The sequence below is a fragment of the Aulonocara sp. 'chitande type north' Nkhata Bay genome, linkage group LG2 (genome assembly GCF_057382095.1).
Source record: "Aulonocara sp. 'chitande type north' Nkhata Bay isolate Kocher_YH1m ecotype deep benthic linkage group LG2, A_spYH_male_GT1.1, whole genome shotgun sequence".
Classification (NCBI taxonomy): Eukaryota; Metazoa; Chordata; class Actinopteri; order Cichliformes; family Cichlidae; genus Aulonocara; species Aulonocara sp. 'chitande type north' Nkhata Bay.
Window position 1 is genome coordinate 37,176,727 of NC_141345.1, and position 70,416 is coordinate 37,247,142.

Sequence of the window (70,416 nt, forward strand, 5' to 3'; positions counted from 1 at the left end):
TGCAGGTCATAACTTCTTACCTGAAGTTCAGTTCTCCTGACACTCGGACCGGCGGCCGCCTCGGGGCTCTTCTCCTGCCTCCGATCTCCCTCATCCACCTGCTGGCCTCCACCACTTGCTGATGTTACTGAATCTGTGGAAGCTCTGTGGAGCCTGTCTAAATCCCAGTAACGATTAATGCGTTCCTGATTTTGGCATAATAACTAGTTACCGTGCTCGTTACCACAATAATAACGTAGTTATTAACGTAGTTAACTAGTCCCTACACTGGTAATAACACAGAAATGAATAAATAAGCAGAAAAGATTCAAATGAACAAGATGAGCCTACTGAGATTCTGTACAGCTGCTCTTTGTCAAAGGAAATGTTAATGAGTTTATTTCACTACAACTAAGGAGGCAAGCCCGACTCCTGAAATTCAACCCCCCATCATAATTCCCCCCTCCACCAAACTTTACACCTGGCACAGTGCAATCAGAGAAGTAACGCTCTGTTGGCAAAGTCCAGAGAACAGGCCTCCACTAGACGGCAGCATGCTTTACATCACAGCATCCAACACTTTGCATTGTGGTTGGTCATGTAGGGCTTGTATGCACACAATCTGCAGTTGAGAAAAGGTGATAATAATCAGTATATGTTATTGCAATACCGCATATCACAACATTTCTGAAGCTGCAAATGTGTCGTTTAGTGAGTGAAGTATGGTGAGAATGTCGCATCCTGGGGTCTGTGTTGATTTATACCTGTAGTGAGTTAAGACAGAGATGTGAACGTACTAACGAGTGAAGAAAACATGTTGAGGATGGAGGACAGTTAGTGAATCAGGAAATACAGAGGATTGATGAAGAGGAGGGCAGCTGTGAAGAGGATGAGTTGGTACCTGTGTAGTATGGACCAAATTGTTTGTCACAAGCTTAGAGAGTGAGAGGATGCCCGAGGAACGGATTTGTACGTATTTATTTCCAGGAACAAGGGTGATGTGCAGAGCTCAGATAGGATCGAGTTGTTGAAGCTGGGTTAAGAAGAGAGGAGACTCTCATTCTTTCTCGGCATGAAGCCCAACTGCTGGTTGCTGTGTTGATGGACACAGATGAAGTCAGCGTCCATAGACCGTGATGTTTGAAGACAATACTGAGATCTGTAGTGAGGCAGGAGGTAGATGAGAGAACGGAAAGTTGGCGGTCAGTGAAAACAAGACAGAATGTGTGTAAATGTGAGGCAGGTATAACAGTGACGTCATACAGTGCTTACGAGACGGCAGCGAGACCTGCGATGATGCATGGCTTTGAGATGGTGCACTAATAACAACCAGGATGGATGATTAGAAATGTATTCCTGTCATTGAGTAGTCTGAACTGTTGTTGTTCTCGGTCCTGACTTCATTTGTGCGAACAACAACAGGAGGGGTTAGTAAAGAAATGATTTGTGCTTCTCGTCCATCGAGAGTACAGGGAACAGAATCAAAAGTAAAAGAAAATCACTTTTGCTTCTGTCTTCAGGTCCTGTGTTTGTTGTTCTGCAGTTTGAACTACTGAAATAAAGTCACAAAGCACAGAAATGAATTCAGCTGAATGAGATAAGGAGCATCAAATGGTTTTCATGGTGCACTTAGTCCAGTTCCAGTCTGATAAACTGACAACAGCAATGAAAAGAAGCACGAGCACATGAACATGCAAACACAAACTGATTTATTCAGGTATATAAAACACAGGTAAAAGAAATATTTCTGAAAATAAGAGCATTTTGTTTTTAAATTAATTATCATTTCATTCATTTGACACATTTCAAACATATGTGAGCGAGAAGTTCTAACCAGTGTTGTCCCAGTGTGTTGCACCTGCTTCATGGTGCCCCTCATGTCTATTTATCAAAAATAAAATCATTATTTTTATGTATTTACATGATATTTCCTTCAAATGTTGCTACTAAATCAAAGTGTGTGTGTGTGTGTGTGTGTGTGTGTGTGTGTGTGTGTGTGTGTGTGTGTGTGTGTGTGTGTGTGTGTGTTCAGTGTTCAGAGTTGGACAGGCAGGACAGCCCCGGCAGCCTCCAGCGACGGGCACTGGTCTGAATCCTCAGGTCTAACCAGTCCTGCTGAGCTGCACCCAGCACCAGGCTGTGAGCACAAAGGAAACACTTCTTAACTGGGAGAAGTGTGCATCAGGCCCATTAATGTGTCAAAAAAATGATGAATTTCTGCACTACCTCCGTAGAGAGAATGGGAGAACTGTACCTTGGAGCGAGGTATGGCTCTGCGGGGGTCGATGGGTCTACTGGAGGGAGGTCGGTAGGCGTGCATGAGGAATCAGACTGAGGCAGGTCCTCGCCTTCCATGCACCTCAGGTTGGCTATACTGCTCCCCACAGCAGCATCAGTGCTGTCCCCGTTTCTGTCAGCCGGACCTGGAGAATTACAGCAGGCTCATCACCACTGCCTCTCATTGTATTTGTCACATGAATGGCAACCACACAGCCTGTGAATCCTAACAGAACATGTGCTTGGTTGATGAAGGACAACTTTCTCACAGCCCAACACGCCTGTGTACTGAAGGAACGAGGGAAATGAACTGTGACGTGTTGGCACATTTGAACGCTGCAGACTGACGTGACACTTACAGCAGCGAGAGAAAGGCTCCCAGGATCGAGACTGCACGTACGGTTTAGCCTGCGGCTGCTGAAGCAGGCACACCACTGCTGAGTCCACCTGCTGAAAAACCCTGCAGGCAGAGAGAGCACCGAGGAACTTCATCACTTATTATTTAGACTCTGCCAGCAAATATTAAAAAGTAACACTTTAATATTTTTTACTTGAACAGACCCAGGAGATAACCAAAAACAGTTGAAGTCACAATGTTTGAGGTGTACAACAAAGATGTGACTAAATACTGAAAATAGCAACATTTGTATGATTATCTTCTTGTGCACATCTGGTCCCAGCACTGCAGCTGCATTTGGAAAACTGAGTCCCACTCTGACATCACGTCAAAGTGACTTATATACAGGGTGGGTCATTCATATGGATACAGCGTAACAACATGGGAATGGTTGGTGATATTAAAGTCCTGTTTGTGGCACATTAGTATATGTGAGGGGGCAAACTCCTCAAGATGGGTGATGACCATGGTGGCCATGTAGAAGTCGGCCATCTTGGATACAACTTTTGTTTTTTCAATAGGAAGAGGGTCATGTGACACATCACACTTATTGGTAATGTCACAAGAACAACAATGATGTGCTTGGTTTCAACGTAACTTTATTCTTTCATGAGTTATTTACAAGTTTCTGACCACTTATAAAATGTGTTCAATGTGCTGCCCATTGTGTTGGATTGTCAATGCAACCCTCTTCTCCCACTCTTCACACACTGATAGCAACACTGCAGGAGAAATGCCAGCACAGACATCCAGTATCCGTAGTTTCAGGTGCTGCACATCTCGTATCTTCACACCATAGACAATTGCCTTCAGATGACCCCAAAGATAAAAGTCTAAGGGGGTCAGATCGGGAGACCTTGTGGGCCATTCAACTGGCCCACGACGACCAATCCACTTTCCAGGAAACTGTTCATCTAGGAATGCTCGGACCTGGCACCCATAATGTGGTGGTGCACCATCCTGCTGGAAAAAGTCAGGGAACGTGCCAGCTTCAGTGCACAAAGAGGGAAACACATCATCATGTAGCAACTTCAAATATCCAGCAGCCTTGAGGTTTCCATTGATGAAGAATGGACCCACTATCGTTGTGCCCCATATACCACACCAAACCATCACTTTTGTTGTTCCAACAGTCTTGGAGGGATCCATCCAGTGTGGGTTAGTGTCAGACCAATAGCGTTGGTTTTGTTTGTTAACACCATTCACATAAAAGTTTGTCTCATCACTGAACAAAATCTTCTGCGTGAACTGAGGGTCCTGTTCCAGTTTTTGTTTTGCCCATTCTGCAAATTCTGTGGCCGACCTGGGTCATCCTCGCTGAGATGCTGCAGCAGCTGGAGTTTGTAAGGGTGCCATTTGTGAGTAGCTAATATCCGCCGAAGGGATGTTCAACTAATGCCACTCTCCAGTGACATGCGGCGAGTGCTACGCTGTGGGCTCTTGCTGAATGAAGCTAGGACAGCCACTGATGTTTCTTCATTAGTGACAGTTTTCTTGCGTCCACATTTTGGCAAATCCAACACTGAACCAGTTTCACGAACAAGCAGTTTGCTAACTGTAGCATGGGAGATGGGTGGTCTCGTAGGGGGTCTTGCATTGAAATGTGCTGCAATGACCCGGTTACTGCTTTCACCAGATATCAACACAATTTCGATCCTCACGTGTTAACCTTCGACATGTCAATGGCTGTGAACAAAGAGAAACTTGTAAATAAGTCATGAAAGAATAAAGTTACGTTGAAACCAACCACACCATTGTTGTTCTTGTGACATTACCAATAAGTCTGATGTGTCACATGGCCCTCTTCCTATTGAAAAAACTAAAGTTGTATCCAAGATGGCCGACTTCTAAATGGCCACCATGGTCACCGCCCATCTTGAGGAGTTTGCCCCTCACATATACTAATGTGCCACAAACAGGACTTTAATACCACCAACCATTCCCATGTTGTTACGCTGTATCCATATGAATGGCCCACCCTGTAGAATCAGCCTCAGTGGAAGAGAACATGACGTCCGCAGTGCAAACAGCAGTGTGTTCATTTCCTTCTTAGCTGGCACAGTGGTGCAGAGGTCTGCACTGCCAAATAACAGAAAGAGTCTGAACCTGTCTGGAGTCTTTTTGGGTGGAGTTTGGATGCTTCCTCTGTGCCTGTTTCTTCCCACAGCCCCAAAAGCTGCATATTTACTGACTGTGTGATTCATTGGTGATTTAAAATTGCAGATGGAAAAATGTGACGTTCAGTGGTCAGTAAGACTAGAAAGATGACGGCTTCCACACTCTGAAGCTCACAGTAAAGCAGTGGTCTCAGATATGTGGAGTATGCACAGCTGCTAAGCTTTCATAAAGCACCTTGAGGCGACTGCTGTTGTGATTTGGTGCTATATAAATACAATTGAATTGAATTGAACACGTAGGCTCGTTTGGGCTGGTTTTGGATATTTGTTACTGGTTTGATTAGTTAACAATCAAGAGATTTACAGGGAGATGAAGATGACAATGAATAAGAGAAAAAGCCAGACGGTGATACCGGAGGCTGAGCAGCTGCTGGTGGAGCTCAGCTGACAGACCATACTGGTTGGACTGGATCATTTCTCTAATAGAGTCAAAGTCCTGCTTCAGCTGAAGAGCGCCCTGCACGCTAAAAACAGAGCAAAAGGACATTTGTCAACATCTGAAGATGGTCTGTGTTTATGTGACGTGAAGAGTCACACGCACATGTACCAAACTGCTGTTTTTAATGATGTCATCAGTTTGTTGGCTAACACCGTCTGTGCTCTAAAACACACCTGAACTTGATCTTCTGTCTCAGGATGTGCTCCATCCATGCCTCCATGAACGCTGTCGTCGTTATACTCAATGCTTGGACTCGTGCGTCGTCAGACAGAGGGGCCACGCCCTCTAACACTTGACCAATCACAGTTTGAGCTGCCAGAGATGCATATTCACTGGGACTGTTGGGAAAACCTTTGGAAACACAGCGTAAAATGAAAAAGGCCATTTAGAGAGAAAATGAAATACAAACTTTTAGCTTCTGTTGAACTGAGATGCTGCTGAAATATTACAGCAGCCATTTATTTTCAGTGTGGTTGGTGCGAATATAAAAGCATTCATAAGCAATGACACTAACTACACGCTGTAGCTGCTGCTTTGGCAGGACAGCGACCCAAAGCACAAACATGACAGCTGGTGTTCTGTTCATAATACATGGGTGGATCAGTCACTGTGGAAGGAACAGACTGGAAGTCCAACCTGCAGCTGTTAGTGACAAAACTTTGAGTGCAAAACATGACAAAGATCAGGAAGTGTTGGAGCTGGAGCAGTGAAGACAGACACACAGCAAAGAGCCAGGAGTGAGAACCTGCTGCACTCCAGCGGTGTGGCACAGGGTCACCTGCTCACACCTGAGTTTGTGGGTTGTTCTCTCACAGGAAAACTACATTCACTGTATTACAGTCACATAGTACTGAGTGTTACTCCTAATGAAAACATTTAAAACACTTTAACAGTCATGAGTGTTTTCCTTTATTATTCAAACCAAAGTCTTCTCTGGCTTAGTCTGAATGATCAGCAGGGCTGATAGAAATATTATAATGATGATCATTTATTGTACTGTTGAAAGAACTCTCTAAAGCTTGTAAATTACAAATATTGAATTCCAAATTATTTGATTATTTATGTGCAATTACAAACTCGGTGTAACTATCTGTGTATAAACACAAAGCTGACACTGTGAGACTTCATCACAGGTGTGATCATCACAGCAGATGTCTTTGTGCAAAGTAACTGAGGATAAAAACATGGAGCAGATTTTCCTGGCCTGGCTTTTTATAGCAGATAAGAAAATCAGATGTGAACCTGATGCTGCTGAAGTGAAGCAGAGCAAAGTTACAGAGGTTTGATTACAGACACAGCTGAGAGTTTGTTATTTGGCATCATTTGTAAAAGTTTACATTTGTTCGATGTTTAACAGCAGAAATGAGGCTTTGTTGTTGGAGTGTTGAGTGATGAAACCTGCAGCGTCAGAATCTGTGAGACGTCGACAGAATCAGCGACGGCGTGTCCGTGCCGTCGGGTGAACGATCCACGCTCTGTGTTTCTGTGCGGACTCTGTAACCTGCTCTCATTTGCTGTTTTAGCTGTTTGATGGTTGCTGAAATAATGTTGTGAGCTTCAACCTGAGATTCTGGCGTTTCTGACAAAAATACATTTATATTTAAAAATGGATTCAGGACTTAATGAATGGATATCACTTTATTGAAACTAAAATCGATTTTTAAACCCAACCCTGATGAGTTTAGCCGAATAAAAGTAACCCCTAAATAACTTCTTCGTTGAACAGTTACAGCGTGTTTAGTAATGTGTTGATGTTTGCTGCAGTTTTTATGTTCAGAATTCACAAAGCCTACAAAACCACTTCACTTTGTTTCACTTTGTAAGAGCCCATCAGACATCACTGGCTTCAAAGGCTGCTGTACTTAAACCATTCCTTAAAGATCCACACCTGAAAACCTAAACACCTGATCACCTGAAACAGAACACCTGATCACCAGAACACCTGATCACCTGAACACCTAAACACCAGATCACCTGATCACCTGAAACAGAACACCTGTTCACCTGATCACCAGAACACCTGATCACCTGAACCAGAACACCTAATCACCAGAACACCTGATCACCTAAACACCAGAACACCTGATCAACTGAACCAGAACACCTGATCACCTGATCACAAGAACACCTGATCACCAGAACCAGAACACCTGATCACCAGATCACCTGAACCAGAACACCTGATCACCAGAACACCTGATCAACTGAACCAGAACACCTGATCACCAGATCACCAGAACATCTGATCACCAGAACACCTGATCACCAGAACCAGAACAGCTGATCACCAGATCACCAGAACACCTGATCACCAGAACACCTGATCACCTGAACCAGAACACCTAATCACCAGAACACCTGATCTACTGAACCAGAACACCTGATCACCTAAACACCAGAACACCTGATCTACTGAACCGGAACACCTGATCACCAGAACACCTGATCACCTGAACACCTAAACACCAGATCACCTGATCACCTGAAACAGAACACCTGTTCACCTGATCACCAGAACACCTGATCACCTGAACCAGAACACCTAATCACCAGAACACCTGATCACCTAAACACCAGAACACCTGATCACCTGAACCAGAACACCTGATCACCAGAACACCTGAACACCTAAACACCAGATCACCTGATCACCTGAAACAGAACACCTGTTCACCTGATCACCAGAACACCTGATCACCTGAACCAGAACACCTGATCACCAGATCACCAGATCACCTGATCACCAGAACACCTGATCACCAGATCACCTGAACCAGAACACCTGATCACTGAACCAGAACACCTGATCACCAGATCACCTGATCACCAGAACACCTGATCACCTGAAACAGAAAACCTGATCACCTGATCACCAGAACACCTGATCACCAGAACCAGAACACCAGATCACCAGATCACCTGAACCAGAACACCTGATCACCAGAACACCTGATCAACTGAACCAGAACTCCTGATCACCTGAACCAGAACACCTGATCACCAGATCACCTGATCACCAGAACACCTGATCACCTGAACCAGAACACGTGATCACCAGAACACCTGATCACCTGAACACCAGAACACCTGATCACCAGAACACCTGATCACCAGATCAACTGAACCAGAACACCTGATCACCAGATCACCAGAGCACCTGATCACCAGAACATCTGATCACCTGAACCAGAACACCTGATCACCTGAACCAGAACACCTGATCACCAGAACACCTGATCACCAGAACCAGAAAACCTGATCACCAGAACACCTGATCACCTGAACCAGAACACCTGATCACCAGAACCAGAACAGCTGATCACCAGATCACCAGAACAGCTGATCACCAGAACACCTGATCACCTGAACCAGAACACCTGATCACCAGAACACCTAAACACCAGATCACCTGAAACAGAACACCTGTTCACCTGATCACCAGAACACCTGATCACCTGAACCAGAACACCTGATCACCAGAACACCTGATCACCTGAAACAGAACACCTGTTCACCTGATCACCAGAACACCTGATCACCTGAACCAGAACACCTGATCACCAGAACACCTGATCACCTGAAACAGAATACCTGTTCACCTGATCACCAGAACACCTGATCACCTGAACCAGAACACCTAGTTCTAGTAAAGCGCTATATAAATACAGGCCGCTATATAAATACAGGCCATTTACCATTTACCATTTACCTGATCACCAGAACACCTGATCACCTGAACACCTAAACACCAGATCACCTGAAACAGAACACCTGATCACCAGAACACCTGATCACCTGAACCAGAACACCTGATCACCAGATCACCTGATCACCAGAACACCTGATCACCAGAACACCTGAAACAGAACACCTGTTCACCTGATCACCAGAACACCTGATCACCTGAACACCTAAACACCAGATCACCTGAAACAGAACACCTGATCACCAGAACACCTGATCACCAGAACACCTGATCACCTGAAACAGAACACCTGATCACCTGATCAATGTGGTCTTTATTCAGATCTGTTCATAACTTCCCTGTCTTTTAGTTTGTGCTTTGTCCTCTCGGTCTCTGTAAGTTTTCCACTACTCTGAAACTCCTCTTCCTCTACTGACCGGTATATTATTTATATAGTATATAGTTGTTCTCCACACTTCTCTGTCAGCTTTCCTCTCACCCAAACCTTACAGCCACCTTTTAAGACTCTGGTTCTGGTTTTCTGGTTTCCCGTGAAAGGGAGTTATTATTCACACGGTCACTAAGTGCTCAGAGGAGTTTCTTACCTTACAACATAAATCTACATAAAACACTGAGGTAAACTGAAGTCATACACTCAGATACGAGTACCTGTCCTGTGGCTGGGCTTCCAGTGTACAGCAGGAGGCATGGTGTGTTCAAAGATCTCTCCTGACCTCTGCTTGCAGTCACTGGAGAATGTCCTCAGCATCACAGAAGAGAAGGTCTGACGGACAGTGAAGACACCAACATTACCGGTTAGATGTGGTTAGGGAATCATGTGTGGCTCTGTATAGTCCTGGTATATGATCCTCAGCAACACTAAACACACAGTCCACCCGTCTGCACAGCAGCAGTGAAGCTTTCTGACGTGGCTGTGAGAAGAAAGCAGACAGCTCACCTGCAGAGCAGACCGAGCACGCTCCAGCGTTTGCAGCTGCTGCTGCAGGAGGAGCTGGCTGTGGGTGTGTAGAGCAGACTGCTGGTCACTGTGTGAATTCATCACTAGTGATTTGGTCTGATGCACCATCGCCTCGAATGACTCCCTCATCACCTGCAGACACAAAAAACACATTTAAACTGACACTGAGCTTAAAGATGAACTGTGTCCAAACGTTTTGGCACCACTGCTCAAACTCATTTTGTTTTTTTATTCGAAACGTATGAAATCCTTAATACATGAATATGAAGCAAAGTGAAATAAATGAAACGAACTTTGGGCCAAAAATAAGTACAGCACCAAAGACAGCCATTAGAAGCTCACAGTACATCATGCTTTGCATTGTTTTTACTCCAGTGTTAGTACAAAGTGGTGTGACTATGATCAGAGTTCACTGCATCGTGTTTATGAAACAGCCTTTGCACTTATATCAGTCTCTGATCACCCAGCTCTACAGAACACGTGTTCTGGTTGTAATATATGAGTAACCTACTGTGAGGTCCCCCTGTGTAATAAGCAGGAACTTATTGAGACTCCAGGAGGAGAGGAACTGGTGTGCCTTGGACATCACCCATACAGTAGGCAGCTGCACAGAGGCCAGCACCAAACCAACAGTCTGCCTCTGCAGAGTACAGGGGAAGAGGCTGAAGGGACCTGTGGAGGGGAGACAGACACAACGGGCATCAAGTCAATTTTATTATTATTATTATTTTATGTAGAAACTGTTTTTAAAAAAGAAAAATCAGGCAAAGACTCTGCAATATTAAAGAGAGACAACCACTGATCAAAGCCCACTGACCCATTGATCAGTGGTTGTTGATCAGTGGTCATGAGAATTTGCATAATTAAGATTAAGGAACTGAGCTCCCAGCCCATTGTTCCCTCAGTGGGCTGGTTTCAGTCATTGTGCAGATGGACTGTTTATAAGTTTGAAACCTGCAGTCAGCTGAGACTGAAGACGTCACCTGGATGTGACGAAACGTTTCTCCCACTAAACACTACGTCCAGATGAAGATATGAGTTGATGTCATTTCCACTGGGTTTGGTTAGAGTGCTGCTGGTGGAACGTTTACCTGAGGCTCTGCTGTGTGACTGACGGCAGCGCAGAGAAGACAGGAGGGGTGGCAGCAGCAGAAGGAAACGCCCCATTGTTGCTGACGTTGTCACATTTTCATCTTTTTCAGATGATGTCACCACAAACGAGCTTCTTTGATTTATCAAACATTTATCTGTCAGGGTTGAACCTAAAGTTCGGCACAATTCTGAGGAGAGACGACGAAGCAGAAGCACAGCAGGGGACAGCGATTCAGCTCAAAGTCAGTCTGCAGATAATGTTATTCTTTTTTACAGACGAGCGATGTCCGATGTTATTTATTGTTGCTGAGGAATTTAAAAAAAAACACCATAATGTACTTTATATTAGAGCTGGGCGATAGAACGATAACGATATGTATCGCGAAATAACTTTTTCTCGATAGAAAAATTAAATTATTGCGATAGACCTCACCGCGCTCGTCCTCTTAAAAAAAGAACAGCCAATCCAAATTAAGTAGTGCAGAGCCGAACCAATCACAGCCGCAGCGTCACGTCAAGCCGCACATGTGTGTTTGTTTGGGAAGCAGCCAGCCGCCATGCCGCCCGGGTAATGGAGGAAAGGAGTGTGCCGACTAGAGAAAAATCAACCGAGAGCGTGACCGAAGGTTACCGAAGAGAAAACAGATGATGGCTCCAACGCCGGAGAGATTGTTGAACGGAAGAGCCACAGAAGCTCTGTAGTGTGAAGGTATTTCAGCTATTTCAAGTCTGACAAAAACAGAGTAGCTGCACTGTAAATGCGCCGAAAGCAAGTCTGGAAATACAATAAAGCGGTGCAGCTCAGTCTCTGACTGGAAGCGCTGATTCGTCATTCGGCTTTTGTCAGACTAAAGTAACTGTTAAAACTGTTTGAAAAGCTCAGCTATACAACAAGGAGAGATCGAGAATTTCCTTTTAGTTCTCAGTTTATTTGATATTGACAAAAGTTAGTTTGTTTTACAGAAGAACAGACAAAATTGACTAAGATTTATTTTTAGAATTAATATTTTGTTTCTAAGTGGAATTGACAATTTACTCTGTTTCATTTATTCTATTTTGAAACTTAAACGCTTTAGCGGCTGCCTTTTGTGTAGTTTGCAATATTTGCCTTTATTTATCTGAAAAAGTCTCATGTTCCTTAAGTACATCTACCCTGTTGAACTTATTATGGGAAATAAATATTTAAATCAAAACAAGCTGCTGATTATTTCACATTTTACTTGTGAGCAACGGCACATTTAAATCTTACAAATATAGTTATTTGGCTGATATCGTGATAGATATCGTTATCGCCTGAAATGAAAAAAACATATCGTGATATGAAAAAATCTCATATCGCCCAGCTCTACTTTATATTTATCAACTGTTGGAAATTCTGCTGCTGTTAAAAATGAAGTAAAACATGATTTTAAAAATAACTTAGTGTGTCTGGTCAATCAAATATGAAATCAAAGCTAATGACATCACACCGTGTCTAAGACAAAAATGACATATATGTAAAAACATGTAATATGTAAGGTCAGAGCAGCAGACCGGTCAGTGTGTGAGTCTAAGCGCACTAACCATAGTCCCACTGAGCATGTGCAGTAACCAGTAACACACACAGACTCAGGTCCTCCAGCATGACTTCACTCTCCTTTGGAACTTGACCTACAACACACAACAAGGAGTGTCACACACACAACACAATTTCATATGCTCGGTTTTCTCCTTTCAAAGAGTTTTGCAGTCGAGCTGCTCTCGGAGGTTTTGCTGTTAACCTGAGTGCTGAGAAGCTCCCCCCAGCTCCTTCTGACAGCACAAGCTGTGATCATTACTGATGAGAGGCTGCGGGATAAAAACACTTTGAAATTAGACGATTCTTTTTTGTGCACACTGCCTCCCCCATCCATCAGGTCCAAATGTGTGCCAGAAGCAAACACAACGATCAGGCACTCAGATTGTGCAGATCATCATTGAGTCTCAGAGTATCTGAGAGCCTTTCCCCGGAGTTTCATAAATATTTAACATAACTGAGAGACCTTCTGTATACTGACTCTAAGTTTAGGCAAAGCTCCAGTCAGCTCAGCGTTTCCCACTCTGCCCCCACTTTCATGTGAATGTGCTCATAGATTAATGTGACCAATCACAAACGTGGATAAGACAACAGAAACGTGTCCATTCCAAAGGAAGAGAAAATATGAAGCGGTTACACACAACGCAGACACAAAACAGCTGCTGTAGACAAAGCAGCAAAGTAAACGTAACAAGGAAAGCAGTGTACAACATTACAGCACTACACGCTCAGCCTGGACTCTACTTTACGTATACATGTCTGCTATCATCAGACGGTGGGCACAGTGGCTGCTGAGGCCACGTTCTTACCAGCGTCTGAAGCCTGACACAGCCGGTGGATGACCTGGAAACCCCTGTGGTGCTCCTGGAGGTTGAGGCTTCCTGCAGTGTGTCCTGCTACAGGGACTTGTAGTTGCAGCCACAGGGCTCTGCTGCAGAAAGCCCTCAGCAGGGTATGATACTGTTCAAGCAGATCAGCAAAGACCAGAGACTCACCCAGGTCTAACCACTGGACTGAGTGAGACCAGCAAACAAGGTCCGGCTCCAGTGTCTTTGTGTCTGCTTCAAACATCTCCTCCTTCTCTGATCTGAAAGATACAAATCACCTCTTAATGTTTAAGCATCCTTTGATAGAAACACTGTAGTAGCGTAGGAACATGCACTCGTTTCCATGAATCCTACACCACCTGAAGGTGTTGGTTTCATGCCTGAATGATCATCTCTTCAGAAACAGACCGTGTTTCTTGGCCCGAGTCTGCATTTTTAATGCGTCGCTTTCAAGACAGTACGAGTCGGAATGAATGCATGATATTATCAGATAGTTTAATAGTTTAATTATTTATATAGCACATTTAATTACAACAGATAGACTGTGTGCGACTGTCCTCCACCTGCAGTTGTCCAGCTTACTATAATCATTAGTTTGGGAATGCCCAACAGGGACAACATAAGAACTGGGAAGAACAAAAAAACAACTTCTGTCAGGAGAAAACTGCTTTCAGTCTTTGTTTCATGGTTTACTTTGTCAATCTTACTTCAAAGAGAATTGTGCAAATTCATGCATGTGGCAAAACAGCACTAACTTCATCATTGCATGAACTTCAAGATATTCCCCGAATGAATCAAGATCGATCAGGATATAACAGCATATTTCTGACTAACAAGGCAGTTCATTCCATTTCTATTAACACTTTCTTTAAAATAACACATTCTGGGGCCGACTTGAAGGATGTGGCAGAAATTAGACCTGAGTGTAAATGTGACACTGGAACCTGTAGAGTGATATTTAGAATCCCCATAAATCCAGATCATGTTTTCATTGTTGTTCATTTTATGAAAAATTTAAACTAATTAAAGTTGAACCTTATTGAGCTTGAAGAAGACGTCAGAGGAACAAAGTAACTTGCTATTTAGAACCTGCCATGAATCATTAATACAAACAGGCGGTAAGAAACGTCGTTTTAAGTAGTTTATGTAGCATTATTACTACTTTGATCTTTAGATCCATTTATTGACCTTGACGAAGAGGTCAGAGATCAAATGTGACATCTTCATACAGCACTTTCTATATGTTTACAATAAACACCACACTTGTACGAGTCACAGTCATAGTCTGCTTCTAAGAATACAGTAGAGGTCTGGCCCAGCATGTAAGGCAGATATGAATGGACTCAACATCCCTACAAAGAATGACGCGGACGCAGAAACACTACCAATAACATTGGTAGGTGGTAACAATGGTGTGACCATACCTGCTGGTGGGATCTGGCACAGTTATTTCCAGTTCGGCCCATTCCTGTTGAATTCTCTCCACATTTTGGTCTTTGTTCAGTTTCGAGCTCTCTCTGTCTAATTCCACTGGATCGGGTGTATTTGGTACTCGAGCGCTCAAGATCGTTGAGTCAACCTTCCCATTTACCACGTCCGTTGCTGGGGTTTGAAGCGGCTGTTCGTTGAGTCTTTCTGGTGTGGGTGTATGTGAAACCAGCGGAGCCAGCAGATCACTGGACGAAACAAACACCTGAAAAAGCAGCTCTGCTGAGGAACGCTGAAGTTGGAAAATCCTTGACGGCGGCACGCCTCGGAGACGTTGGGAGCTCATTAACAAAGGTGAAGCTGTCTGCAGAAGCGCGCCGCTTTCTAAACGTGTCGGATCAGGTTGAACCAAGTCCAACGCTTCTACGCCGCTCTGAGTAAAAGCAGAATGGGACGTGCGTTTTTGACACCGGTTACTTTGTTCTCTTTTAGAGTTCTCCTCTTTATGTTCTGTATCTGCGGGATTGGCTGAAACAGAGGGACGATTTTCCACGACTGGCTTGTTCAAATGGACATCAGGCGTGTAAACAGGAAGTGTTGTATTTTTATTTTGACAAGACATCTGGAGGGTGGGACGACTTATGGAGAAAAGAGGAGAGGAAATTAGATATGTATAATGTAGCTGCTCCCAGGTCCACTCAGATCTCAATGTGGAAATCCCACAGCTGAGACTTGTGGGGTTTTGAGCACACGTGCAAGTCTCATGGTTGCTGTGGATCTGACAGAAGTAACAGGGCGGCTCTGAAGCCCAGTAGTGCAGCTGCTTGGCTGCCATTTCTGCATGATAGCTTGCTAAAATCATCATTAACTCTTTGACTGAGAAAGGAGAAGGGCGATGGCTTTTGATCCTTGGAAGACTGGAATCCAATGTGGAAAAATGTGCCTGCTGCATTACTGCAGTCTTTAGCTTGGAGGCGCTGTGCTGACCTCTCTGCTCATCAACAACCTGGTTGTAATGATAAGTCCCTGTTAAAATATCCTCCAAGACTTCTTTTGGTACAGAGTCTAAGTCAGTCTGGAATACAGAAGACAGGATCGCTTGGACATAGTGCTCCATCAAAACCAGAGCCTGCAGACCAAGTAAGTCCAGAGATTCCTTGATCTTTAGCAGTAGCCTGGTATGATGACCAGCAGCACGTCTCAAGAAGTGGTCAGACTGGACTTTGGAAAACAGGCAAGACCAGTGATTGAGATGAACTCTGAGTTCTTGACTCAGTGAACCCAGATCGAGCCTGCATGAAGTTGACGGGGTCTGGAAAAGAGAGCAGAATGACTGTGACTGTGTGAACAGGCACTGGTGGCGATACAGAAATCTAAAACTCTTTGACAAAGATGTCAAATGTTGGACGTTACAGAAGCATTCCTGCAACCATTTTTAACAATTATCCAACTACAGGTTGTGGCGGACGTCTGTGATCTGTTACACAGACTCTTCATTACATCGCCCAGTGAAGGTGCATGTGAAGACGCAAACGTTCAGCACAACTGGACAGTTCCCTCTGGTAGCCTCTGGCACAGTGTGATGTACAGCGCGTGACTATATGACACAGTGCTCAGTAAGCTTTAGATCACACAGTGCTGAGCGCTCGGCCTCACCTGCTGAGGTGCAAGGTGTTGCCGATGATGTTCCAACAGTCTGCTCACACTGGATATGTAAACCGCTGCTAGCCGAGCCCTCCTCGTGTACTCGTGTATAAAAATCAGCAGGGATCGCTGCTCCAGGAGTCTCCACTGAGCTCTGTATTTACCCTGCAGGGAGGATGAGGAGGGCAGGAGAAGAACCCCAGCTTCATCTGGCATTCCTTTAAAACAGACCTGATTAGACGGGGGAGAGGAGATTATGAACTCAGTTATAACAAGATCGATGTTTGTTCAATATTATGACCTCATCCCAAAAATGGCAATTAAAGAGTCAGAATGTTGAGGATGTAATCTTTGAAGAGATTAAGCTACGAGAGCTTTCATTCACTCATGTTCTCCTCACACCCATCACAATCCAGTTACACTGCAAACTGTATAAATTCACCTGAGACAGCCGTGCGCTGCCCACCAGCTGCCACTGAGGCGCCACAGAAAGAAGCGCTTGCTGCAGGCGCAGCAGGCGCTCGGAGGAGCGGGACACCAGGTTGTGAGCCACTACAAAGTTCTTCTCTTCCTGATCCTGACCGTGACCCCGGAATAACCACTTCAGACTGGGGTTAAAGCTGCTCCTGATTAACACCTCAGCTTGCTGCAAGGAACGAGACATGAACATCTGTAATCAGCAACCCGAACGGGATGATGCAGAGGCCAGTGTGAAGTGGCTTAACCTAAACAGCCCTCAGTAAAGGGTCAGGACAGGCAAAAGCAGTCCGAGGAAAACCTTTGAAAAACTACAAGGTCTCACTCCAAATATAAAGGAATCAGGGCTGGGTTGAGGTCAAGACTGAAATGGGAGGAGCTATGTTCACATGGACAGTGGAGGATTAATGTTTATTGATCAATCAGCTTAGTAGAAATTGTGCCGTAGTATCGGGCAGAAAAACAACATGTTGTGCTGCATATATAAATCATACCATTTGCACTCAGATCCTCTGTTTAGCAAACAGGAAGTGAAACTGCTCTGAAAGAAACAACAACAATGAATGATCAGTCGTAGCTCATCCTGCTCAAAATCCCTCACATTTCATTGGTTCATGTAATATGTTCAAGGTACAGTAATACATATATAAAATATATACATATTACTGCAAAGCTGTAACGTTGCCTTGTCATCTTGAACACAGAGGCCGAGGTGTCACTGTTAGGCCTAATCATGTTTTATGTATGTGGCCACGTACATATAATAATTATAGGTGACTGCACACCCACTGCTGAGTTTATAAGTTGGCTCATTGCAAAGAAATAAACAATCGAATTCATTTCATAAACCAACAAAAATGAAAAACATGTTACATAAAAGTTCTAAATGAACTTTTCATGTCATTGAGTGAAATAAGTATTTGATCCCCGAGCAAACGATGACTCAGTATTTGGTGGAGAACAGCACAGCGGTCAGACGTTCCAGGCTTGCTCACATCTCAGCAGCACTGTTGGCCTTCTCCTCTCCAGCTCCAGCTCGCTCCACAGATAGGACTGAGGTCTGGAGACACCCCACGTCTCCATTAAGGTTCCAGACCAAAATGTTGGCAGCATTCAATGACTGAATATCAGATGTAATCAGATTACAAATCAGTCTACAGGTTAGCTCTAAAATGTCACTTTACGATACATTTAGTTTAGTTTTCATGCATTAAAACCATTTTAGCCTCATGTTCACTGAGATGTTTCCACTATGTCCAGATCCTCACTGTGACCAACGAATGATGAGTGTGTGTAAAACCCTCTGCAGAGACGTTTGATGTGATTCTGCATCACAGAGTCGGCTTAATGCTGAGCTGACATTAAATGCTGCTGTAAAAGTGCTCATATTAAGAGCACAGAATAGCAAACTTGCAACTTCCTGACATTTCAGTGTTTGTAGAAATCAAAACTTCTGCAATGAATTGGCTCTCTGACACTTTACGAATGAGGAAATTAGTTGATCATTTTATTGCTCAGTGTGGTCTCAGTGATCCTGTTTATCTGACTGCACAGTAAAGCTGTAAAAGTCTAAACTGGAACATCAGAGGTTACCGTGCCGCTGTCTAATAATGCAGACACGGGGAATCAGCAGAGCGAGCTGAAACTCATTTTAAACAGGGCTCTTTGTGCATGCTTGTTGTAACTGCAGCTGTGTGAAGCAGGTTGGAATCAATTACAAAAGCATTTATACATTTGTTGCTTACATTCTAGGGTTGTATTAATCCATATTAAACTTAAAATTAAACTTAAATACTCATTTGCAACAGTGTGGATACAAACAGAGCTGTCTCTGCCTCAAACAGACGAGCTTACAGCTCCACCCCTCACTAACAGCTGACGTTCATTCTCATTTCAGCTGCATTAAAGTACTGAACAGTTCTCAGAAATGCTAACGCACGCTAACATTAGCCATTTCATTATTAGCAGTTATCCAGCAGCCACATTAGCCATGTGTTATCATTAACGTGGCGACTAATGAGGAAATGCTGAGTGGATTACAGGCACACAGCTGTGCAGACCAGTGGGGGAAACCACAGCTAAACTGGGCAGAGAGGCCACAGTGTGGAGAATTAATCCAAGCCGACAGTGACCGGTTCAAACTCTCACAGTGAGCCTTCTGTTTTGTTTTGAATGGTCTTTATTTTAGCAGAACTAATGCCACACAGTACACGAAGCTCATCTTTCCCATAATGCTCTTTGTGCGCTCTGTTATTTGTTGTGCCCTTGGTTTATTAGTAGCTTCTAAAATATATTTTATCTTCACAATCTGTAATGCGAGTCTATCCATCCATTCTCTTCCACTTATCCTCCTCAGGGTCGTGGGCTGGAGCCTATCACAGCACATCTTGGCCATGTCACCAATCATGAGTGTGTTTGTGTGTGTGCAGGCATGTATGTGTATTACCGATCAGGCCTCGCTCTACATCAGCATCTTTCAGTATCTCTGGGATGTTGTGATCCATAGTAGACAAAGCTGTGGAAGGACGAAGCACAAACATGAATTCAAGGCACAGAAAGGGGCCTGTTTATTTCAGAATTCACTCTCCAGCATTTCTGTTGTCACAGAATGTCTATATTCCAAATCATCTGTCAGTGATGTGAATATGAAGAAAAGGTATGAACTCCACAATCATTTTATGAACAGCTGACATCTAAAAAGGCTGCCTGCTATACTCTGTCAGCAATGCCAAGTGTGTATCACACTGTGGTTCAGCCACACTGCTCTCTGCTGTGTCTACACGACAGACTCTGTGACAGTGCTCGCCTGTTTGCTTCAGTGGGGACAGTCTGTGAACTTTCTGACAGATCTTCAACAATAATGTAAACACCACCCAACAACAGGAGCTACATGTTCCAACTTCACTTGTCCTTTTTTTAAGATGACGGTGTAAAAGCTCAGTGTATCCATGAGTCTGTGCTCTTCTTCTGGACATGGAAAACATGCTAATATCTTCCTGTGTCCAACATCGGCAATGATCTAATGGAGTCACCACAGTCAGCTCAACAAAGGCTAGTTAGGGCCAGCAGATGTGTTATTTCCAGCCATCGTACACTTACTTATCAAAACTGTGTTTCTGCGTCCATCTTTGGGGCATCTCGGCTCAACAGAAGAACTTCTCTGGGGAGTACCGACTGGCTTTTTCCCCGCAGAAGAAGAAACGCTGTTAGCTTCATGTTAGCGTTGACACAGCGCTGCTATCCGCACTTGACTGTGGCTAACGTTTCGCCTCACTGAAAGAGCCAGCCAACGATCTTATTATTGACTTACGCCTTTCCTAAAGACGCTCCCGTTAATCCACGAAGGAAGCGTTTAAAATAGCATCTAAATGGCAGAAGCCTGGGAAAACAGGATGTAGCTGCAGCCAATCAGGAGAAAGCGTCGCCAGTTGTTATGGTAAACAAGAAGCGGCGGTGACTCTTGCGCCTGCGTCACTTTTGCTCCTCTACGAGAGGATCCTTCCGCATCTTACGGACATAATTAAAGTAATGGGCTGTAACACCGTAACTACGGTACAAAAACAGCGATCACATTAAACAGCATGTTGCCTCATTTATCCTGAAAACACAATCGCGATGTAAACAATCGTTTAAAAAAGGAAAGAAAAAATCACTGGTTATTTTCAGGAAAGTTAGTTAATTTACATAATGCATAAGATTAAAATATATAAGATTTTAAATTGTACTCAAAATGTTTCCCCGTCATTTTAAATACAGTGGCCAAAATTGACGTTGCCGGCCACATCTGCAGTCGGCCTTTATTTACAATTTAAATATCGCAAATAGCTCATTAATGCTATACATGACAATTTAACATTTGGTAAATGGACTGATTCTTATATAGCACTTTTCTACTCAAAGCGCTGTATACAACATACATTTGAAGATTTATAGATTTCTGTTTTTTCCTCCATCTCTGCTCCCCCTCATTCTTCTACTTCCTCGCCTCAAGCCTCCTGTCTGTAATTGAAATCAAGGCTCTAACACAGGAAAAACATGCATGAACATGCTTTTTATTCTCTGGACAGATGACAACGAGACGGCTAAATAACAACAACAGGTGGTTAAAAGGTAACATTATGTCAGCTAGCTGGCTCCTAAGCGTCACACTTTCCCTTTGATAAACAGTCCTGCCATCATATAAAAGTTTATTGACTGTTGAGGTAAATGGTGGACTGACAACCTACATGTACTGCAGATGAATGGTGGCCAGAGTTGATTGTCCTTCTTCAGCCACCATACCTAGGATTATGCAGTTGAATCATGAGTGGTAAGAAAACAGAATTCAGGTGGCTACAATCTGTGTTGTTCAGTGGTGCATTATGGGTAATCTCAGCCTCTCACTGAACGTGCTCCTGTAGCACATCATGGAGTGGGTGGGAGGTATTATCCAACATTGTCCTTATCCACCTCTCAGACACCACCCTAAGGGAGTCCAGCTCCGTCCCCACAACATTACTGCGACCCTCCACCTGCTGCCCCAGCATGGCACAAAAGTCCTGAAGACTGTAATACTCATTCATAGACCTGATGCAGTAGCACCGCTATCATGAAGATGATGGCCTCAGCAAGACACAATACAATCAACTCACACCTCACAACCTCCAAATCAAACAAAAAACCTTTGTGGCAAGAAACTTCAGAGAAGTTGTCAGGCCAGTTTTAAGCCTTTCTGCCCAGACAAAGTGTGCAGGTGGAATACACGTGTTGATGTCTGCAAAGTGAACGACAATATTAAATCAAATGGAAAGGGAACAGTTCTTTTCCACTTTTTTAGTGAAATGGGCAGTCTCCTTGTGGCCAATACAACATTGCATTCCCTTATTCCCAAATGGTACTGAGGTTAGATTAGATTAGATTAGATAGAACTTTATTAATCCCTCGGGTGGGTTCCTCTGGGAAATTCGATTTCCAAAAAAGCACAGCACCGACAGAAGTTACAGAGTTACAGAATATTATATATATATATATATATATACACACACACACACACACACACACACACACACACACACACACACACACACACACACACATATATATAAATACAGAGACAAATATAAATAAAATATACAAAGGGGATAAATAGAATAAATAGGAATAAAAATAAAAATACAAGTGAATTGCACATTTCAAGTATGGAGTCTATTGCACTGTTGACTATTTACAAAAAGTATTGCACAAGGTATTGTACAGTGAGGTGAAGAGGCACTACAGCTTAGTTGTTCCCCCCTCCTTTGTCCTCCTGTTTCCCCTCCCTCTCCCCTCCAGAGAGGAGTTAAACAGTCTGATGGCGTGTGGGACAAAGGAGTTTTTAAGTCTGTTAGTTCTTGTCTTTGGGAGAAGCAACCTGTCACTGAACAGACTCTTCTGGTTGTTTATGGCCGTGTGCAGAGGATGCCCAGCATTGTCCATAATGTCCATCAGTTTCTTTAGTGTCCTTTTCTCTGCCACTGTCACCAGAGTGTCCAGCTTCATGCCGACCACAGAGCTAGGTATGAAACCAGAGGAACCCAGTACTGGTACAGAGCCCAGCCAGCACCACGAGCACATCCATGTAAACACCAGCACCTCCCAGGAAAAGGAGGGGAGCTTACGAAAGCAACGTCTCCAGGAGGCTGAGTCAGCAGCGCTATGACAAAACTCTGTGACAAGCTGTAGGCAACAACACTGGCTCTGTGGCTTTAAATGCTCCAAGCTACTGTGGCGTGCAGACATTCACTGTAACAGTTTATAGTAATACAGTCATGTGTGTGCTTTGGATTTGTCTTTTTTAGATACTATTTACATCAGTATTTCTGTTATTGAACAGCTCCTGTGCACATAAATAAAAACAATGTTGGGTTAAATGAGTTTTTATTTAATTTCCAGTCTTTCCTCAGAGTTGCTTGGATTTAGGGAAAACGTTATAGACATAATTAACTTACTAAAGATGGAATGCATCTGAAGACTCCAGTTTGGTCCTGGCCACTTTCCAAGACTGCAGTAAAAGCTATAAACAAGGCTAACTTCACTTAATTTAGAAAAATGCACTACATTAGAAAAGCAATAATAAATAAAGAGTGTAAATAGAGGAATGAAAGTCATTATTGTCGAGTGCATTAATGTTACCATTTAAATAAAATGGCTAAGATTTCTTTTAAAAACAGACAGTTTGATGTTTAATATCATTAACTGAATATTTAAGAAGCCGTGGGTCACGAGTTTTCTTCTAAGATGTGATTGTGACAGAAAAACACAAAGACTAATTTCATTCATAATTATTATACTGAAATTATCTACAAGCAACTTCAGCCCTCATAATCCACCACTGTGGAACAGTAGATATGTGGTATTTAGGAATAAAGATTTATTGCTAAATAAACTGGCAGGAGAACAGAATCTGGTATATGATGCACCTATTAAATGACACTGGTAATATAACACCTGACACCTTCTGCTCCAAATCTAATAATCAGAATCAGGGACTGCAGGACCTTATTGTTCTAAGTCACAAAATGTAAAGTCACAGCTTCCTGAGATTCTGGTGAATGCACATCTAATTAAATTTGTCTAATGTCACAACTAGGAAAGCTTTTACCGGAATGATATCAGCAGAATGGAGTTCCACCGGATCACAGCACTTAAATATAAGACAGTAAGATGTAATTATTTTTATGGGCTATGGGGGGAAACTATTGTGATGCAGTCTCTCTACAGCATTACGAACTCTTCCACCATATGAACATGATATCTCTGTGGACTAAACTGCTGCCACGTGCTTCTTATAAATGGCACATTCCGACATGGTTATATCTCGACTTAGATTCGGACACACTGGTTTGAATATGCATGCTGATGATACGGTAATTTTTACACAAGCCAGAACTGCTGATGATGCAGCCCATCAGCTTTCACTGGCATTACATGATTTACAAAAATGGCTGAATGACTCATGCCTGTGCCTTAATGTTAAAAAGACCGTATCAATGTTTTTCAGTAAACCTAAAACAACCGTGGCTGCAGTAAAAGTCTGCTTGGGTGCACAACAACTAATTAATGTTGAGGAATTTAAGTATTTGGGAGTGCTACTAGACTCTAAATTATCCTTTAAAAACACGTTAAAAAAGTAGTGAAAACTGTAAATGTTAATATACAGAACTTCAGACATATCTGCACATCATTAACAGACACAGCAGCGATTACATTCCTGCACTCTATGATACCGGCTCATATTGAATACTGTATTACAAGCTGGTGCTATACGAGCTTTGCTGCTATTGGGCCAATTGAAGTATGCTACAAGAGAGCATTGAAAATATTAGATGAAAACCCCTTTTTCATATCACCATTGTCAAATTTTAGAAAAATCCAAGTTTTTAAATTTTACTAATTTCAAATCATTTAAATCTGCCTGTCTATTATACAAAGTTATACATGGTCTGGCGCCTCCACCAATCAGTGATTTTATTAAACAAAAGTCTAGCAGTGTTGCCGGGTCTCGACTGACTCGAGCCGCTGTTAGAGGTGATTGTGAACTGGCACTCAGACGGACCACCTTTTCACAGATGCTCTGTCATATCAGGGAGTGAGCTTCTGGAATAGTCTTCCACTGTCAGTGAGGGAAGTACAAGTCTACCCATCTTTAAGAGTCACTTAAAAGGGCGGCTGAGGGAAACACAAACATGTGATTATGTTTAATAATCATGTTTTATATTGGACGGGAAAAAGAGTTAGTGTATTACAAAAAGGGAAACAACTGTTAGTGCAATGGGTCAGTGCAGTATCAGGACAGTCAGGGCATGTGCAATACTGGGGTTTGTGCAATATAATTGATGTGTTTCCGTTATTGTTATCTATACTGTCCTCTGTGTCCACTCTCCTCGTCATTGTTTGTTCTAGTATAATGTGATCACTGTTTTTGTCCTTGTCACATGACCTGTAAATAGTGTCTCTGTATCTTTTTACTAACTTGTGTTTAACACCAACCTGCCAGAGGGTCTGCAGATGGAAATTAGCCCAAGGCTGTAATCTGGCATATTTACATTTGTTAAAATGTTCATTAATATGTATTGCCCCTCTTTCTAAAAATAAATAAATAAATAAAATAGCACATTGTTTTTAATAGGAAAACACTGTACAGGGGAGTGTGACTGCAGTAGGGAACAGGAAACAACAGAACACGTTTTATTGCATTAAGTATGATGCTGAAAGGAGACAACTGATCAAAAAGCTGGACGATATGAGAGTGAAGTTGGACTTGCTTGATTTATTTCGCACGAACTCTATAAGTGAAAGTTATCAGGCTGTGTTTTGGTTCTTAAGGCAGACCCATTTGTTCAGGAGGATTTGATTTTTTTTCTCGTCTTTTCGGTCCACACTCCACACCAGTTGGTGGCTGTAATGCGTCATTTTGCTGTTTGCCAACCATATAAAGAAGAAGAAGAAGAAGAAGGCGGAGCGCAGCACCTTAGACCCGCCCCTTGTCGATCGAGCACATCCGCAGTTAAACATCCTGGAGCCAGCTCAGAGAAGCTGTGTATACCAGAGGCCACAAGAAAACCGCACGACTATTGCCAGAGGGGGATACACATGGCGTTATTTGCACAAAAATAACGCCATAGACACAGCGTGAGCACACTCTTTCAGCCCAGCACATATTCGACAGCTGTGGTCTTCCTCCGTTCCTACTTCCGGCCACGTGACCAATTGGCTCGTTTGAGGTCGCGCGTCTTTCAGAGTTGGCGCGTATCTTCAGACTGTAGGTGCTGTAAGTTCCCAGCTGAGCACAAAGAAGTCTCCTGCTACGCAGTCTTGTTTTTTAACCGAGAACATGTCTGACTGGACCAAAGAGCGGCGACGTGAGGATCACAACATCGAGCACGAAAAAAGGTCTGTTTACATTCCCGCCTCAGTCTGTCATTAGCGGCTAAACCTTTGTCTGTGTTCGTTAAATGGAAGCCACTGCGTCAGATTAGCTTAACCTTTGTCTGCAAAGATGATCTGGACATTTTGAAGGCTAAAAAACATTTGTTGTACCTGATGGACCCGCGTGACTCTAGTACACGCTGTGTTCTTGCTAGTATCTGTGGTTACCTTATTTTCTTTAAGCTCGTAGAAGCTAGCAGTCTGTAGCAGGTCTGTCGTGAACAGTGGACCTGACAGTGACGCTAGCTAACAGTGCGGGTAAAAAGGTGACGGTAAGGCGTTAAATACAGACAGCTGCTAAAGCTAACGCTCGAGTACATTGTGGACTGTGAATGCTAAGTGTAACACACAAGTGAGTGGATGAACCGTGACAGGTGGTTAACAGCTGTAGTTGTAACGTCTGATATTAGAATCCTAAGTGCCCTCCAGGAAAAACAAGAGTCACAGATGGATGATGGTCCGCACAATCGGAAGAAGTTGGCGGGAGAAATAGTCTATTAAAGGAAGTGTATGGCTCCAGTTTTACCCACTGTACTCAACTAACCATTTATTATTGAAGAAAGTTCAGCTTCTCTAGACTTTAATCTGTCTAAGAAGGTTTAAAAGAAATTCCCGGATTTTGAAACAGTTAGTGCAGCTTTGCCATTTTTGAATACGGAGACGTGAAACGATCATGAGTGCTTTCCTGCGTGGGACCGTGCGTCCCACCGTGTGTTTGCAGTCCATGCATGTATTTGCTGCTTTTGCATTTTTAACAGCCGTGATTTATTTTTTCTAATTTGACACAGAAGAGAATGTTTTTGAGACGTGTTTGCAGAAATCTAATATCAAAACAAGAATGAATTAGCATGTTTAAATCTGCACGTGTTTTGTGTCTTCTTGTGTAGCTTTGGCCCATCTCGGTGGTCCCACTGCAGGAAGAGGGGGATCAATGGGAGCCTGCGGAGCAACAGCGAGGCAGATGATATCGATAGAGGAAGGAACGGACACACCGACTCCAGCTACAAACACCCTGATCGCAGACATACTAGGTGAGAGTAAGATCAGTTAATGTGGAAAGTGATAAACATGTAAGGCAGCGGACTTGTAACTGAAAAGCCACGAGGCGGCTGAAGCTTTGTGGGTTTTTGGCGTTTGTTGGGGAAATGTTTCAGACTGGACCAAAAACCCACAGCTTCAATGGCCCTGCTCAAAGGTGCTTTGTTAAATGTAGACCGTGCAGTGTGAGAATTTCATTGGTCTGTGTAGTTCACATCCAAACTCCAGTGTAGGCTCGAGAAGAAAAAGAAAAACAATTATTAGAATGATTTTAGTTTGAATGGTAGTGTTTAAAAAAATCTAACTACACTATAACTGAGTGAAGCAAGCCAGTCTCTGCTAATGAACCACTCTAAAAATCAGGTTACTGACTCCATTACCAACATGTGGCCACGACATCTGCTGGAACTGTAGCAGTAACATCCCTGTGTGTGTGTAACCTGTGGTATTGTCCTCTTAGCTTCACTACACCAGAGAGCACAGGCTCAGTGTCCCGCTGTGGTCGGCAGGCTGACTGGGGCAGCCAGGTGGAGGACGATGAGATGAGGAGGGATGTGCACAGAGACATGCAGCGGTAATTAAACAGTTTCTGCATCATTTCAGGTGTCTTTTAAGCACATGAAAGCAGATACTCTCTTCCTGTTTTGGATTGCAGACTCACTGTTTGCACTGTGTTCAGTTACAGGAGGAGGATACTGGGGGCAGAATTCACCCAGAGGGAGAGAAGGGCCTCGTCTGGCTCGTCTGGAAGGTATCTCATTCTCTCACAGACCTTTAAACTCAGAATATTCACGAACTGATGGAACACTCGCTTCTCAAACCACATGTCCACCTGCAGCTATACAAGTGTGCAATGTAGTTTTACCATTAAATAAGGCAAGACAAAATGTATTCATCCCAAAAATGATGGAAACATGAAATAAAATCAATGCAGTATCACCGAACAAAGCAGCGAGTACGGTAAAACAGATTGCACTAATGGAGCTCAGTTATGTGGTAACAAAAAGTAAAGTGCTCAGCATCAGAATATGATGCGATAAATATCATATCTGCTATGAGACGATGAGGGTTTCTGTCCTTGTGACAGCGAGGCTGAAACACGACGTGTCAAACATCGCTTTAACTGCCATGTCACGGCTTTGAGCTCGTTACTAATGTAAAAACTCCGAGTTTTGTTCATTAAACGGTAACACAGGCTTGTTTAACACGACAGTAACTTTTTAATTTTTTGGAAACTTTGTGTTTACAATCATTTACGAGTAAAATCATTATGAAGGAAGTCGGGCTCTTGTCGCGTTGAATGTTAGAGTTGTGTCTTTTTGTATTGTGTGCACGGGACTAAATGTGTCTGTGTGCTGCAGCTGTGACTCCAGAGAGGGAGATAACATGGAAACCGATGAAGCTGTGTTGCTACGACGACAGAAACAGATCAACTATGGCAAGAACACGCTGGCCTACGACCGCTACATCAAAGAAGTTCCTAAGTAGGTCGACAGAGACGCGTGCTGTGGAGCATCCAGTGTAAAGCCTGCCCGCTGCTGGTGTGTGTAATACACTGGTCAGCATTAACCCTCGTGTTTCTTCTTTTCAGACACATGCGTCAGCCAGGCGTTCATCCAAAAACTCCCAATAAGTTCAGGAAGTACAGTCGTCGCTCCTGGGACCAGCAGATCAAACTGTGGAAGGTCAAACTACACGCCTGGGACCCCCCTGCAGAGGAAGGCCAGGACAAGACCCTCGATGTCGTGTAAGACACTCGTACACATTCTGCACGTCGTCAGTCAGCTGCTGGCCGTCCTCATGTATGATGTGTATATTTCTCCTTCTCCCACCAGTGAGGAGCTCAACCTTGATGATGTAATGGACATTGAACTAGATTTCCCAACCATTACTGACTCCCAGAACACCCAGACCTCGCTGCCGATACACAGCCTGTCAGTGGAGGTGAGTGGAAGTCACTGAGGTGCTGCTGAAATGTCGAGGCCCACACGTGCTGACGACTGACAATCGTAGCGTTTGATTAAGAGGTTTTGACTGAATCTTTCTGGAACCTTGGTTTAAATATTTATCTGGTCCATTGTTTAGACGATCATCAGTTTTTAAGAAAATAAAGATGATGATGATGATGATGATGATGATGATGGTGGGATTGCTTGTAAACTTGGCACAAAAAGAAAGGAAGCGTGTTTGCTCAGCTTTCTCTTTGCTCAACTCTGCTGTTTATTCTGGTTTATTCTGGCAAATGTGGCCCATTTAAGGTGAAACAAGCAGGCTGTCCAATGGGAGCAAACACAGGTCTCCTTACTTGTTATGCAAAGTTTAATCCACAGATGAAAAAGCCACCCTTACAAACACTGTATTAAATGATATTGTTTGTGTTGTGTTGTTCAGGATGAAGACTGCGGTACTCCGGTCAAAGTACAAAGGACGGCAGAGCCTAATATTGCATAGCTTGTTATTGAATGGTTCAGTCCTCCCCCCACATCGACTTCACACAGTCCACTCAGAAAAAACTGCTGCAGCTGCCAGCTAAGAGTCTGTGTGGACACACTCTGTGTCTTTGGCTGGTAGTCACTGATTATTATTAATATTGAGTTTTGTTTTCACCATATGTTTCTCCATCCATCGTTTGGGCCATTTGTTGTAGTTTATCTGTTCCGAGTATTTTATGACAAGATTTTACATTTTTAACGACGCATGGTTCAGAATTTGGTATTCAAAAAAACCCCCACTTGCTGTACCAGTGAGAGGCCTGTTGGAGTGTGCATCTAGTTTTGTGCAAATGCGAGCTTACGTCTCTCATATTCTACCTGAGAAGATTCCAGATGCATAGAAACTGTCTGAACTCGGAGGAGTCGTCTTAATAGAAACGGAGGCAATGATGTTGTTTTGAGTTATCCTTGAGAAATATTGGGCTGTGGCTTTTTGTTTTAATACAAATGTAATTGTTTCTTACTGCTGTATCTTTAATAGAACTTGAAATAAAAAAACAAACAAATAAATAAAACAAACAAGAAAAATCAATGTTTCTTCTTTTTTTGTGAATTTTTTTTTTTTTTGGCTAAAAACTGTTGAAAACTTGGTCCATCATTGGACAGCATGCCACAGATTTAAATAGTGACTTTGAAACCAGAGTTTCTCTGACACACTTCACACAGCTGATGTAGTAATTAGTGGAAAATGTGTGTTGAACTGGAATACTGTACGAGCTCACACATAACCAGTGTTGTATGCTAGAGAGTATAGATAACCAGAACTGCCCGGCACTGGTGAGAATCTGTTTAGCTTAGTTTAGGAGCGCTGGGGAAATAAGGATCGAGGCTTGGACGAAGGTGGACAAACTGATTTGTGTGCTCTTATAAATCTATGTGTGGGACATCAAAAAAGATGGAAGAATGACGGGAACAACATAAGGGGGCGCTGTTGTGCACGCAAACGTTTAATCCACGCAAAGTACTGAGGAGAAGAAGAGTGCGCGAGAAGACGAAGAAGAGCAGCAAAGAATTTATCTGTTTCTGTGCAGGTCAATTTATTTACGAACTCAGAAACCAAAGCAGGAGAAGACCATGCTGAGAGCGTGTCTGAGAGGGGCTAATGCTACCGCCCGGGTAAGCCTGCTGCCTGCTCCGCAGCCGCGGGCTAACGTTAGCGTGTTGTCATTCAGTGACCCAGAGCCTGCTTCAAGGTGCCACAGTGAATTTACTAGTTCGGGCTGTTAACTCTTCGGTGCTGTCGAGCGCTGTATTTGATGCCATGCAATTGGTTGTGGACGCTGTCAGAACAGCGCAGCATGCTAACGTTAGCCGGGTTTCTTCCGGTGACAGATGGATAATGGCGTTTTAAGCATAACCAAGCTAACGAGTTTGGCTAAGTTTGAGCGGAGAGGTCATCATGGCAAAAACCAAAACTTGTCTGTTTGACCTTTTATCGGCCACAGGTTTGATACCAGCTAACCGGAGCAGTATTTTATGCTACTAGCGGCACTAGCCTTTAAACGCGTTTGCACGTAGACGTGGTATTTATAATGAATCAGAACAAACGCTGCAGGTTGTCTTCGTAAAATCCACAAATACTAACGCATGATGTGCGTTCTCGAAAACTTTATGTTCTGTTTCTGGGATTAAGTGTGCAGCCAGACTTCTGTACAGTGACAGAAAGGTGGCTCTCACCTGTTAAAGTGGGCCGGAATAAGTTCGACATCCCTGGGCTACAGCATCACACTGTTGCACCTCGGCTCTTCTTTCCACGGGACACGGAAACATGTTCGTCTCTGCCGGACTCAGCTTGGATGTGTTCGCCATGTACCTGAATCTGTATTTACAAAATAAGAATGCAGTTTACTGCTCAGAAATCATGCTTTGTACTTCATTTGCTGATCTGTTTTAAATGGTAAATCAACAGTTTTGCTTATTGTTGTTTAGATTTAATGACGACAAATTAATTATTTTTATGATTTAACAGCAAGTGAAAAACTACTAAAACCCATATATTACTTACGCTACAGTTAATGGGCAAGCTCGTGTGTGACGTGAATATCATGAAATTTAAAATCATCAAATGCTGATTAGCTGGTTGTGATCGACCTGTCGGTATAGCACTGCGCCTCTGCGGGCGGTCTACCCTTCCAGCTCGGCTGCTCTGCGCAGTATCTTAGCTGTTCCTGGGACTGCGCTCTGCGCTCTTTCAGTCCAGTCCTTGTTTATGTTGGCACACCCACCCCTGTCTGTTTCTCCTCTAAATCAGTGGTTTCTTGACTGCCACCTTCCCTCTGAAAAATTCAATTGATGAAGCTGTCCTGAAACTAACCCGTGTCCATCCAAGCAGTGTGGCACCGTCCTGACAGAGAATGAAACCTCTGTTTCTGAAGGCTATTTAATGTAATTACAAGAAAGCATGGCTCAGAGTGCTCAGGCTGTTTTGAAGAGTAAAGGTGTTCAGACAAAGTACTGATTTTCAGGCTTGTTAGAATTGCACAAAGTCTGTTTTTACCTTATGAACAGCATCTCTGCACCTAATTCCCCAATTTTTTATATGACGATAAGGAAAACATTGTGTAGTCTGTTGCTTGCACTGAAATTTGTTGCTCTGTGCTTGCTGTGAATGTGTGCCCGTTCTGGATCTGTGTGACATGGATTTCTTTTCACTGCCACACTTTCCTCACCACTTTCCAGAAGAACTACAGGAGAATCCCTCTTACCAGTCTGCAGCAGTGTCGGCACTACACAGCAGGAGAGAGCAGGTAATCAGAATACTTTATTAATCCCGAAGGAAATTAGGGTTACAGCAGGCAGCACGCTAATGGCGCATGCGCACTTACAAAGGAACCTTCTGACCAACTTTACACAAACATCACATTGGGGAGACATGTCAGAAAGGTCGGCTGATAGGAAAAAACAACGAAAATACATAACATGAGGTGAGAGGAGGAGAAAAAAACTCCACTCAGACTGAGCTCCTAGTGGGAGAACAGTTTGATAACAGAAAAAACACCTCAGCACAAAAGCACATGACTATCAATACACCATAGAAACACGAGACAAGCAACAGGGGCGGGTAAAGGGTAAGAGAGAGCCGGCGTAGGCAGCGCATCCAGCCAACCCAGGTGGCCTTGCATGGAATGGGGGGAACAGTCTAAACACAGTCGTTATCAGGGTGTGTTGTTCAGCTCCAGCCTTGAGGCCGCAGCTGGCGCCGAAGGGGTCTCCGCATGAAGTGATGGTGCTTTTTACTTTAGTGCGAACAGCTCATATGAATTTCAAAGCTGTTCTACAGTCCAACACTGGTCTCTCAATCTCCCGTTGGAGAGCCGCGAGCTTTCTACGATGTTATCAAACTTACGTTCGTGATGTTGTCGTTCTTTTTGCGCAAAGAGCAGGTTCTGAGAACTCACGACCACAGTGCACTTCCCCAAGATGTGATCGAATTTGCGCTCAAAGGTGTTGTTCGAGCGAGCCCCTCCAGATGTAATCCAGTTTTTCACTCAGAGCTCTTGTTCTGAGTGTTCACGGCAGCCGTGCGTTCTCCAAGATCTTCTCCGTGCTGACTCAATGAGCCCATTCACACACCAACACACACAGTACACTAATGAATTGTTTAGGACTAGCACATGGGCTTCAGCTGTCTTCTTAAGGGCCTCTCACATGGATGCGACATGTGCTGTGCCTGCCACCAAAATCTGTGTCCCGCTGGCCGCTGCGCTCTGGCTCCATGTTTACATGCGACTGCTCCCTGTCGTTTCAAAACACGGATCTCTCATCCTCAAGAGAAGATCTTCAGTGCTATCGTAGTGAAGAGCGTGCCGCTTCTACAGCATCGCTTTCCTCCTGAGATCACTATATGCAAGTCGGCTGAACTAGGATACACACAGAGTGCAAAGGCTGTTAGCGAGACTGTCCATTCATTCATGTCTGCTTGTCCTTTTTCATTTCAGTAGTGCTTCCAAAGTGGTTGTTGCCGGCTTGCTGACAGTAAGTGGTGGCATTGGAGGGACCGTACTCTACGCCAAATGGGACCATAAGTTCAGAGCAGCGGTTGAGAAGAACGTCCCGTACTCAGACTGGCTGCTGGGTTTGGCTTTGGGACCCGCTGCCCAAGATCCTGGCCTCCCCATAAAGAAACGGGTACGGTGCTCAGCTCATCCTAGTCATAGTTACAGGACACAAAGTTTGTTTGTGTTTCACCGTCAGTTCAGAAGAATTGAAGTCGAGCATTTTTTCTTTTACTGGCTCTCCATGTGTGAGTGTCTGGTCTCTGATGGTTTAAGGAGGATTCACTGTACGTTACAATGGCTTTTCAAATGATCAGACTGCATTGAAGCCCCATACCTCCACCCCCATACCTCCACCCCCCCAGTGTGTGTCTGTTAAAATTCGACTCAGAATTGGTGATATCAGCTAATAAACTTCCACACAATACAATCTAAATATTTGTATAGAAAGAATAACCACGTTTTTAGAACCACACTGTAATAACGTATGCTTCGATTTAAATGGTTGCTGTTAAGGTGGAGTTGGCCCAGCCGCCCTCTATGATAGAAAAACAAGCGAAGAAGTCGGCGAAGAAGGAGGGAGCCGAGGGTCCGGTCAAAGACTCCAGCCCCGCCCCCAGTCAGCCTGCACAGAGCCTAGAGGGTAAGTGTCATTATAACTCATGGCTTCATGTTGCCATCTGCCTTTTATCATGTGCTCTGATTCTATCAGCTTTATTTCTATTTCCGTTTTGTTATAGTTCGTTCACAGTAGTCGGGTGGAGCGCCCACAGTTTCATTGCATCTGTGCAGTGACAGTAAGGGGCTGTTGTGTTTGTACACCACCACAGTGGGTTTGAACTCAGCCAAGATGTGATTCCAGCGCAGCTTCATTTCAAGGATTCTAACACTAGTATTGGATTATTGAGTTATACATTATAGACACTTGTATATCTAATAAACCACTTTCAGAGACAAAGTTTGTAAGGACTCCATTACAAATGAAACAGATAAAGTTGGACTTGTGTTTGGTTTGTTTTTCTGGAATTTGCAGTAAGCGCTCCAAAGTGATGTTGGTACAGTGAGTGAGGCCAGCGTTACGCTGAAAACCCAACAGATGTATGAGAGAGCTGGCAACAACCGTAGGAGAGGCCGAGTCAGTAATCTGGTAAATTCTTTAAAAGAAGAAATGCACTTGCGACCTCAGCGACACTGAGAAGCCTGTAGGACAGAGGGATTAAAGTGAGTAATCGCAAAAGTCCTTCCTTGGTTAGGGGACACCCTGTGCAACATTTAGCAAATTCAAGAACACCCTGGAAGAGGTAGACTGTCAAAACGTAGTGGGAGAGCATTTTACCCACTTTAACACGCTGAAGATGCTGCGTCCACATTTCTTTACCTGGACGACTGAGCGTGCAAGAAAATCTAGCGACACCTCATAATGCATGTAAAGGAATGTGCTGTACGAGGTCACTATTTTTGCTGACATTGTAACTGCTGATTGAAATGGCACCAGGAATCTGTGATAGTATAAAGTTGGTCACCTGACTCTTGTAGAGCACGCTTTCAGTTGCAAAACCAAAGGTGGCGTTTTGTGACGTCCGTGGATTCTACATTAAAGGCAGCGATGGACTTGGAAGGATTTTCAGTTTGATTTAAAATCCACTGTGATGGTGTTCAAAGGATGCAGTTGTTTCATGAAAGTGTTCACCAGAGTCAGCCTGATCATCAGCCATCTCGACAGTGCCGTAATATCATTATTTACATTATGAAGTTAATATTATTTTAATTCAAGTTCATTCAAATCAGCCTCACTTGTAAATGTCTCTGGGACAAGCCAACGTTTAATATCTGCTGATGCAAACTCTCCACTCTGGGGGGGCGGTGTGCTCTGTTAGCTGCTAGCTCCACCCGTTCTTCTTTGAGATGTTTGTAAATGTGCGCTCTGTTGTTTAGCCCCAGCAGAAGCCTCTCAGGGTAAGCTGTCTTCTCCTATACTCTCCTGTTGTTGCTCTGCTCCCGTGTGAAATTTCATTTTGCACTGCTATTAGGCTTCTTAGTTTGTAGCAGCCATTGTATCTTTGATAGCTTTAAAGCCATTATGCTGCCATAAATACTACCTCACTGTAGCTGAAGCTGAAGTGATGATGAAACCAGTAGATGGATGGTCTTTACTATGTGTATGAGTGGCTTTGCGCGTGGTGACACACATGGAAGCTCCTGAGCGGCTCTTGCCTTCTGTATTTGTGTCCCATTTAGAGGCCTCAGCAGAGGCGACTCATATCATCTCAGCCATCGGTGAGGTCCCATCAGTCCCTGCTCCATGTGACACAGAGGCACCAGCAGTCAAAGGTATCATCACTGAAACAGGACCTTGCTGTGAGGCTACAGTGCTAACCACTGCACGCTCTGCTGTCCTTCTTTATTGTCATTATGCAGCACAAAGCAAAATTCTGGGCGGCAGCTTAGAAGAGCCAGTATCTAAACCACAGACAAATCCACAGTGGGCACATGGTATATACGATTAAATCCTCTCCTTTGGGTGGAGCTCTGACTTGGTGTTGGCGCTCTGTGCAGTAGAGTACCACTTCCTGTTCCTGTTACAAGCACAGCAGTGTTTTAGCCAATTGAATTAAATATTGATATGTTATCTTTACGTGCTTTATGCAGAGTCTGTAGTCGACCGACCGTTCTCTCCTGCACTTTCCTGCTCAGATGTTCAGTTAGTCGGCTTCCTTTAGTAATAACGACTCTCGTAATACATGTAACCTGTAACTTCATCACAGTAGACGTCTTTCTGAAAGTGCAGCAACTACGTTTAAGAATATAATCCACCCACTGTTATCATCTTCAGTGCCCTGTACCAACACAGAGCAGCTATCTGAACGCTGCTCCAACAGAGGTCGATCATCTTGTTAATAATTTCACCTCCTCACTACGTACGACTCTGGATACTGTAGCTCCTGTGAAAACTAAGGTCTCTAATCAGAAGTACCTGACTCCGTGGTATAATTCTCAAACACTTTCTGAGTTAACTTCAATAATTACTTCCTCCAAACCATCAACGTGTCTTTTAGACCCCATTCCTACAAAACTGCTCAAAGAAGTCCTGCCATTAATTAATTCTTCGATCTTAAATATGATCAACCTATCTCTAATAATCAGCTATGTACCACAGGCCTTCAAGCTGGCTGTAGTTAAACCTTTACTCAAAAAGCATCTCTAGACCCAGCAGTCTTAGCTAATTATAGGCCAATCTCCAACCTTCCTTTATATCAAACATCCTTGAAAGAGTAGTTGTCAAACAGCTAACAGATCATCTGCAGAGGTTTATTTGAAGAGTTTCAGTCAGGTTTCAGAGCTCATCACAGCACAGAAACAGCTTTAGTGAAGGTTACAAATGATCTTCTTATGGCCTCTGACAGTGGACTCATCTCTGTGCTTGTCCTGCTAGACCTCAGTGCAGCGTTCGATACTGTTGATCATAATATCCTATTAGAGCGATTAGAACATGCTGTAGGTGTTACAGGTACTGCGCTGCAGTGGTTTGTATCATATCTATCTAATAGACTCCAGTTTGTGCATGTAAATGGAGAGTCCTCTTCACACACTGAGGTTAATTATGGAGTTCCACAGGGTTCAGTGCTAGGACCAATGCTGTTTACAGCTTACAAGCTTCCACAATAGAGGACGCTTTCTGTTGTGGATCTGTAGACGTTCACGATTAAATTCATAACGTTGAAACAAACAAAATAATAGTCATTTTAAAATGCAGCACACATGATTATTATGTTGGTCAGGATGATGGTAGTGATTAGCATTTGCACCTCACAGCAAGAAGGTTTGATTGTGCATCAAACCTGCTGGTCTCCATGAGTTCTCCATGTTGTGTGAAACATGGATGGAGACTAGTTAACTTGTGCAATAGCTCAGGTTGAGTAAGTAGTTACGGTAGTTTTCATTTAATGCCGGAGACAGAATATGAAGCAAGAAGCAAATCTGCACCAAAGTTGAAATGTTTTTAACATGCAGTGTCACTGAGGCATCTACATTTGCAAAGGTTTTGCAAAAACTTCATTCGTGTTGTGAACATACAATAATAGCACTTCATGTTCTTTCATGGCTGAAAGTCCAGCAGTCTCGAGGATTACTGGGGTTGTTTTAGGTCTGTGTTTGTGTTTTCTCTCGAAGAGTGCAATGAGTGCCATGAACACAAGGAGGCGACAGCGGTCCATCCTGCACCCACAGAACCAATGAAAGAGCGTCCAGTAGAAGAAGTGGCTGCTAGACTTGCTCAACAAGAGCAGGAGGAACAGGATATTTCAGCATGTAGGATGACACACACACACACACACACACACACACACACACACACACACACACACACACACACACACACACAAAGAGTGACGTCGTTGCATACTGACCACTTGAATAATGACGTGTCATTTTATAGACAGTAAATGTCTTCCTGTGTGATTGCTTTGCAGCGGTATCAGCCAGTCTTGAAGACTCACTGGCGAGCTCGGCCAAAGCTACTCTGCAGGCCATAGGAGCGCAAGAAGCAGCCCTGCAGGCTATCATGCAGCACACAGACAAACTGAAGGAGGCTATGGAAGCAGAGGTAAACAGCAAGCACTTCATAAGGAAGGCATGTGCCAACTTTTATGTTTTAATACCCCCAGCAAATGGGGACTGTGCTCAGCTGGTACTCCAAATGTAACATGAAGTACAAATCAGTGATTGTACTTTTGGAAAACCAAAACAGGCCACCGTGCCCTTTAGGGCCTTTTTTACCCCTCAGCTTGAAGGCGACGTTGGACACTGTCGGTCCATCTACTAAAAACCTGGGACGAGTTTGAGTCCTTGAACTTAGTCCAGTGTTCTGTGGTGAATGAGTTAACTCGAGAAGGAAGTCCCCCGGGGTTTTCATACAGTAGGTCAGTCTGCTGGGGGCTGAGGGGGAGCGTCCAGTACTTTTGTAAATGGACCGTCTGTGATGGACTGAATCTGAGCCAAAGGCCGCAGGCTGGAGGGAGAGTGACGGTGTGCTGGTGTGGCTGAAGGAAGCCTGTGATGTTCAGTTCAGATTGTTTTCAGTAGAGTACAGTAGAATCTCTGGGCACAGCTCTTTAGTGTTTCACAGCTCTGGTTTAGTCTGTTTGGTTTCTGTGTAACTCTTGTCGGGACAGATCTAACCACTAATGCAGGGACCACTTGCACACTTCATGCTTCCTTTTCTGTAGCACAGATACCTGCACGCCTCCTGTCCGCTAACCTCGGAGTATAAACTATAGATGAGTCTGTTGGTAAATCTAAAGAGCACAGATATTTATTTCAAAATGTAGGGAGTATAAGTAAAAATTAAATACTCAAGTAAAGTACACATACCTACTTCAATAGAGTAACAAAGTAATAGTATTACCTTACATTAAATGACTAATGGTAACATGTGCGCTGGTCAGGGAAACATTTCTAATAACTGCTAAACAGAATCTGATGGCAGTAAATGTTCAGTGTTGCTACTACAGCTGATGGTGAGGGTGGAGCTGCTGTCCGCCTGCCTGTCTGATGGATACTGTTGCGAATAAGTATCCATATGTTTCAATTCCACATGAATGTTTCTATGTATCTATTTGACATCCCCAGCTCACACCTGCAAACGCTCCATCGAGGCTGATGAATGAGGCAGGACTCCATCTTTGCCTCAAGCCCACATGTCCTGCAGACCACTGGACTGGGCTCGTCTGCATCGTCTCACAGCAGCGCTGTCACTGAAGACCTGCGTACTCTTGTTTTTAATCAGATACATTGCTTGCTGTGGCCTGTGTGGTCCACCCACCACAGCGCTGTATTAGTAATGTTTAAGCCACGGCTCACTGAATGGGAAGCGTCGCTGTTTTGCAGTAGATTTATCGAAGTTCTTCTTAAACTTAGGTTCTTCCTGAGGAGAAGTCAAACCAGTGGAAGGACCTGGAAGCTGCTCTTGCTGATAGAACCACGGCTTTGAACGATGCCAGAGCCGCTCTGTCGAAAGCCAAGTAACACAAACACACACACACAAACATACTTATTACAAACTTGAATGTGTGTGAAGAAGAATTCTTTCTTTTCCACTTAGCTTGAAAATCATAAATGTTCTTTCTTTAAATTGTGATTTCTCCTGCTTGGAGTAAAAGTGTTTCTTTAATTCTGATGACCAGTGTGGCACAAGGTTAATCTGAAAGATGTAATAATCACTCAGCTTTCAGGGCTGTGATGAGTGCAGCGTGCCGTGTACATCTCTGCCTAACTCAATTATTTTGGCAGTCTTCCTTATCAGCACATCTCTTTCCTTGCAGCGAGTCCTTGGACAGTCTCAGGTCAGTGATTGACGAGTCCAAAGGGCTGAAGATATCCTCTGTTCGCCCGCTGGTTTTAGCAGCAGAGGAGAATCTCCATAACATGGTTGTGGACTTGGACAAAATGGTCATGAAGGTAAAGTTTGTTTTCTTTTTTGGTGCATTGTGGACGACTACAGGAGATTAAAGTGACCTGTTTGCTTCCTTTCTGAGGCTCAAGTTCACATTTGCACCTCTCAGCTGTAAACTGAATGAAAGTGACAGCAGCACGTTAGCCTCTGTTGGCCAGTACCAAACATAAGAGCTACATTAGCATCAAAGCACAGTACTTTGTAAAATGGGCAAGAAAACTTGTGAGGAGGTGACTCAACCCAGCAGCAGCAGCTATATTTGCAGCTCCAGTCCATGTGATGGGAGCGCTACGTAGGCTCCTTCTATGCTGAGATATGACTGGATATAATACTGTATCACTACTTTGCACTGCTGGCAGCGCCTTGTTTCAGTAGATACACACTCATTTTAAAACAAGGATACAAAATGCCTTTGATTTTCCTCATTTCCTTACAAATGTTGCTGCCTGCAAGCTGTGAGTGTCGATAAAATGTTTCCTTTTCTCTGTCATCAGAAATATGATTATCATTTTGCCCACACCCTGTGAGCATGTGTGTGGTATGACCTATTAAACTCTAGTGACCAGCACTATGTGCAGTTAAAGTGTTGGCTGTGTTATCTTCACCACTGTCATGATTATTAACTCGTCCTTTTCTATTCACACCTCTCTGTTCTGCTAACAAATGTTACCAACTAAAGGTTCAGTCTGCAGAGTCAGAGGCTAAGATCGTCTCCCAGTACAGTGAACTGGTTAACGAAGCCAAACGACAGTTTCAAAGGGAAGTCAGCAGTCTCACTCCAGAGATCCAGGCCAACTGGAAAGGGCTCAGTAAGAGCACGCATACACACTCAAACACGTGTCTTTACACACACAAAGTTTGATTCGATTTGTTCAGCTGGACATTGTGTTTTCATCGGTCGCTAATCGGACTAACGATGGGCCTGAGGTCAGTTTCATGAGTGTTAATATGGAAACTGTCATGTGTAGTGATGAATGGCCATGAGTACGATTCACAGAGTTGGTGGAAGGGCTGCAGTCACAGCATTGTAAGACGGTGACAGATGTACCTTTAAGCACCTGCTCGACTCCCAGATGGTCGACGTGCACGTGCAGCCTCAGGCCTCTAACCACAGAGATGTTACGTGTAGCCTGCTAGCCATAGCTGGTGTCTGGGATGGATGAATAAAGACAGGTCTCTAACATCAGCGCAGTGTTATTAGTCGTGATCTGTAGCCTCAGTTCATGTTATTGTGTGGCTGAAGCTGTCTTTCATGCCGCCGCCTTCACCCTCTCCCAGCTGGTACGATAATAAACAGAGCGAGGCATGTCCTGAAGAACAGAATCAGCTGTCTGGGATTTACTTTCCCAGATTATTAAGCATGCATTAGGACACTCATTGTGTTGCTGACATGGATGACAGTACAGTGAAAGAATGTGACAACGTTTCCCCTCTGAGGAGCAATATTTAGGTTTCCATACTGATGTTGAGGTTTTAGAGCGACGTTCAGTGTCTGTGGCTACAGCAACACATGATTAGTGTTTCAGTACTAATAACATCAGTATAACCTGTATCATTCGTGACAGGCACGTCAAATAGAATCGGATCACAATCTAATATGTTGTTTAAGCTCTGTGCGTCTTTTGTTAGCTAACGTTTGGTGGCTCTAAGTCCACCGTCTGAACATCCACGGGGTTTTTGAAATGTGCATTTACAGTCAAAACCTCACGTTCTTGCATGTCACCGTAACTCTTAGTTACTTTCATACATTCAAAACTATGTGCTGATCAGGAAGTACGTTTTCAATGATAACTTGTTTTTGTGTGTTAGCTGGTAAACTGTCCACAGACGACCTCAACGCTCTGATCGCCCATGCACATCGTCGCATTGACCAGTTGAACCGAGAGCTGGCTGAGCAGAAGATCAGAGAGAAGATCCACATTGATGCAGCGTTGGAGCAACAGAAACTCGAGGACCAGAAAGCTCTGGACAACGCTGTCAACACTGCCCTGCAACATGTCAAAGAAGATGCCCGGCTGGACCAGGAGAGGAAGGTGCAGGAAAAAATATCTTTAGATTGTTCTGGTTTTTCAGTTAACGTGAGCGTATCTAAAACGTGTTACGATTTCCTCTGTGTGTACGCAGCTGGCTGAGTTAAGAGAAGTGATGGAGGCAGAGATGAGGACTCAGCTGCGGCGGCAGGCAGCAGCTCACACAGACCACGTCCAAGATGTGCTCAAAGTCCAGGAGCACGAGCTGAAAGCTGAGGCTGAGCAGGTGATCTCTCTACCCCAGAGTCTGCTTACACATCAGAAATGAGTACTTACAGGACACTAGTGGCTCTGAGTTGCCAGGTTTGGAGCGTCTAAGCAACCAGAGTAAACACAAAATATATACTGAATAAAACGTGGTCTGCTTGGTTAAGTTACTTAATCCATAAAACCAGCTTGCACTGGCTGTCTGACAAACATCCTACAGAAAGTTTGCTAATAGATGTTAACAGTGGCACAAAATGCTAAAAGTAAAAACAGTCAAGAAGATGTTTGAACTGTCTCAAAGTAAAACAGCTCTTTGTGTCATTGTTGCCATAAACTATTATTAATACAAAGAATCCAAACTCTGCTTCACCTCACATTTGAATTGTAATGAATGTATTTGGTTGAAAACCCTCTTTGTTTCTCCTCACGTCCTGTTTCTCGCATCGTTCTTCATATCTGAGTAAACTGATCTTTTCTCTTGTACCTTGAGCTCAGCTGATAATTGTTGAGCTGTTAGAAACATTAAGTGCATTTGAAAGGACTTGGCACTTACAAGAAGGGTCACTTCCTTCATGCTGCAACACTACCATGACCACAGCTTACTGACATCTGCAGCAAAGATGCTGCTCTGGATCATTTCTTTATTTTCAAACCTTCTGTCTTCAGTAAACGTGTTAAACTGTTTTGTGTTTACTCTGATGGCCTTTGCTTTGTTGGAGGTCTGTGATATAGCGTAGGATAAAATAAACATGCTGCTGTATACGGGAAGCTGACAGCTTGTGTTCTGCCATATCTTAAGCTTTTTTCCACTAATATCCTGTAAAGGGGGCGTGGCCAAGACACCTGAGACGAGTCAGGCTGCAGCAGCGTACTCTGTTCCTGCGAGTTGCACGCTGTGTGCTTTTCATCCTTCAGCCCTTCAGAGCTATGCTTTGGTTGTGTTCAGGTACTGAGCAGTAAGATGCTGGAACAGGAGACTCGCTACCGTCAGCTGACCCAGGAACAGCTCGACAACTTCACTTTGGACATGAACACAGCCTACGCGAGGCTGAAGGGGGTGGAAGAAGCTATAGACAGTAAGAGATACACGCATCCAAAAAAGCAAAGAAATAGCACTGAGTGATTAGTCGGGTAGGTTGTTATCTGGAGTGCTGCAGAGGAGTACCACATGTAGGAATGATGATGTGTGTAGATGAATGTTGGAATAGTTGGATCATTTTTTTCCTGTGATATTAAAAGTCAGGTTCTGGTGTGCAAAGGGACTGGATGTCCACGTGCACACAGACACGTTCTTTTCCACTCGGTCATGTAAATCTCTTTGTCTTTTGAACACAGGCCACGTGGTAGCAGAGGACGAGGCTCGTAAGGCCCACCAGCTGTGGCTCTCTGTGGAGGCTCTCAGTTACTCCCTAAAGACTGCTGAAGCCGACGTGCCCACTGTGCCTCTGGAGAACGCCGCTCAGGCTGTTCGCGACAGCTGCCGAGACAACGACTTTGCCTTGGCGCTGGCGTCGGCTCTTCCAGAGAAATCCCTGCAGCGAGGCGTGTACAGCGAGGCCTCTCTCCGTGCCCGTTTCAACTCCTTGCGATCGCTGGCCCGCCGCGTCGCTCTCATCGATGAATCTCGTAACTCCTTGTATCAGTATTTCTTGTCCTACCTTCAAGCTGCACTGCTGTTTGAGAAGAGTCAGGAAGCTCCGCCCAGCCAGCTGAGCTCTGAGGATTTAGATCCATTCAAGCTTCTGTCATATGCTAGCTACTGCTTAGAGCACGGGGACCTGGAGCTAGCAGCTAAACTGGTGAACCAGCTGAGAGGAGAGGCCAGGAGAGTGGTGGAGGACTGGCTTATTGAAGCCAGACTCACACTGGAAACTAGGCAGGTAGTGAATCTGCTGTCTGCTTACGCAAATGCTGTGGGTTTGGGTACCACACAGGCGCCGTAGGTTGCCACAGCAACCGTTAAGGGAAAAAATCTGCTAAAAGTCTTTTTTTCCAAGAAGTATCAAAGTTCCCGAGTGTAGCTGGAAGTGGCTCAGGAGGAGCTTCAGCCTGAATCCTTTGTGCAGGGAAGCATCGGCAGTCTGCAGCACAGAAAGATGGTTTCTTCCTTTTAAGTTACCTGAACCACATAAATGTATTCCTCTGAAAGCACTAATTCACTGTGGCCACTTATTTATATGATACATTCAATGCACTTCTTAGCTTAGTCTTATCAATTCAGACTGCAGGTTTGGCCCAGCTATTCGTCTCCAGCCCGTGTGTTATGGAACCGTCATCCTACGAATTACAGTTGGATGTTTGTGAATACTGCACATGTTAAATAAATCCTGGAAAAAAGAAAACGCTGTATTTCATTTCGTTGTTCTTGTCATAGGGACTACGGTTTAAAATGAGAGCTCTCATGCAGACGTTTGCATCGCTGCGAGTGTTGTCCCCACACATGGACAGTTTACCTCTGTGCTCCACCACGGTAGAGTTTACATCTAATAATGAAGGCGAGACTTTCATTGTGGTGGTGCAGTTTCTACCTGAGCACTCCAAACACCTTTCCCATGAGTTTTCTGCATAGGTGCTTTCTCTCTCCACACACAGCTCAAGTGTATTTGGCATGTAGACTGGAGCAGGGGTCGAACCACCAACCTTCTGGTTAGTAGGAGAGCTGCGCTGCCTGCTGTGCTGCAGCCAACCCTTCGTAGTAACTTTATAAGTGGTCTTGAGCAACATGTCTCCAGGATTTCAGCGGCCTTTCAAAGTTTAATTTTCTTTTTTTGGCCATCGGTGCTTTTTCAATGATAACGTGAGAACAAAGCCACACTCGACTTCAGGAGGAGGAAGGAGGAAGTCTGAGCTGCAGCAACAGGAAGTGCGTGGGAAGAGTGTCCAGCTTCAAGTTCCTGGGTGTGCACATAGACACACTCAGAGAAATGGAGCTCAAAGTCCTCTGAGGTTTTAAAGAGGGGGAGGGGGGTAGTTACAGTCAGTAGCACAGGAACAGAGCGGGAGGGAGAGAGAGAGGCAGGGACAACAACGTCACATTAGAAAGGTATAGTAATCACCCACAACTATTTTCAGTTACAGATGATAAAGGATTCAGGAAAAAATGGAATCGTCTGGTATTCAGAGAAAATATTACGCGTTTCTTATTGAGGTGAAAAGGAGCAGTTTGTCCCGGACTTCAGCTACAATGAAAAAGACACGAAGCTGGAGTTTTTCTGTCTTTGCTGCACAGCTGCCTCTTCTCTCATCCTCTGAAGCTAAAGGAAAGCTTGCCATCAAAGCTAGTTCATCGACTTGCTGAAGAAAGATCATACCATTTAAAGAAATCAAGGTGGTTCAAAACATTTACACAGTATTCAAATAGTAATGTTACAAAGAAAAACTTTGTGTGCCTATAACACAACCAGAGGTGTAGTGCTGGCAGAATGCTGCACCACTTTGGGGGTTTTTCTTGTGGTTTTTCTCCAAGACAGGATTTATAATATTCAGTTAGTGTGGCTATTTTGTGCAGGAAGACATAATGAATGCTCAAAGTGATCGTCATGATATCAGATTTAATAACAATCTGTGCCAAGACAAACCCTCCTGTGGCCTCAAACAGATACTGTCGGGTTATAGAAACAGGCACAGAGTCTGTTTCACTGCAGTCAAGCCGGCCCTCACTTTTTGAATGTTGTTCCAGTATTAAACTCACACATTTAGTCCGTCACTAATGATATGACTAACAAACTAGTTCATGCATTTATTACTTCCAGGCTGGACGACTGTGATTCATTATTATCAGGAAGTCCTAAAAACTCCCTGAAAAGCCTTCAGCTAATCCAAAATGCTGCAGCAAGAGTCCTGACAGGGACTAGAAAGAGAGAGCAGATTTCTCCTGTTTTGGCTTCCTGTTAAATCCAGGATTCAAAATCCTGCTCCTCACATACAAGGTCTTAAATAATCAGGCCCCATCTGATCTTAATGACCTTGTAGTACCATATCACCCTATTAGAGCACTTCGCTCTCGCTCTGCAGGCCTACTTGTTGTTCCTAGAGTATTTAAAAGTAGAATGGGAGGGAGAGCCTTCAGTTTTCAGGCCCCTCTTCTGTGGAACCAGCTTCCAGTTTGGATTCAGGAGACAGACACTATCTCTACTTTCAAGATTAGGCTTCAAACTTTCCTTTTTGCTAAAGCATATAGTTAGGGCTGGACCAGGTGACCCTGAATCCTCCCTTAGTTATGCTGCAATAGACATAGGCTGCCGGGGATTCCCATGATGCACTGGGTGTTTCTTCTTCACTCACTATGTGCTAATAGACCTCTCTGCACTCAATCACACTTGTTATTAATCTCTGGCTCTCTTCCACAGAAATTTAAAAGAGAAGGAAAATAAGTGTAATGGACTTATTAAGAGGAAAAATCAGAGAACAGTCATGAAGTTTCTTCTACAACATGTGAGTTGGAGCACAAGGTTGTCAAACATCATGTCTAAAAATGGCAGCAAAGTTTCAAGCACCTATGCGCTTCTATATCCTGGTAGCCACATTTTGCACTGAGCCACTAATGAGCTGAAGGTAAAAGGAAGATAAACCAAAGTCCTGACACAGACAATAAACCAATAGAAGTTTCTTCATCGTTTATAGATGACGAAGAACACTCATTTTGAACCACCCAAAGTGTGCACACAGTGTAGGAGGCCAGTGTTTCACGAGAACATCCCATACCAGGGAGCGCTGAGTGTTCGGCCACACTTGGGGGTGGCTGTGGTTCAGGAGATCGAAGGTTGGAGGTTTGGTCCCTGCTGCTCTGGTCTACAGTTTGCAGATCAGCTGCTCTCTGATGAATGAGTGTGAATGTTAGATTTGTGTAGAAAAAAGTGTTTGTATGAATGGGTGAATAAGAGATGTTGTGTAGAGAGCTTTGAGTGTAAAAACCTGCCGTGTAAGAGCCAGTTCATTTATTTAAGCTCTGAATGTTTGAGAGGATAATGTTACCATGCTGAACTGTTAACCATCGATTCAAGAAAAATAAAAAATTAAAGAACTTTTAGAAAAGCATTAAAAACACACGACTTCATTTTGGAGTAAAATAAAGTTTGAATGAATCCTGGAGGATTCAGGAGGCCACAGTTTAACACGTGCAGTTGTTGGTTCTGATTCTCATGTTCTTATCTTTTTGAGTTCATCATTCAATTATTCACAGTTTTAAAGGTGTACTTAGGGTTTAAATGATAAATAAAGTCTGGTCAGCGAGTTGGAAATAACACAAAATTCCCTCAAGTGGCTCGTTGCTCACTGCCACAGAAACTTTGTGCTGCAAGAAACAAATGTTACAAAAAACGGTTCAACCTGCCAATTAATGAGTTTCCTTTGGCACCCTGAGCTAGTTTGCAATGTGACTGCTGCATGTCAGAGCTTTGTACTGTATGTTTGTTCCAGATCACTCAGTGCATTTAGCTCTGACACTGTCCATCAGTTTGAAGATTAAATCAAATCAGTTTGACCGTGTGATAAATCCATCAGCAGCTTTCCGTCAGGATACCAAAGTAAACTCTGTCCTTTACACTGCTGCCACCGTGTGGGTCCAAACTCCTACTCCATTCATTGGAGGTGCTGAAATGTTTTGTGTCTTTTTATTTAATAGAAACAAGCTCCTACAAATAATCTTTGATTATTGCAGGCCTCTTTGTTAATGTGCATTGTACCTCTAAGCTCATGAGCCCACAGTTTGAACAGACACCAAATATTTAAATGGTTCAGAAAAGAAAGACTCTGATGCAACTAAGATTTGAATGTGTGGATGACGCCTCAGTTTAGGATTTGTATGGTATATTATATGATTAACCTGCTGTGGATGGACGATCACGGACGTGCTCTCGAGTGAAGTTTGGCCCATCGTCAGCATCTTTTCCCTGCAGTATGACTGCATTTGTCTCTGCCTCACAGTTTTATTGAGGCGATAAAACATTAATGCTCATCCTGCATCTTTGCTCTGCTAATGTGCTCATAGTATTATAACCATAACCATAGCTAGTCACCAGGTAGTGCACTATTATATGCTCTCTGCTCTTTATCCTCACGCCTCCCTGAGCTTGATTCTGTTGAAGGTTTCTTCCTGTCAAAGGGAGTTTTACACACCCCGGGGTCACCGGGTGCTTGTTCACTGCAGGCTGTGTGATTCTTTTGGTTTCTTTCACAGATTGTAGGGTCTTGGGGCATGTGCAGTCATGTCAAAGAGAGAAGAAACTCCAGTGCTGTGCATGAACAGGGATGGGTTACTGCTCTCAGCTTCTGTCAGCTGCACTAGCCTCCAGTTTTTGTCCCACCCATGATTTGGAGCAGCTCACCATAACATAGCAGGTTGGCCCCAAACTCTGCCTGCAAGAGTCCTTTTTAAAAAGGAGCTGAGGACTTTTAAATGGAGTTCAAGCACAGGTCAGCGAGGGAAGGCGATCATGCTCAGGCCTAATATGTCCCAAATCCTACTTAGGTGTTTATCAGCCATTATGCCAGGTCAGTCAAACACACGTCCACTAATCCCTCTTACTGGTTCCTGCTTTGGTGCCTACCAACCTGTCAGACCAGCCTGGAAGGAAAGTTTTGCATTTTGAAATAGAATAAATCTTTTCTGCCTGATAGTTTTTCTCATGCAGCCGTACATGAACCAGCTGCATGTCTCCTTCTCACATTCCTCGTCACTCTTGCAGCAGGTAAACATCATCAGCATGTTGCTGCTGCTGCCACCAGTGTGCTTTCCCACTCGTGCAGTATTGACCTGTTGGAATCCTGAGCTGAAGCCTTCACTTTCCACACAATCGAACACACAATCCTCTCGTGCTCTTAGTGCTTCGGTTTTCAAATTCCAACCAGCTCGGCACGGCTTTTATTCAAGTGGTTTCAATCGAGCTTCTCTACTGCAGATGATTGATCAGGTTTGACTAATTAAATATTTATAATGAGACCATAAACATATTTAAAAATGAGATGCGCATTTATTCACACAAAGCTTAGAACTCTATGAATAATAAGATAAACCATGTGTCATAAATCTAACACTTTACAATATGTAGAATAAATACATTTCAAGGGGCGTGCGCCAGTTTAACCCAGTTACAGTTTACATTACAATCAATATACAGCCAATATTTAGCAGTAGCGTGTTATAATAGTGTTCAAAACAACTAAAACACTACTTAAGTGCAAACATCAGACAGTTGGCCGTGCTAACAATCAGCAACGTTTTGTTGTGGTTTCCGTCTCTTCCACACACATCCAGGCTGGGAGGAACCACTGGTGTAGTATGCATGCAGTACGTTGTGTGGTGTAGTATGCATGCAGTACGTTGTGTGGTGTAGTATGCATGCAGTACGTTGTGTGGTGTAGTATGCATGCAGTACGTTGTGTGGTGTAGTATGCATGCAGTACGTTGTGTGGTGTAGTATGCATGCAGTACGTTGTGTGGTGTAGTATGCATGCAGTACGTTGTGTGGTGTAGTATGCATGCAGTACGTTGTGTGGTGTAGTATGCATGCAGTACGTTGTGTGGTGTAGTATGCATGCAGTACGTTGTGTGGTGTAGTATGCATGCAGTACGTTGTGTGGTGTAGTATGCATGCAGTACGTTGTGTGGTGTAGTATGCATGCAGTACGTTGTGTGGTGTAGTATGTAGTAACTGGTATGGTGGAGTTTCCAAAGGAGAAGAGCTCAGTTTTGGTTTGATGTTTGATGTTTTATGAGCACAAACTGGGGAATTTTCAGTTGCACCAAACTGTTCAAACTTTTAATGTCAGTGATGCTTTTCACAGAGTGATTCACGACCGCCATGACTTAGTCCTCCTCCTCAAAAACTCCGATTGATATTCATTATACATGAACATATTTAAAAAAAGGGGTTAAAACAATTGAATTTATTCATTAGGATGAACTTCATGACTTGTCACTATATCTGGTAGTTTTGAGGTAAATTCAGGTGATTAGTTTAGTGTATTTGAGTTCACAGTCTGGTTAATCTCACGGCGTTTACTCTGCTTTTTAAACTGCGTCTTAGTTCGCAGCATCGTTCACTGTAGAATGGACAACACAAAATGTAAGTTGGAGCCCTTCACTTCAGTCTACACTGTTGAGCGTTTTCACATCATAATTCATATTCTGGGAAGGAAGTGTGTCATGGTCATTTTGGGTGTGACCCGGTTGCCTCTTTTGCTTTTGCCCATTTTACTGAGGCCGATGTACATGCCAGGGTACGCAGCTGACTCATAGGCGTTGTAGTTGTTGGCCAGGATATTCTCCTTGAAGTTGCATTCATCGTTGTAGTGTCCCTGAGAGGAAGAGGAAGGTGAAACGTTAGAAACACGAAAGATTTTACATGTCAGCACTTAATAAGTGGTGCTAAAGTTTCTACAGTGTCTTTTAATTTGACAAGGCCAAAGCCTATTTACATCTCGTTAGTGATCACGACTGAGTACAACTGGTAGTTTCTCGATGGATCGGTCCCAAGGAACTCGTGACGATCTAAGACGTAAATTTACACGAGTTGGGGAGAGCATCATCAAGATCATTCCAAGATCATCAGCTCAAACATCTGTACATAATACAAGTTTGGATGTGTCACCGCATCACCACACACACTTAGGAAGAAGAGCCAAAGTCAGAATCAGAATCACTCCATAGTGTATTAAGGAGTCACTAAAGTACTTAGAACAAGCTTCAAAGAGCTGCAGACGTCACGTTCCTCAGGTCCACACGAGTTATTATGCCCGATTATTTCCAAGCCGTTCAAAAAATATTCTGAAGACTGATGAAACAAAAGTTTAACTTTTTGGTAGGTTTGCATAAATCTAAAATGAATTGTTTTCCACTCTTTTGTAATAAGAGCACCATACAGCTTCTCTGCTCCTTCAGGACCAGGAGGACTTGCTTATCGATGGAGTCACAAATTCTGTTTTCTGCCAGAAACATGGACAATATCCCCCATCAGTTCAGGGCAGCGTTTCTGCAGAATGACAATAATCTGACACACATCAAGTCCACATCTGAAAGGCTCCAATACATAAAAACAAGTACATTGATATGTAAGTAAAAAAAGGTTTTCGAGTGGTGCAGTCAAAGTCCAGACTGGAATCCAGCTGAGATGCTCCTGCTGGAAAACCCTCCAATGCAACTGAATTCATCCAAACAGTGTAAAACACTGTCAGTTAGTGCAAACGCTGGGTTATAGTTCCAGCTGCCATCAGTGGCACGAACACTGATGATTAGAACGCTTGTTGTGATCTGATGTCACAATGTCTACATGCACGCCTTCAGCATCGAACAAAAACAGAAACATCTGTTAGACACATAAAGCAAATATATTTCTGCATGTGCACCACACACCGAGCAGAAACATGTCCCTGTGAACTGCTGTGTGTTTCCAGATCAGCTGCACCCCACGGTGCCTGTTTCTGTCCTCCGGCATGTGTCAGGTTTCTGCTTCTGCACAGTGTGTGAGCAGCTAGAGCACGTTTATTTCTGATATCAGCCTCACAGCTTATTTATTGACTGAAGCAGCTTTTTGGAGTATTGTTTTCCTGTGCTCGGTTTGTTTTGGAAGTTCAGTCGTATGCACATTAAGACACGACTGTTTAAAGCAATCTTTAGTTGTGCATGCAGGTCTGTATCTGTATAAATGTGTACATATAGGACGACAGCTGGTGATTAGGTGTGTCTAGCTTATGTTTAGCTAATTACTCTTTTACTTCTTATAAATTTGAAAAAAACTACTGTCTTAATTTAAAGATTTTAGATTTAACTGAATTTGATATTGCAGATAAATGAATAAGCCTAAGAGCAACTATCACAACCACATTAGGCACAAATAAGACACGCTTTGTTTCAGCATTACGTTCAGCACAATTTAACACAAACTGCATTCTACAAATGTCTTGATGCTCAAGAAGTTTGTAGAACGCATCTCCAAAAGTTGATTCTGTTCATCTGGACGTAGCGTTTTGTGGGAGAAATGTTTCATCATCATCCCGGTGACGTCTTCAGTCTCAGCTGACTGCAGGTTTCAATCTTATAAACAGGACATTTGCATAATGACTGAAACCACTGAAGGAACAATGGGCTGGGAGGTCAGTTCCTAAATCTTAATTATGCGAATTCTCATGACCACTGATCAAAGGTCACTGATCAATGTCCATGAGTCCCATTCACAGAGAGTTGGGGAATGGCTGCAGTCACAGCATTAGGGAAGATGGTGACAGATGTACCCTTATTTACCTGATGTACCTGAGTAAATGTGGTTATCCCAGCTGGACTTTTGTCAGAGCTGGGAAGGCTCCTAAAGAAAGCTCCAGCTGATCCAGGAGAGAAGGACAAGAGAAAACCTGCAGTGATCCCGTATGTGTCAGGAGTATCGGAGCAGCTGAGACGCATTTGTAATAAACACTACATCTCTGTGGCTTTTAAGCCCCAAAACACGCTGCGCCAAAAACTGGTCCCCCCCAAGGATCGGGTCCCCGACACAAACCAAGTAACATAGTGTACGCTGTTAAGTGCAGGATTCATACAGCAGGGAAACCAAACAACCTCTGGCTACAACACAGCAGAGCCACCTCGTCAGGCCAGGACTCTGCAGTCTATCTACACCTACAGGCCAGTGGACACTCTTTCAATGATGAGGATGTAACATCCTGGACAGGGAGGAACGCTGGTTTGAGGGCGGAGTCAAGGAGGCCATTTACGTGAAAAGGGAAAGACCATCTCTGAATGGAGGAGGGGCCTAAGGGTACATCTGTCACCATCTTACAATGCTGTGATTGCAGCCATTCCCCAACTCTGTGAATGGGACTCGTGGCCATTGATCAGTGACCTTTGATCAGTGGTCATGAGAATTTGCATAATTAAGATTTAGGAACTGACCTCCCAGCCCATTGTTCCTTCAGTGGTTTCAGTCATTATGCAAATGTCCTGTTTATAAGGTTGAAACCTGCAGTCAGCTGAGACTGAAGACGTCACCTGATGATGACGAAACGTTTCTCCCACAAAACGCTACGTCCTGATGAACAGAATCACCTTTTGGAGATGCGTTCTACAAACTTCAGTAAATCACAGTTTGTATCATTTGTTTTAATGTACTTTCCCTCAAAACCAGCAAATACAAATGCAGATGTATGTGTGCGCGCGTGTGTGTGTGTGTGTGTGTGTGTGTGTCTGTGTGTGTGTAATTACAAGTAAGTGTAGATTGTCTCATTCATAGTCCTGGAGTGGGTTGGCTGGACGTATACCTCATTAGAAGTTGCTCATTTCAAGTTTCATATTTTTAGCTCTATCACTCAGTGGGACAGCTGACCACCATCACATCCAGCAGTCATTTCATTCTGCCAGTTAAACCATAACTTAAACTATTTATGCCCATTTAAGGCTTAATAGATAACATGAAGACTGTAGCATTTAGCATGATGCCGCTCGTTTCAAAAACATTTCCACTTATTACATTTATTACAAATGTCAGTGAACAGTGGCTGGTGGAGGGTTACAGCATGAACATGTGGGTGTAATGCTTTGGACCAACTCACGGCATGCATCACAAGCCCCCGTGTGCAACAACGGCAGCAGTTAAAGGTTCTTACCGAGCCATAGAGTTTCCCTTTGTCATTCATAGCAACGAAGAGACCGCTTCTCACCCCATAGAGAGTCACCACTCCTCTCTCCACTGGAGAAATTTCTAGCAGGGCTGGAGTGAAACATGAAAAGGACAAGTTGCTAATGCTTAGTAAAGTCAACACTTGCTGCATATCTGCAGAAGATTAGCACAGCTCCTGTATGTTTATGTTTCTTAGTGAAATGGTTCATGTCATATAATGAAACCTGAAAAACCCATAACAACAACATAGAAAACAACGACCATACTTTAATACAATCTTTCTGTTTTAGGGTTGGAGCCCGCCATGTTCTCCACCCTGATGGGTCGACACGGGCCTTCTTTTGAAAGTTTGTGTTTGTGACATATATGAACAATGGCGTTAAAGCAGACACACTTACACTAGGAGTCACGGTCCTGGGTCATGTGAGCCAGTATTCTGAGTTCTTGGTGTTTCTCTTATTCCTCTCAGTCTAGTTTCATTTCAGTTTATCTGGTTACATTCTGTCATGCCTGGGTTACAGTTTTAATTCATGATTTATCAAGCTCCCATTTGTCTCATCCCTGTGTGAAGTTTTCTGTGTTTCTGTCATGTTTCATGTCCAAGTTTTCTTTGTTTGTCCAGTTCGAGTCATGTCTGGGTCTCGTTATGTTTCCCGTTTTATTTTGAAGGATCCTTGTGTTTTTTGTTTATTGTATTTAGCTTCACGGCCCCTGTCCTGTCATTATGTTAGTTGTTGTCAGCTGTTTTCCCCGTGTGATTCTGCTTCCCCTGATGATTTGTGATGTGTACTTAATCCATGTGTTTCTGCTCAGTCGGTGTCAGATCCTCTGTTAACCTCACCACAGTTTTCATAGGTTTACTCCATTGTTTCTCCGTGTTTTCTAGCTTACTCAGTGTTCATAGTTTGTCACAGCTTTTCACTGAGTGTCACAGCCTTTTTGTTAACAGCGTTCATAGCCTCCTTAGTTTCCCTAGTTCCTTGTTTTTCTTCTGCAATCAGCCAATAAAGGCTCGCTTTATTTTTGAAACTACGCTTTGTCTCCACCCTGTCTGCATCTGGGTCTACCTCTTTCCTCACACCAGCGCACCCCGCCGTGACAAAAGGCTCATTCTTATAAAATATTTCTCCATTTCCACGACACAAAAACAAATATGCACTTTGTTATTTTGGTTTGATTATCTGATTTCAGTTTGTTCACATAAACAGCATCTGTGCTGAAGGCCTGTGTTAGCTAAGTGTGTGGAGTACTCTATCACCTCTACAACGTCAGCCTCCATAGCAACTCCAGAGACTCCCAGTGCTATGGAAAATGATGTGGCTGGTCCCAGTGCCTTAGAAGAAGCATCCAGGGGCTGCAGGCCTGTAGCACTGACCTCTCATATCATGAAGGCTAAGGAGACATGTCATAAACACCATCTCCTGCATGTGTTTATATGTCACTGCTATACGTATAGACATGTACATTCATCTTCTCTCCTGTGTAGTTTGTATTTTTCCATGTTGCTTCAAGTTTTAGATCATTTATTTTCTCGTATGATTCACCTGAAGTATCCTGCTGTGTTTTCCTTCTTTTGGATTCTGTGTGTCGTCACCAGAAGAACTCCTCACATCAATCAGACAAACAACAAACACAAAACCTCTGAGCCTAAAAAGGTGGTCAGATGAGAAAGCTTATAATGCACAAACACATTAGTGCAGTCATTACTGAGTCTGTGCCCCATAATTCCAACCATTTTTTATGATAATTCATTCATTCAACCTGTAACTGTGTTCCAAACAGCAGCGTCAACCTGGCAGGAAGATCACTTTGCTTTTGAGATCAGATACGTTTTATAAATATCTATTTACACACAGTTTACTGCAAAGATCATATTTGAATTCAAAACTAATTATAAGCCTGGTTTATAAATGGGGCTGTGGGGATGATATAAGTGGAGACTGGGTTAAAGGTTCTGCTCTGTTCTGGGAGGCAACATCTGGAGGCCAGTGAACAAACTGGTGCTTATAAAGAACTTTTCTACTTTAACTGAAAGCTTAAAGTGCTTTTCACTGCACGCATTAACACAGGCATTAATGTATTATTCATACACATACACAGATTCATTTTGGGGTTCAGTATTTTGTTAAAGGACACTTTCGCATGTGTCGCTCTGCCTCCTGAACTCCAACTCAGTCGCTCTAAAGTGTTCTGGGAACATTTGAACATGAAATCACGTCGACTTCTGGGTTCGTGTCATATTTCTTCAGCCGATGTGCTGATCTGACTGACAGACTGACAAACAATTTCCTCATTATTGGAGAATAATTTACAAACATTTATTAAATAACACGTGTCAGTGATTCCAATGATTTTCTTACAGACAACATAATTAGACTTTTTGCAGAAAACCCGCCCCCTGCTGGCCATTGTTTTCAAGTTTATTGCAAACCTGACTTTATTTTTCTGAGTGTCAGCAGGAATTCTTTTTTTTTAAAGCTATTTATTAACATAATGCAACTGCATGATTTCTTATCTTTTGATGTAGAGATACAAAACAGAAGAATATAATAATGTACAGTATGTTTGCATGCAACAAGCAGTCTCCTCAATCCACGCAGAAATCACTCGACCAAACTTTGAGATAGTTGTGTCTTTATATTTGTTCTTATCATAGCAACAAATGATAAAGGTGATGAATCAGGGAAAGGAAAAATTACTTACTGTATCTGTTTTCATTGTGCACGCCCGTGATCTTCCCATTGGGTAAGACCTGAATGTGGAAACCAATGCCCACGTTACAGTAAAGCCTTCTCAGTCTCTTTATGCCCAGCAGGTATTCTCCGTCTTTCGCTGTCACTTCCCTCTTGTCCCAGATGTTGCTGCTGGGTGAAACCAGTGATCCGGCGCTTCGTACCGTTTGTCTCGTCCGGCTGATAACTGGAAGCGGAGCAGAGGCGCTGCACAGGAGGATCCCATACAGAAGAAGCGGGAGCTTGGACCTTGGTGATGACATACTCTACCTACCAGTCATAGAAGTACACAACGATTGTCTTGTGCTTATCCAACTGAATGTTTAGTTAGTATGAATAAAACCTGGTAATAAAATCTTCAGTGATCAGAGAATTATCCTAAAGACAATAACTTAGCTCCTGCACTCTCTAAAGCCCGGTAAACATTTTCAGTGTGCATATTTAGACATCTTGAAACACCTCAAAACCCAGCGGGGGTCCAGTTTGCAATGTTTCGCGTTTCCAAATTTTGCTTTGTCCTCAGGTAGAGTCAGCAGAGAACACACTTATATGTGGCCCGTATTACATCACGCACCACCTGCTGTCATATTTGCCTGTGAGTCATAGATGCCGTAGAAGAACACAAACTGGGATATCAATAAAATACATTGTGACAGAAAACAAAGAGGAACACGCAAGCACACAGAAACACAGTAAATAATAAACAAAGAAACTGCCTTGAAAATATTCAGCAGCAGATCAAAAACGGAAGAAAACCATGAATCAACATATGATTCTCTCTGTCACTTTACCTGATGCTGCTGAAGTGAAGCAGAGCAAAGGTACAGAGGTCTGATTACAGACACCGCTAAGCAGTTTGTGATTTGGCATCATTTTAAAACGTTTCTTCTTGGAGGTCATTTTTGAAATAACAAAACAAAACATGACAGCGCTGTAAACAACGGTAGACTGATGCACAACAAGCAAGCAAAAAATGCAGAAAACAGAGATTTGAGATGAGAAACTGTTCTTGAAGTACACTGAGAGAGAGAGTGCATGAAGTGTGATTTTATCCTGGTGGAAGTAAAACAGCCAAAGTCAGAGTCAATTCATGTTTATCAAACGTCAAGCGTAGCTTGGACCTTCTTTTGCTGCTGATTCAGTGAATTTTGGATGGAGAGTGACAAAACCTGCAGCTTCAGGCCACTTGGTTATGGCGTTCCACGTGTGTCCTGCCTGCCAGCATCTTGCACCCTGCTGTTATGTGCTGGATGGTCTCAGGGGCATCTTTGCACAGCCTGCACCTGGGGTCTTGCCTTATGTGCTGCCATGATTAATACATGTGCTTTCTTTCAGTGCAGCTTTGCTAGCCATTGGTGCGACTTCTAAACATAAGCCACTTCTTCTGCATGCTGTGCGGGTCCTGTCCTTTCATGATGGTTCATTTTCTTGCTCTTCTTCTTCTGTCTCAGATTTCCAACCCATCATGGCAGATGGCCCCGCCCCTCCCTGAGCCTGGTTCTACTAGAGGTTTGTTCCTGTTAAAAAGGAGTTTTTCATTCCCACTGTCACCAGGTGCTTTCTGATAGGGGCTCGCTTGATTCCTGACACTTAGGGTGTATTTTTACTATCAGAATCATTAAAGCAGTGATAAACAATCATCATAAGGAAAGGTAGGTGATTAGCAGTTAGCCAAGCTAGGCGTGTGTTAGCATCTATTTTCATATACAGCAGGCTGATTACTCACTGCAATGATCAGCTGGCCAAACTGACAACATCAGCTGGGGTTCAAATCATTGTTTTCCCCCTGACTGTAACTCCAGCTGTGTTTCTTTTTGACTTGTCCAGTTAGCATGGTGACGCAGAAGCATTGCTCCTGAATGAAGCAGTAATGTTTTGAAATTTTGCAGATATATAGAAATATGACTGTATTTTGGGGGAATGGTGCCCGACCTTTGAAGCAGTTTTTATCAGATTAGACTGATTATTATGTACTTGCAGTATTTTGTCTTTGTGACCGCTGACATAAATGCTGATAGTCCCTCCCAATAACAACACACATACACACAAACATGTCTGTGTGTGTGAATAATATGAAACTTAGTCTATGCTTGTGCTGGTAACATTGTCACTGTTAGTGAACAATACATCAGTGGAGGCTTGATATCATGCGACATGTGGTGCGTCAGAACACTGCTCATGTAGGGCTTATTGCAGGGCTCGGAAAGATAAAGCAGACAGAGCCAGTGATAGATCGTCTGTGTACCCATGCAAAGGAATAGTCAGCCCACTGGGAGAAAACCCCATAGTAGTTGTGACGTAGGTAACTATTCATCAACATTTGCTCTGACATCAAACGTCATCAAAAGAGTTCCCCCAAGCCATGAGAGAGAAACTGACACTGACAGGCTCGGAAAATCCTAATAATCCCATTCTTTTTCCGCTTCCATGGATGTAAGCCTAATCCCATTTGACATCTGGGCCCCTAAGCCTCACTATTGTTTAAGCAAGGTTGGCCAAACACTTATTTATTATCTGTACATTTAGTTTCATAAATGTTTAGTTAACAAGTATTTGAGATTTGGAAAAAATGATCCTTGACAAATACGGACCTACACAAAACCGAAGGAGCTGATCTTCCAATAATGGACAAATCTAAAGTTCTTCTACAGAACACATCAGAACACATTTTTAGCAGGTAATTATAAGGTTTGCTTTACTTCTGTTTTACCTAGATTATGAATATAACTTGGGTAAAAGGAGAAGAAGCGTCACAAATCCACATACAAAGCAGAACTTTATCTATGCCAATGTTACATTTCTATACTTTGACACGATTATCGTAAAATATGTAACCAGAAAGATGACAAAGGGCAAAAGCAGCACAAAATGTTTGCTACACCACACATTAGGAATGAAAGGCTGTTATATTTCTCTACTTCCTTCTAAAACACTGACTGATTTTCACTGAGGCTGCGTCCACACCTACACGGGTATTTTTGAAAACACAGATTTTTCTATGCGTTTGCACCTTTCATCCACACGTAAACGGCGGTTTCCTGCCTCCACCCCGGGGGAAAGGGTAGCATCTCCTGGGTCTAGGTGCCGTTTCCCCCTCCAGGGGCGAGGGTACCTGGACCTGAGGTATAGAGTTTGTGTGGGGAGTGTGATTGTGTGTACAGTGTCCATGTATGTCTATCCCTACGTTGGGTGAGTGCTGAGTGTTTGTATATGTGTGCATGAGGGTGGGAATGCATGTTTGTGTCTGTGTCTATATGTCAGGTCGGGTCTTACACACTGCTGAGGCTGTTTCCGCCACGACCCACCTCCAGTAATTGGAGGAAAATGGAAGGATGGATGGATAAACATTTCAAGAAAAAAACGATGCATTAATAGATATTAAATCACAATTGTAACACGGAAAAGGTTTACAATTTATTTGTGCCATTTCAACATCTTCTTTTTGTCTTCTGAAGGCTGATTTCAGGCTTAGCATAATTAAAGAACCATACAAAAATGTTTAAGTCGTTTTGCACAGTTTCAGGAAACTTTAGCATGTAAAACACTTTGTAGCATTTTTACACTAAAATGCATTGATTTACATTTTTTTTATTAAAACACCACCAGATTTTTCAGCAGATGACTGACAAGCAAAGCACCGTTTACTCATCGTGACTGACATTCTTGGAGCAGTTGATCCACTGAAACATTAGTTTCTCTCAGAACCAGCTTCAGGTGCCCACACTCATTGTTGTCACTGATCCAGCCCCTTAGAGAAATCTTCATAGCTTCTTGGTTGGTTCCATAAAAAGTCAGAATAACTTTCTCAGATGAAACCTGATAGTCACATGCCAGCGTTGACTGGGACGCTAAATACAAGACATCTGTGGCGTTGTCTGTCGCACAGTTGTCTATGGTGACTGAGCCGTTGCTGAAAGTGAACATGTAAATGTCATTTCCATCACCTCCAACCAGATAATCTCCACCAGTGGACACCAAGATGTCGTTACCATCTGAGCCTTTGAGAAGAGAACTTTCATAACCAGACACTAAGATGTCCGAATAGATGGTGCCGATCACAGTTTCCACATCCTTCAACACGTCACCCTCAGCGTCAGCATGGTGGCCTTGGCCCGTCAGCAGGTTAACATAAACCCCTTCACCCTTCTCATGATCACCCCGATAGAGAACCGAGTCTCTGCCTGGACCTCCGTCCACCAGATCAGCTCCTGGTCCAGGAAGGAAGACGTCCTGGCCAGAGTTTCCCATCAGTGTGTCATTTCCATCTTCACCATAAAGAGTGTCGTCTCCTCTCCCACCAATCAGGATGTCAGCTCCATTTCCTCCTACCAGCGTGTCATCTCCATCACCTCCATCCAAGGCGTCGTCCTTCCACCCACCAATCAGAGCGTTGTCTCGGTTGTTGCCTATTATAACATTCGACTGGGAGGGGCAGCCTTGCACTGTGTGAACCTCTGACAGATTTCTCTGAGCGCTGAGGTCCAAACGACAGTCCACCGGAGACTGTGTGAGAGTCACTTTGAAAGCTTCTACCTGATAGAAAGAGTCGTCTCCAGCTGAGTTTAGAGACTTGAGTTTGAAATGGACGCCATCAGAGCTCTGAAATTCTAGATGCTGATATTTTTCATCATTACCGTAATTGAAAAGAATGAATTTTAATATTTCCTCTTTTTTCATGATTCTAACATGAACATTATTTCTTGTTGAGTACAGTATGACTCGACTTCCATCAAGGAAATCCATATCTACCAGCACAGTGTCAGTTTTCTGATCTTCTGCAAAGTTATCAATGATTATGCTTTCATCCACATGTTTGATTATGTAAGTGTCTTTGCCTTCCCCTCCTATCATCAGTGCCCCCCCGGTGTGTGGATCCAGTAAATTATCATTGCTGTTTCCAACCATGATGTCAAATCCTGAGGAGCCGTACATTTCTTTCACTGAGTCACTGAGTTTCATCCATTTCCCCAGACAGGTTTCACATCTCTGGTTTCTGTAGTCGATGGTTAAAGGCAGCATTAAATCCCATCCACAGCTGCTGATGCTGGGCTTCAGTCCAGCTGTTACTCCATCACTGGTCTTGATCTGCAGGTGCTGATAATTCTTTGATTTAAACCAGTTCTGTAAAATAACAGTTCTTCTGCCGTGTACCCGAATGATGATGCTCTGACCTTCACATCTACATGTTATATCCTGATATTGTTCTTTAAGGAAGAGCAGGTCCAAGGTTAGATCTGGTGATAGATTGTTGATGGTTTTCACTCCTTGTCCTGCTGTGATAACGTACCAGTCCTCTCCTCCTCTCCCCTCAATGAAATCATCTCCTAATCCAGGGACAAGAACGTTGTGTTCTTTGTTTCCTTTGATGACATCGTTATAGTTTGACCCGCGGATCTCTGTCACGCTGTCCAAAGCATCATCCTTCTCAAGGTCCACCTCCAGAGGAGACGGGGAGCTGCTGTAGTCAATGCTGAGGCTCTTTATACATGTGGTGAAGATGTTCCTCTGCAGGCAGTCAGCTTTGTTATCTGACACTGTGAAGGTGATCAGATCCTTTGTGATGAACAGCAAGTGTCTGTGTGCTGATGACCTGAACCAGTTCACTACAGTAACACGAAGAAGAGTGCTGCCATGTTGAGCCACCAGATGAACATCATCACATTCTACTCTGACTCCAAACGTATGAAGATTTGCTTCTATGATGGCCAGGTCAGTTTTCTCGTCTCTGGAGTAATTTTCAATGAGCACAGAGGAACGTTTTCTGCCTTTCACCATGTAAATGTCTTCTCCTTCAGCACCAATCAGACGATCTCGCCCTCCTCCCCCATCTATCAGGTTCCTTTCTCCATTTCCAATGAGTTTATCATCATACTGAGACCCAAAGATGTTTGTAACTGTGCGTAAAAGTGGCTGTGATGCATCAACAACTGCACCGCGTGCCTCGAACATCTTGTTAATTCCTCTGGCCACCAGCTGAACTGACGAAACCACCGTGGAGGAAATCTCAAATAAGACTCCGTCTCCTGACATCATGTTCATGTGACGATAATCTTCTCCTAAAAACCAGTTTTGTATTCTTACAGTATGACTGCCCTCATACATCAGCACAACATCGTTTCCTGATTTAGACACAGAAATGTGGCTGTAGTCGACACTGAAATGCAGAGTGTCTTGTGCTCTGGAGGGATCGTAGTTGTTAATGATCGTTTTCCCTCCATTCTCAGGAATGATGTAGGTGTCCCTTCCTCCTGAGCCTTCGACATAACTTCTCTGTGGACCGAGGAAGAATGTGTCATCCCCTGGTTCCCCATGAAGTCTGTAATAGTAGCTCAACATGACTTCAATCATGTGTTCGTCCTGTGATTTCTGAACTGCAAAAAATCGATTAGAGTCTCTGTTTCCCCTGTATGTCCCGTACCTCGAATAGGAAAGAGTTTTATTACCTGAAACCACTGTCACAGATCCAGCTGGTATGAACATGAGTATTTTTCTTTCATATGTCGCGTGCTCTAATCCATGTGACTCTCCCAGACCAAGAATTATATCTTTGCTTCCATCTGTGTTAATGCTCCAGCATTGTCTTCTTGGACTCTCATCACGAGAAACAAAATAGTCCATGCAGAGCTCAGACTGACCCTCATCAGCGAGGCAGAAGTTAATACCTCCTCCATTCCAGGAGGAGGCGCCAGCAGCAAAATCAATGGCTGTCGTTCCATCCTGTTGCTTTGTGACTTTATAATATTGGTGATAATCTGAGATCTGTGCAACAAGTCTTCGTCCCTCCTCAATTTCAGCATAACGCCAGTCATAAAACACACTAGCCACATGTATAGCAAAGTGCATGATCCCTTTTCCCAAGCCAACAAAAACAGCAGCTATTTTGTCCAAAACTCCAGCGTCCGCTGGGAGGCTGTTCAGTTCATTCTGGATGCCCATATAAACATCATCAATGGCCATCCGCACTACTGATAGAGCCAGATTTATAGGTGCGATGAAAGGTGCCAGTTCAGGCTGAGCAAGCTGAACAACATCTAATGCAGTCATGGTAATATCTAATGCAGCATCAATGTATCCCAGTGCATCTCCTCTTCTAAAATCTTCTGCCACACTGTAGATCCCAAATCCAATTCCCACTATTGGTATAACTGTCATAGCACGCTTCATTGCAGGGCTCCTCATGATTGTTGCTGCAGCTTTTGCGATTCTTGTGTTTGAAGTCAGAGCTTTGCTTGCAATAGCAGATGTTGTCATAGCCGTCACTCCATGAGCCGTCTGCAAAGACCCCGTCACACCATCTTTGATGTTTCCCTCTTCAAAGGCACGAGCAGCTCCTTTCAGTCCCAGCATCAGGCCCAAAGCTCCAACAGCAGTTCCAGTCCTCTCTACATGTTTGTTGACCTGATGGGAGGCTGCTGAACTGTGCTGCTCCATCTCATGCACTGATGTCTCAATGTTCTTCCACATCTTTTCACTGTAATGTTGACTCTGTGGAGATAAATCGACCCTGAACTCCTCGGGCTCAGCACCAGCTCTCTCTGACACGAGCTCACATACAAACTGTCCGTTTTCCATTCGGGCCGATCCCTCCTGAAGACGCATTCTTGCCAGATTTTTACCATATCTTGCCATTAGTGCAGCATGGACCTCTTCAGTTAACGATGCAGATGTTCTAGAGAAATAGGATTCATGTTTGAAGGTATTCTCGAATTCTGAGGCGGAATTCAAGTCACGCCTTGTGACGTAGCCATCATCGTATCCTCCCAGTGTTCCAGATGTGGAAGGTTTCATAATATCTCCAGATGTTTCTACGATGCTGGGAGATTGCTCAAAATTTTCTTTGTAATTCTTGTAATCAGCTAAAAATAAATCTTTTGTGTTTGCGTTTTCTGTAAATATTTTGTAATCAGTTGCTATCATATCAATCCATTTATCTACATTACCATTTTTACTCCACTTATCAAACAGGTCATATTCCAATTTTAAGAACTCTTCTCTTGAGTTAGTGAATCCCCGTTTTTCTGGGTCAACCCAGCTTCCTCCTCTTGCCATTGGGTGATTGTCAAAGAAGAAATCCAGGCCAGCTGAGTCATATTGATTTAAAGCCATATCCAAGGCCACAAGTGTCAAAGGGAATGTTCGGAAATTTCTCACAGATTCACTTATAACTGATGCAGTGAAATATGTTGTGAACCAGGCCTCAGTGGATAGTCCTTGGTTGACATGTGCGTGCTCTCCACAAAAAATATTTCCCACATATTTAGCATAGATTTGTTTTTGTTGGTTTTGGCTATTTCTATTGTTTGTTAAAATGTTGTTTCTCATGTGTGTGTAACTTTCTCTGCCCACCTGTGCATTAATACATCTCTTAATCTCATCAATTACGTTTGCGTTTCTTTGATTGTTGTCAAGCCATTTTCCAACCAGGAACACGTACAGTTTTTTATGCTCAACTTCATATATCCAGTTATTGATCTTCAGGTATGTTGTCCTTGTTTCTCCATTCTTTGCAAAGTGATGAATTATATTTTTAATGTCTTTCCCTGAATTAATCTGATAACATTCATTAAGGACTTCTTCACCATCATTTAGCCAGTCTATATAATTTTCAGTTTCCCCGTTTACAGTCCTTTGGCTTCTTTTCCCTATTACATATTCTCTTCTTTGTTGGTTGTTGACTTTGATTTTCTCTGGTACTGGTTGATCTGAGTGAAAGATTCCCCAAGACAGAGCCTGAAGCTCATCAATGGCAGATTTAATCTCGGGAACTTTATTTTGGTCAATCTTCGGGAAAACTTCTGGGTTAACAAATCTCTTCGGTTCATCTGGCCAGCTGTCTTCTCTTATAAAATTTTGTTCTGGTTTTTTGTTTCCCCTGTTTTTTCGTCCACCCAGAAAGTTTCTTTCATTGGTAAAAACAGCCTCTCCTTTACTTCCAGGCTCATTTCTCATTATTACATCTCCGTTTCTATCAAGGGTTGCTACCACTTTCTTGCTGTTGTCTTTATGTCTCCATTGCAGCCCCTCTGGAGAGATTTCCTGAGTGATTTTCCTTCCTGTGTGTGTGACTTGGACGAGAGCGTCCCTCACATGAAGCTCTGTCTTGATGTTCTTTTTATGGAGGTCCCTCAGCAGAGTTTCTATGAATCGTTGGTCTGATCCGACCTCACAGGCCACCACACTCGTTGTTTTAATTTTATCGCTGCCTCTGTTTGTCCTTTCAATGATTTTTGCCACATCTCCTGAACTGTATCCTGACAGTCTCATTTCTTCTGCGTTGTCTCTTTTACCATGACCTACCAGCACCAGTCTGCTGTCCTCTGACAGAGACACTGGTCCACCGTGGATCAGTGCGGGTCTTTGGTTTTCATCAAGAACATAGACAGAACTAACTGCTGGATGTTTGTCATACAAATATTCAGCAGCTCTTCTGACCACAGGATCATTTTCCATCATTATGATCACGTTTTTAACATCATCACGAACGTGATAATTATGTATATTGTAATAACGTGATATTATGTTGTTCAAACGTGAAAAGTATATTGTACAAACAGGAAAAGTATCTTGTTAGAACAATAAACTTTTCACGTTATAACGTGATACACTTGTATTTTTCTTTTGCCTGGGTGGCAGCTCTACGCTTCCATAAAAAACAGCAAAAACATTTCTAAAATTAAGCAATTTTCTATCAAAACTGCTTAATAAACATTTATTTTGTTTATTTGTATTTTATTAGTATTTTCCTTAAATGTGTTAAATATATATTTTCTCATCTAAATGTCCCCTGAGCTGTGATCCAGGGGGCGGTAATGCGCCTTAACATTGGTTGCCAACCAAGAAGAAGAAGAAGCTGTGAGCCAGGAGAGAGGGGGTGAGCGAGTCCTGAGTGATTCGCTTACGCTTATGGTTCAGCACAGGAAGGGAGGGGGTGAGTAGCTCAAATGTGCTGTTAGCATGTTAGCAGAGCGATACTACTGTGAACCGAGGAGCTATTTTCTTGATGTGAGCTTCTACTCAGGGTTTTTTCTTCCAGTTCAGAACAGAAATGCTTTTGTTAAGAAACTGGCTGTTGTTCCCCCCCCCCCACAATTATAATTATAAGCTAGATATATTTCTACTGATGGAATTAGTTTGCTAACAGCAACAGGGATTAGTCAGTGAGTCAGTTGGGCTTGTGAATCATGGTTCACAACTCAGTAAAGTGATTCTCAAGTATTGAACGATTCGTTCACGAATCGAACATCACTACTCCACACAACGCCCGACAGCTGCCTTTCATAGTGTGTAACTTGAAGGCCCTGAGTACTTTCTCCCACACTGGAAACACTGGGATGATCACATTATGTGAACATTACCTAATAAGACTGATTCAGCACAGACAGTTATGTTAAACTTTCCTAGCAGTCCTTCACAAACAGGGAACAGTCTGTCTATTCTCTCCATCTGTCAGCTGCTGCTGGCTCTTCCTCCTCCTCTTCCTCACACACTGCTGAGTTTGTCCTGGTGGATCATCAGGGGTGCAAAGCCTCACAGATGATGTGCAGCAGTGGGTCCCTCAGTCTGTCCTCACTCTGGACACTTGCAGTCGTCACACATGGAAATCAAATGTGTGATAAGCTGCAGGATTCAAACACAAGTGTAACTTATAAACACACGTTCATACTTTTATTCCACAATCAGAGAGAAAGAAACAGAGAGAGAGTGCAGGACAGACAGACAGGTGGCAGTCTCAGGTGTACACACTGCTACACAACAGCACCAGAGAAGCAGGATTTAGTGTTTGTGTTATTACGAGTGTAAACAAGAAGAGTTCCAGATGGTGCAGTGGACACATGTGTGACTGCTGTGATTAAAGCATCTTTCTTTCAGCTTAACGAGTGAACCATCAGCTCGTTCAAACACACGTTAAAGTGCGTTTGGCTCGACACCACCGAACAGAGGCAGCAATATAACACAGCTCACATTAACAGTGCAGTGAATCCTGCTTGTGCCGTGATGTTCAGGACTGCAAACCGAGCAGCATCACTGACTTTCAGCTTGTTGTGTTTGTGGATATATGACTGACTTTAATTATCCACAAATCATCACAATCTCTGTAAGATTAAGGTCGACTATTGTATCGTATATTTTAAAGTGAAGGCTTTAGAACCAAGTTAGTACAAAATTATCCACACCCACCGGACCACGCTTGGTATTTGGTGGAATCGACGGTGCATTTGAAGTACACTTCGATTTGGGACAGCAGTCGTTGCGTGGCGCTGACGTAATCGCAGTCAAAATGCGTACTTCAAGCGTGCGGTCTCTTAATTGGGACACAGCCAAAGTGTTCCACAGGTTACGTCCGTGGTGGCCATCTTGTTTCCCCAGTAGAGTGGAGGCCTGCCTCAGTTGCAGCTCTTTTATAGGCCAGTCTGAATTGAGAAGGCGTGGTCTTTAGAGTATATAAAGCGGGCAGGAAATGGATAGGGGGCCATTTTGAGAAGTTGCTGTCTGTATGTGCTGTATGTGCAAGAGATAATGACAATGGCAAGAGACAATAAAGTAAAGTTAAGACAGAGTGATGTCTGATGTTTTCCTCACCACACCTCTCTGCGTGACACTGGAAATGTAAAGGTGTGTAAGCTCTAAAACGTCTTTGTGAACACTTTTCTACGTATATGATGCTTCAAAAATGTGACACGTGTAATGTGATCATCAAAGAACATGAATTGATCAAACTTTTATTTGTATGTTATAATGTTTATCTTACACTGTGTAATTTTTACAGAATAATAATAATGGATTGCATTTATATAGCGCTTTCCGAGACCCTCAAAGGGTTTTACAATGCCACTATTCATTCACTCTCACATTCACACACCGGTGGAAGCAGCTACAGTTGTAGTCACAGCTGCCCTGGGGCAGACTGACAGAAGCGAGGCTGCCATCGGCCCCTCTGGCCATCACCAGTAGGTAAAGTGTCTTGCCCAAGCACACAACGACCAAGACAGACAAAGCAGGGGATCGAACCGGTAACCTTCCGATTACAAGATGAGCATTAGCTGGAAAGCTCAAAGCCCAATTTTCTAGAGATAAAATGAATAAACCAAACTATTTGCAGTGAAATGTATTCCTATTCCCATTTGTTGGACGATAGCCTCTGTTGTAGAGCAGCTGCTGCTCCACATCGAAAGGAGCCAGCTGAGGTGGTTCGGGCATCTGACAAGGATGCCCCCTGGGCGCCTCCTGGGTGAGGTGTTCCAGGCATGTCCCACCGGGAGGAGGCCCCGGGGCAGACCCAGGACACGCTGGAGAGATTATATCTCTCGGCTGGCCTGGGAACGCCTTGGTGTTCCCCCGGATAAGCTGGAGGAGGTGGCTGGGGAGAGGGAGGTCTGGGCCTCTTTGCTTAGGCTGCTGTCCCCGCGACCCGGCCCCGGACAAAGCGGATGAAGATGGATGGATGGATGGATAGCCTCTGTTGTATATTCAATCAGAACATACAGGAGAAGGCCATTTTTAAGCAGTTTAACTGAATTTGACAATTTCTAAAGTTCAGGGCTACAAAAGTCCCATAACCTTTAAGAACTTATCATTGCTTTATTTGCCTCTGCTCATTGCAGTTTGTTGTGGAAGTTTTCCATTAAATAAAGCCTGCAGACGAGCGGTGAGCAGTAGCTAACATTCTTTAATCAAAACACAAAGAACAGACAACCAAGCTTGGTAGAGCCTGCATGATCGTGGGACAGACGGTCAGCAGAGTCTCCCTGAGCCTAGCATGGCTCTCAGTTAAAAACCTTCTCCAGGAACAAAAGGCAGGACACAGCTGTTTCACACCTTAAGCTTCACACTCCCTTGCTACCTCCCAGAGTCCTCGAGGAGACAAACGACTCTTCCTGTAGAGTTGTCTGCTTCTCCCATCTTCCTTACCAGACCACCACCATCTGTCTAACTGTATCCACTGTCTCATCTTGCCATTTTGCTCCAAAAGGGGCAAATGTCCAACTCAGGCAGTCTTTTCAAAGGTCCATTCACACACAGTGAAGCTGCAGCTTGTTGGAAATGCACAACTCGAACAGATGTGTGGCAGACTTGCGTTTTAGGAGCTGCTACTGACAAACCAGCAAATAAACACAAAATGTGTCATCTGTGACACTTGTGAGGTTGTCTCAAACACACTCCGTCAGTCTTGATGCTGTTGAACAACAAAATGTTTAAAAATGTCGCGAGTTTACCTGGTGATATCCTCATGCGCGACGCGATCGTGAAAACAGCAAACAGTTAACACCACGCCGATGTTGTTCACGGGACAGCAAGAGTAAACGATCGTGAGACTCTTGTCGTCGTTATCGTTCCCCTCGCACGGTTTATTTCTCCGATTTCAGCGTTTTTGCTTCACAACTAAAGCGAGCAGTTTACTTTGTGCACTAACATGGACTCGAGTCAACCAGCGCCACCTCTGGCCAAGTGCCACAGCCTACAGCCAGATCAACCTGTGACACACATCTGCAGCACGTTTGAATTCGTGTCATGCACATTTGTACCTTTCAATTGTGTCTGTTTGTGCGTCATGCAAATAAACCTTTGAACTGAATGAAATGATATCATGTATTTGTAAAAAATTCCAAATTATATATACGAAGTCACAGGAATCACCACCGCTGTTCATCATGATTTTAATATTTTTGCCTATGAGAAAAACATCCTGAACAAATATGACACATCAATATTTCATTAGTGTTGTCACATCATATCCTGTAAGCATAGTCTGCCTGTGTATTTTCTCTGCAAATGAACATTTTAGAGTTAGTTGTTATATACAGTCTGTATAAGTGTGGTTAATCCAATAAACATTTGTAAGGAGATGGCAGTTACTGTAAACGTGTCCAGTAGGTTCACGTTCAGATCAGAAAACCGTTTCAGCTGCAGGCATCTACTCCTGTGCTGGGCCCTAAATTATTTATATTATATATAAATGACATAT

At 43.4% G+C, this 70,416-nt stretch overlaps 5 protein-coding genes across 9 annotated transcripts; 2 read left to right on the forward strand and 3 right to left on the reverse strand.

The window, feature by feature from the left end:
• Nucleotides 1-1,665: 1,665 nt before the first annotated feature.
• Nucleotides 1,666-20,387, reverse strand: ccdc142 (coiled-coil domain containing 142). Of its 3 annotated transcripts, none has more exons than XR_015124704.1 (17): nt 20,056-20,387; nt 19,403-19,471; nt 17,451-17,497; nt 16,922-17,125; nt 16,492-16,710; nt 14,832-16,147; nt 13,390-13,667; nt 12,589-12,675; nt 11,025-11,213; nt 10,445-10,605; nt 9,913-10,065; nt 9,624-9,738; nt 5,443-5,620; nt 5,184-5,294; nt 2,616-2,742; nt 2,234-2,402; nt 1,666-2,116 (listed from the first exon to the last, which is right to left on the reverse strand). XR_015124704.1 is itself a non-coding variant. In XM_086261802.1 (17 exons), the coding sequence occupies exons 3-17, from the start codon at nt 17,451-17,453 to the stop codon at nt 2,008-2,010; spliced, it is 3,393 nt and encodes a 1,130-aa protein (XP_086117928.1). In that variant the 5' UTR covers nt 17,454-17,497; nt 19,403-19,471; nt 20,056-20,387; the 3' UTR covers nt 1,666-2,007. The 3 variants fall into 3 exon arrangements, 2 of the variants coding, with proteins under 2 accessions (XP_086117928.1, XP_086117922.1); XM_086261802.1 differs by having other exon boundaries at nt 2,616-2,716; XM_086261796.1 differs by lacking the exons at nt 17,451-17,497; nt 19,403-19,471; nt 20,056-20,387 and having other exon boundaries at nt 2,616-2,716; nt 16,922-17,149.
• Nucleotides 20,388-25,442: 5,055 nt separating this feature from the next.
• On the forward strand, nt 25,443-29,960 carry slbp (stem-loop histone mRNA binding protein). Its single transcript, XM_086261814.1, has 8 exons — nt 25,443-25,866; nt 26,790-26,933; nt 27,401-27,514; nt 27,620-27,691; nt 28,302-28,424; nt 28,532-28,687; nt 28,776-28,884; nt 29,332-29,960. Exons 1-8 carry the CDS (start codon nt 25,808-25,810, stop codon nt 29,389-29,391), a joined length of 837 nt encoding a protein of 278 aa, XP_086117940.1. The 5' UTR covers nt 25,443-25,807; the 3' UTR covers nt 29,392-29,960.
• Nucleotides 29,961-30,379: 419 nt separating this feature from the next.
• Nucleotides 30,380-44,457, forward strand: immt (inner membrane protein, mitochondrial (mitofilin)). 3 transcript variants are annotated; one of them, XM_086261827.1, is made up of 15 exons: nt 30,380-30,548; nt 32,112-32,179; nt 33,371-33,560; nt 33,944-34,070; nt 35,363-35,383; nt 35,666-35,758; nt 37,598-37,735; nt 37,897-38,030; nt 39,344-39,447; nt 39,748-39,883; nt 40,558-40,687; nt 41,688-41,911; nt 42,003-42,134; nt 43,062-43,191; nt 43,451-44,457. In XM_086261827.1, exons 1-15 carry the CDS (start codon nt 30,507-30,509, stop codon nt 44,056-44,058), a joined length of 2,277 nt encoding a protein of 758 aa, XP_086117953.1. In that variant the 5' UTR covers nt 30,380-30,506; the 3' UTR covers nt 44,059-44,457. The 3 variants fall into 3 exon arrangements, with proteins under 3 accessions (XP_086117953.1, XP_086117964.1, XP_086117973.1); XM_086261838.1 differs by having other exon boundaries at nt 33,374-33,560; XM_086261847.1 differs by lacking the exon at nt 35,363-35,383.
• A 5,073-nt stretch (nt 44,458-49,530) lies between these two features.
• LOC147338387 (fibroblast growth factor 4-like) lies at nt 49,531-56,853 on the reverse strand. The gene is made up of 3 exons (XM_086264596.1): nt 56,425-56,853; nt 53,708-53,811; nt 49,531-50,413 (listed from the first exon to the last, which is right to left on the reverse strand). Exons 1-3 carry the CDS (start codon nt 56,714-56,716, stop codon nt 50,237-50,239), a joined length of 573 nt encoding a protein of 190 aa, XP_086120722.1. The 5' UTR covers nt 56,717-56,853; the 3' UTR covers nt 49,531-50,236.
• Nucleotides 56,854-59,793: 2,940 nt separating this feature from the next.
• On the reverse strand, nt 59,794-65,942 carry LOC147338388 (uncharacterized; the record flags this gene model as incomplete). Its single annotated transcript, XM_086309693.1, has 1 exon — nt 59,794-65,942. A coding segment is annotated over one exon (5,844 nt), but the record flags the coding sequence as incomplete, so codon positions are not given.
• Nucleotides 65,943-70,416: the final 4,474 nt, after the last annotated feature.

Excerpts from the sequence above, each read along its gene's own strand:
- LOC147338387 (XM_086264596.1), bottom strand. The coding sequence starts at position 56,716 with ATGTCATCACCAAGGTCCAAGCTCCCGCTTCTTCTGTATGGGATCCTC. Across the intron at positions 53,812-56,424 it reads GCACAATGAAAACAGATACA|CCCTGCTAGAAATTTCTCCA; the intron begins GTAAGTAATTTT and ends GTTTCACTCCAG. Across the intron at positions 50,414-53,707 it reads AAGGGAAACTCTATGGCTCG|GGACACTACAACGATGAATG; the intron begins GTAAGAACCTTT and ends TCTTCCTCTCAG.
- immt (XM_086261827.1), top strand. The coding sequence starts at position 30,507 with ATGCTGAGAGCGTGTCTGAGAGGGGCTAATGCTACCGCCCGG. Across the intron at positions 42,135-43,061 it reads TGAAAGCTGAGGCTGAGCAG|GTACTGAGCAGTAAGATGCT; the intron begins GTGATCTCTCTA and ends GGTTGTGTTCAG. Across the intron at positions 43,192-43,450 it reads GGTGGAAGAAGCTATAGACA|GCCACGTGGTAGCAGAGGAC; the intron begins GTAAGAGATACA and ends TTTTGAACACAG.
- ccdc142 (XM_086261796.1), bottom strand. The coding sequence starts at position 17,149 with ATGTTCATGTCTCGTTCCTTGCAGCAAGCTGAGGTGTTAATCAGGAGC. Across the intron at positions 13,668-14,831 it reads GTGCCAGATCCCACCAGCAG|ATCAGAGAAGGAGGAGATGT; the intron begins GTATGGTCACAC and ends TGTATCTTTCAG. Across the intron at positions 5,621-9,623 it reads GAAGCCCAGCCACAGGACAG|GTTTTCCCAACAGTCCCAGT; the intron begins GTACTCGTATCT and ends GTGTTTCCAAAG.
- slbp (XM_086261814.1), top strand. The coding sequence starts at position 25,808 with ATGTCTGACTGGACCAAAGAGCGGCGACGTGAGGATCACAACATCGAG. Across the intron at positions 26,934-27,400 it reads CCTGATCGCAGACATACTAG|CTTCACTACACCAGAGAGCA; the intron begins GTGAGAGTAAGA and ends TTGTCCTCTTAG. Across the intron at positions 28,688-28,775 it reads GACAAGACCCTCGATGTCGT|TGAGGAGCTCAACCTTGATG; the intron begins GTAAGACACTCG and ends TTCTCCCACCAG.